The sequence below is a fragment of the Nicotiana tabacum genome, chromosome 19 (genome assembly GCF_000715075.1).
Source record: "Nicotiana tabacum cultivar K326 chromosome 19, ASM71507v2, whole genome shotgun sequence".
Classification (NCBI taxonomy): domain Eukaryota; kingdom Viridiplantae; phylum Streptophyta; class Magnoliopsida; order Solanales; family Solanaceae; genus Nicotiana; species Nicotiana tabacum.
Window position 1 is genome coordinate 51,325,595 of NC_134098.1, and position 72,089 is coordinate 51,397,683.

Here is a 72,089-nt window from a genome sequence, read left to right on the forward strand (position 1 = left end):
CTAGGTCATTTCTTACCATCTACCTAAGAACTGGTGAGCAGAAGTACTTGGTACCTATGCTAGTGGGAAATAGTAGGTACCCAGTGAAATAGTCGAGGTGCACGCAAACTGGCCCAAACACCACCGTCACAAATAACAACATTCAAACTTCCATCCAAGATGTTTAATATATTTCCACCAATACTCTAATCATAACGACTTTCACAAGTTACTAGAATTTAATTCATTTCACTACCTATTTAAACTTTAATCTGATGTTCTTTTTTTCTATCGAAGTAACTTCTCTCACCCATCATTTTGATATTATTGCAATGCTACTTATATAATACTATGCAAGTCAAACTAACATCATAACTCTATTTCCAGGTCTCACAAAATAGAATAGAAGCAAAGCTTAAAATTAAGGGCTCTTATCAGAAATGCAAGAAAATATAGTGGCTCATCTCAGTCATTGGTGTGACTAAATAATATGAAAGGGAAAAAAAGGGAGACAGAGGAGTAAGAAAGTTAACAGAACAAGAGATCAAGAGAGAAACAAGTGCTATACAAAGTTAACAGAACAAGAGATCAAGAGAGAAACAAGTGCTATACAACAAAAACAAACAAACAGTTATGGCCTTTATAGGTGATCTAAGTACATGACGTGAAGTCCAGACATCGATCATATTATCTTTTCAGCGAATTACAAAATACAAATGCCATCTTGAGATGTTTTGATATAGCTGTCATGTGCTTAGATGGAAAACACCTATGAATAGAATTACTCTATGTCAAATGTCTGTCCTACAACTCCTTAGAAGTCAAAATCTACTAGTTCTACCATATTTTTTCACAGATTGGACAAATTAGCACAAAATTTCAAATTCAAGTACCCTGAGCAATAAGAAACAGAACTAGTTAAAGAATTACCATCAAATTTAATAGCTTAACCTATTCCTTAAATGAGTTCACCCAAATCCTTTTTTTTTCACTTTCCGAAGTTTAGATATACTGAAACCACAAAGCCAAAATTAAAAAAAAATTGATTTAGACACCAAAAAAGAAAAAAGATTAAATTTTCTTAGCACATATGATATTGTGAACACTGTTTATTGGTAATTTCCAAGACTTAACAATTAAACATCATTACAAACCACAGCTTACCTCAACCAAGAAAAGCTGAAAACAGAATTAGAAAAAAAAAATTAAGTTAAAAACAAAGACACAATTAGGAAAACCATAAAAACCAATTAGCAGATTGAATTAAAAGAAGAAACAGCAGCTTGGGTTGTACCTGGAGCATAGATGGTGCGAGAAAAAAAAAAATCAGATCTTGAAGAAACAATGGTGTTTCAAAAGGGAAAAAATCTCAACATGAGTATTCAAATGGGTAGAGCATAGAATAAAGCTCAAGAATCAAATGACTCCTTTTTCTCCAACAATTCTTGCCAACCCTTTTTGCAGTGCTTCATTGTAGAGAGAAGAAGCCAAAGGGAAGAAAAGAAAACAATGTTAAATTGGTGGGGCCCTTTATAGCTGCAGATTTGTTTGGTGATGCTGTGAAAATTTATTATACTAATTAATGGAGGGAGAAATGTGATTAATGGATTAAAATATGGGGAAATAGGAATCTAAATTATGAACTGATAAAAGGGGAAATGATTTCTAGGAACATTGCAGAGAGTACCATCCATTTACTTTCCAGAAATGATAGTATTTGAAATGACTAATGCACCCTCCTGATAGAGTACAATATTTTTTTCTCCGTGCTCATCACAAATATAATTATTATTTCCAAATGAATTTGGAGTGCTAAATAACAAATATTTTGTTCCTCATCTAAAAAAGAAAAGTTTTTTAAATGATACGAAAGTAATAATTCCTTAGTTGAGCTGAAAAATACTAAAATTTCTATTCTTTTAATTTTTTAATTTTCAGATCTTTTATTGTCAAAAGTTATATTGTTCAGAACGCTTTTTATTTTTTAATATAGTCCAGGACGACTTGATCAGGCGATTCACGATTTGTTTGGTTGAAAAATCATTTAGAATTTTGCCACTTTTGATCTACATTTATGAAATATTTACGGAAGAGTTTTATAAAAAAATTTAATAAAATTATCAAGTGAATGTGATATGTAAGTAAGCTAATGCTTTTGTACTTAGGTGATTCAGGTTACAGTGTGGTCCAATTATTCCAACTTAGCATGACAAAACAACAAGTCAAAGACCAAATGCACCAATTGCAACTTGTTTACTGAAATTTATCGTTTAAAGTAAAAAAAGGAAAAGAAAAACTTTTGAAAAGATTAACAACATTAATTCTGCTAACTAATCATTGGCAACAATGTGTGGCTAACATGAAAGTGGCGTCGCTTTAATCATCTTGCTTTAAGAAATTGTCAAAAACCCAGAACATTCCTCTATTTCGAGTCAAAGGGTCTCATTTTTTTCACCGAGTCAAACGGTCTCTCCGTTTTTATTTTCTTTTTTTTTCTTATCTATTTAAAATTTATTATATAGTGTGATTTTTTTATTTATTCTTTCATTTTAATTTTTAAAATAGTTTACGCTGTTCTTTCAGTAATAATATTTATTTATATGTCACAAGTTCCTAGATTTGAATCTAATTAACCGCGAAAAAACTACGTGATATTTTCTGTCAAATTATTACTTTTATACCATAGTGAATCAAATTATATTTTAATTTCATTCTCGATATAATCTTTTTACATAAAAGTAATAGATGGAATACTTTGGTGTTGAAGCCGAACGTGCAATAGAGAAATCATGACAATTGACAGATGTCAAAGTATATTTGTTCTGGGAAATTATTAATTTATCTATTTACAAGAAGCTGTTTATTTATTCTGAGCCACAATAAACATAAACATTTTTAAATAAGGAAATGACAGCCTTTAATTATTTATTTTGGTCGCTGACCACAGACACCCCCTTTTCCAAACAAAAAGGTTTGTGGATATATATATTAAATTTTGACCAAAGGACAACTTGAGAATCACTGTAACATCAAAATCAAAATTGACTATTAAATCCACATGCAAGTTTAATGCACTTTACTATACCAAATTAGAAACTCAAACAACAAGTTGGCTTTTGCTAACGTCAAGTCAAAGTTCAAACTGCCCTAAAGTTGGCAGTGAGACATTAAAAAATACGGAGTAGTATTGATAACGTGCATGGTCCCATGTATGACAACCTAAATCATTTTGTCATAAATTTTCACCTTTTGGCAAAACCTGCGTTTCAACAGATTTTTCACATTCTGGATATATGTTTTTATGATATTTTTGAGATTATTACAATTTATATACAATTAGAAGGATACGTTGACATTGTATAAGATTAAAAGAAATGTAACCAAATTTAGCGTGTTTTTACTCTGTCCTAAAATGTATCCATCATTAATTAATCTATCAATTCTAAAAGCCCGTTCAAGCTGCCAAAAAATATTTATTTTAAAAAGTATTTTTGTTTGTAAGTGTTTTTTGAAAAAGTACTTTTGTAAAATAACAGTTTGTGTTTAGGCAATTCAGTTGAGCAATGCTTTTTGCAAGCTCATTGTGTTTGGCCAATCTTTTAGAAAAACACTTTTAAGTATCAAATTACGTAAAATGACAGTAAAGGTTTAATTTGCGATTAGTATAATAAATTTAAACATTTATTATAAAAGAATTTAACTAAAATATAAAATGTAAAGTAAAAATATAAATTAAAAATTCCAATCAATATAAAATATAGTTATTTCAAAGCAATAACATTGAGTGGTTGGTATTACTTATTGTTTACATGATAATTTAAATATATCAAAATACATCATTCAATATAAATTTAAAATCTACTCGTACGAATAAGAGAAAGAGAATAAAAATATGATTAAAATAAAAAAGAGAAGAAATGTATAGTTGAAATAAAGGAAAAGGAAAAGAAAAATAATGTTAAATTAAGGAGGGATAATTTAAAAAATATAAATTTATTGTAAGGTTATTTTTGTCTTGAACAAATTAATTTTCTGCTTCTCGGAAGAAACTAGAATTTGTAACTTCTCCCCAAAAATAAAAAAAACTACTTTCGATGCGGCTCAAAAGTACTTTTTCATTTTGGCCAAATATCTTAAATTTTTCAAAAAGTACTTTTAGCCTCTCAGAAGCTTGGCCAAACAGACTCTAAATGACATAAATGTGCAAAAGTAACAAATAAAAAACCTAAATGCATAATTTAAAATTTTGATATATTTAATACTAAAAACCTTAAATGTTGAACAGACCAAGTATGAATATTGAATTTTGCCTCTATCAAGAAATGTATCTTGATTGGCACTAAATCTTTAAAAAAAAAAATAGATTTGAAATTTGTGCAGAAAATGTGTATACTTTACAAAGAATCTAGTTTAAACACTAATGAATATATTTGCCTTTTCTCCTCTATTTAAACTTCAATAATTTAAGGTAAGTTTAGGCGGGGCACACAGGATAGAAGGGCCCTGATCAACTTGCACCAAGTAGTTAAGCCATAGTACTATAAATTGTTTGATGGATTAGTATATATATAGGGGGCCCTCTTTCTTCTTGTTTATCCTCATACCTTTTTTTCATTTGATGAGCTGTCGCCTGTGAGTAAGTGCTTTTCTTTAGTCCTTGGCCTACTTTGATCTGTACAACATTTCAGATGTTAGATGCAAAAAACAAAAGCTGAAAAAGTAATAAAGCTTCAGCTATTACATTTCTTTTCTTCTTTAAGCAGGAAGATACTATTCTCTCTATTCCAAATTATGGGACACGCTTCCCGTTTTTGTTTGTTTTAAAAAGAATATCATTTTTCTTATTGAAAAATAAGTTAACTTTAAAATTCTAATTTTCTCTTTAATGAGAAGATTTATAAGTCACAAAAATATTTATGGACTTATTTTAGATCACAAGTTCTAAAAGTTTTCCTTCTTTCTTAAATTTTGTGTGCGGTCAAACAATGTCATATAAATTGAGACGGATAAATTAATATTAATGCAACATCAATAATACGAATTAGTAGTAACATATTTTAGCATACACCAATAAGAAAGATATTACTAATAGTATATAAAATGGTTACAGGCTCACGTTAAATGGATTTAAATTTAAAGTTCTTGGTCTACGTACGTACCTCCGCCTTGAATTTTAACATATTTGTCGAAGTTTATTACAAATTCACATTTAATGGGGTTTAAATCTTAAAAAAATGATCTTTTATTGTGCTTATTACAATATAACCAATTTAGTTTCCTCAAATTTTTCTCTCGTTCTGTGCAAAAAATATAAAATGTCGTCATCTAACGGTGATTTATGAAACTATCCATCCAATTTTCTAGTGATTCATTGAGTAGTCATTCATCATCATCCAGCAACAAAACCCACGTGTTCATAAACATCACAAACAATCTTGAGAAGTTTATCTTGACTAATAGAATTAAATTCTTAGCCAAAAAAATGAATTGGTGGCCCCAGAATCAATGTTCGAGGACAAGTCCCAAATTCTCCAAAAGCTAAAACTTGATTTGCAGTACACATTTCAGGTGTTACATGCAAAAACAAAAGCAAAAAAAGAACATAAAACTTTAGCTACTGTATTTTTATCTTCTTTAATCATGAATTTAAAACGCTATCTATAATAATTATGCAACATCAACAATACGGATTAGTAACATTGAAGCATACATTAATAAGAAAAATATTACTACTAATACATTAAACGCACATTTATTTATAGTGTGGTATTCTTACAAGGCGTAAAGCTTTTGATTTCACACAGTACCTAATATTATTGCTTATATTGGTAAGGATTAATTCAAATTAATAAGATGTTAGCTATGTACTTACAATGTATTATCTTGGATCTTCTTGTAAAACACTTTGAATAGTAAAGTACTTCTACCGTTTAAAATAGACAACCTTTTTTAACAGCCTTTTTTCCCTTTTTTTATAAAGATTTTGCACCTTTTTTCTACAAACTTCAGTATTATCTAGGTAAATATATCATTATATATTTTACTATTAATATTTTTTAGGGCCTAAAAAAAGCTTTACTAGCGTCCCGCCCTTCCCCTTGAGCCACCCATTGGGTAGGGATAAGCTGGAGATTAAGTAATTCTATTTTCAAAAATAATGACGGTCAATAATGATCAGCAAAGCACTAATTGGCAGTTGGTATTAATGTGACATTATATATTTTGACGAATTATATATGATTTTGGATTTAGGATTTAGGATAGGGATGAAAGGGCAATAGTCGCAGGCTGTCCCATATTAGGTCGAAGATATGCAATGTGTTTTTAGTCAATGTCGGTTTGTTAGGGTGAGAGATAAGACAGCAACGAGACTGTGGGCATAAACGGCACCTAATTAAAACAAAACCTAATTAAACTATACTATACTGACTTTGAATTATCACAATGGCATGCTACTATCTTAAAATAAGTATATCCACAATTAAACTATGTTTCATGGACATCGACTTAATACACGAAAAATTTATCAACAGCCTATATTTACACTAAACTAATGCATATACATACACTTCTTATATGTAAATGATCAGTTGGTATACCTCAATTTATTACTTAATCATGACAAATTATATATGATTCAATATAACACTGAATGCGGATAAAAAAATTTCCTCTGAAATCTGAACACTGCTATTTAACTCAATGTTTGTAACTATTCAAAATGGAAGTGTATATCTTTGCGACAAGTTTTTGGTGTGTTAAAAAAGTTACGAAATACCAAAACCTATTTTACACAAATGCTTCAAAAAGATTCGATGACAATTATGGACATGACAAGATCCAAATTGTGTTTCAAAAAAAAAAAAACACTATCCCATCAAACTTTTACTAGTTGAGTAAACAATGCCAACTCACTCGCAGCTGCATTTTCACGACAAAATCAAATGTATGCGTGCCACGGAAATTGATGCTTTATGGTCTTGGTTAGAGAAATGTTAGAAATTTGGGTTCTAATTATTGTTGGTTATACCAACTTTCAGTACTTATTAGTACTAATTAAATGCGAAAGAGCAAAGTATAATTGGAGGGACAATGTCATTATATAGGTTGAGCTCCTTCAGATTCATCATATCTTTCATGTCTTTATTTCGTAAGCTAAAACATTTTAATTTTACTACTATAATCTTATAAAATACAAAATGAAAAAATGTCATTGCTTATTTGTTTTTTGTAAAGGAATCTGTTATCAACTTCTACGTACATTGTGAAAATATTTAGAACCACAACGTATCACGTAAACGCAGATGGAACAGAAATGTCTAAGAATGTAAACTTCGAAGGTCAAAAAAGGAAAAGGACGGAAGAACGGTATCCTGAAATAAGTGAGTTTAAAACTGTTAAATGTTTTTTATTCCAAACGGAGTTTTTAAACTTTTTAAATCTTCCTGTTTTCTAACTGTTTAGTTAACAATTGAATTTATACGGAGTTTTAAGAATATGTTGACTAATTCAATATAAGTGATCAATGACATTAGATAAGCAAATTAAAGATAGAATAAACAGCCAAACCAGTAGTAATATTAAGTCCGGGCTCGGTTATAAGCCTAACAAGTAGCCTGCCTTCGGTTCGGATCCAAACGCTTATTAAGAACTTTGAGTAAAGTCAAGAATTTTGAATAACTTTTAGAAGCAGAGAAAACAAATGTATATTGCCTTGGTATGTGTGTTACAATATCTATATTGAACAATAAACGTCCCCTTTATATAGTAGGAGAGTTTTACCCTAAGTATAATTCTAAGAAATATAAAGATCTTCATTTTCGTTAATCACTGATCAACTGCTGATACGGGTTGAGATTTACGCAGTGATATCTGTTCACTACTCTTTGTTAATCGTGTGCGAATGTTTGGCAATGTTCCCCGAGGTCTCGTTATTCGAATCGGGTCTGGGGGCATGGTCTCGATGGCTCCGGGGGCAGGTTCTTTGTTCGGGCCTTGATACGGGAGATTTCCAACTTTCATTTCGATTCCTTGTAGTTACGTCTTCGCTTCATTTCCACCTCCGGGAAATCAGAGTGCTCCTTAGCCTCGATTTTACCCGTATACAGATAGTCCCCTCGTTTCTCAGATAGTAGGTTTGCCGAAATAATGAGAAACAATAGATGTTCTCCGGTTCCTTCCTCCGTACGTTACGGTTGAAACGAAGAAGTCAAAACGTCCCATCAATCACGTCGTTCTAACTTTGGGCACATGTCAACCATCGGCTGGTTACCTCCGAATGCGAAGTGACGCGATCCTCCCCTATAAAAGCTTTCATCCCTTGTTCCTTTCCTACTTTCCGAACAAGCTTCTTCCTTCGAAATCCTTAGCTATTATCAACCTTTCTTCAAACCTTCATATTTTTATCCTTGATCTTCAATTTCTCATAGCTGTTTTTTAGTTTTTATCCAGATTTACTTCAAATCTTCATACTCTGTTCTTCGTCCTTCAAACTCGTTCTTTCAAACCTTCACACTTCTCCTTCAAATCTTCAAATTTTACCAGACAATAATGGCTAAAACTTCTAAATCAATTCCCCAACAAATTGCCTCTTCATCTTCCCAACCGGCCGCTGGTACTAAGGCGATCGATCCCGAAATAATTATCCTCGAGGCAGCTTCTCCCGAAGTGGCTGCCACTGAATCGGCAGCCGCCGAACCAGCTCCCGAGACCCCCTTGAAAATGTTTATCCCCGGGGATTATTCTATTGCGGATGACTTCAAGGTTGAGAAACCCTCATCCTAACAGGACCGGGGTGAAGGAGCATTGAGGTATATATGCTCCATCACCGAAAACGTTCTTCCCACGGTCCGAGAGGACTGTAACTGGGAAGGCAAAAATATAGTAGTCCTCGGGCCTGAGGATGCCATTACTACCCACGTAGAGGGGTATTTAAGTGTTTACACTTACCCCTTCACATTGGGCCTGGTAGACCCAATTATTTTGGATTTCTGCAAGAGATAAGAGGTGTGCCCTGGGAAAATCCACTTGTCTCTTTGGAGGATAGTAATCCTCCTCCGCTATTTTGTGAATAACACCGAGTACCAACGATTCACCATCGGCTATCTGCTCCGTCTATATAGTCCCCGAATTTTCTGAGGGGGACTGATCAAGCTCACTCGCCGGGCGAGCAAGGCCCCCTTCTAGAGCTTCAACGAAGATCGAGACCGAGGCTGGCAAGGCCGTTTTGTTCGGGTGAAGACCGAGAACTTGATCTCTCCCGAGTTCATGCCATTCCTCGAGAAGTGGAATGCATCTCGTAAGTGCGGCCTTTTCTTAAGTGTCAATTTCCTTTCATTTCCTTCCTCATCATTTGTATATGTGGTTGTGTAGCAGTTTCCCGGGTTCCAAATGCGGTTCCCCGACTTAAGGAGTGGATCGAAGGCATATGCAAACAGATCTCATACTTCAAGCGCTCATGGCGCAAGCTTTCGAAGGGCTGATGAGAGGCTCATCCTTATGGTAAGGTCTTTATTCGAATAGTTAATACCATGCTTTTAACTTACATCATACTAACTTTTCTTCCTCTCTTTTTTTTTGTAGATTTTTCTAAGACCATCGAACTTAGGCCTTTGGATGGGGACGAGGACGTGTCCTTGTTCGTCGATCCCTCTGTTACGGGAAAGCCTGGGGCTGCCGTGGGGGAAAAGAAGAAGAAGAAAAAGAGAAAAGCTTCGGGCTCCCTGGGTCCTGAGATGAAACCAAAGAAGAGGGTGGCTCGCAATCCCATGAAGAGTACCAGCTCTAGAGTTCCAGACTCCGATTTGCTTCTCCTGCTCAAGGATGATCCGGAAGAAGATGGCATTTTTCATGGATGACTCCTCCCGAGGAGCAGGAGGTAGCCGAGGGGGAGACTCGTGAGGCCGATCTCCCTCAGACTCGAAAGGTCGATATGGAGACTGGGGGTAGTACCCCCCGGGATGTAGGCTCCACTCCGAAGGAAGCGCCCGGAAGGGGATAATGGCGTGGACGATCCCCTTCATTCTTTATTTGATGGCGTGAACTTGTCTACCTTGGAAGCTTTTTCCAGGCTGGGTGACTTGGAAGTCCCAAAGAAGGATACATCGTCAGAAGCTGGTGGGCCGAGTTCGAGCCCAAAACTGATTAATCAGTTTCCCGCTCCGAGTGTGTACCTCGGTCACAAGAGATCGATTATCCATAATGTTTCGGAGCATGATCGGGTTGTATCTGCTCCCGTGGGCATAGCCAGCTACCTCCGATGCCCGGTGATCGAGGAGGACCAGGCAAAAATGAATGAGGTGAATGTGTCGTGCCTTTTCAATGAGGCACAGCAGGCACTGAACATGGTAAGGCATCATTACATCGTTTTGGAGTTTACTCGAGTTTTGATGTCTCTCACGTCTTTCATTATTTCACAGTTCATCATGAGAGCTTCCACCGGTACCGGGTCGAGGTTAATTAGCTCAAGCTCGAGCTCAAGGAGCAAGCTCAAAAAAGGGATATGTACAAGCTCCTCAGCGAGCAACAAGATGGGGCCATCAAGGACCTTCAGGCTGAGCTAGATAGGGCTCAAAAAGAAGCATCGGTCCTGAGGTGGGAGCACGCCGACTTGTTTGAAAAGGTAAAGGTCTTTGAAACTAGAAACGAGGAACTAGTCGTAGTGGCTAACGACAAAACCTCGCAGGTCCAACAGAAGATCGACCAGGTCGACCAACTCCGAAAGGAAATGGAAGAGATCCAAGCCATGGCCGATGAGTGGAAGAGCAAGATGGATATGCTGGCCTTGAAGAAGGAAACCACCCAGGCGTAGCTAGCATCGGTAGAGGATCAGCTTCGAGTGGTGAAGGAGAAAGTCGGTAAGCGATCCAAACTGAACGACGAACTCCGAGCACAACTGAGCTCAGCCCTAGAAGAATGGGATGCCATCGGTAAAGAATATGAAGCAATAAGGTCCAAGTTTCCACAAGCTCCATCGATGTCGAAGATATGGTGGCCCAGTACAAGGCCGACATTGAAGCAGTCGAGGAAAGACTAATGCCGAATATATGAGGCGGTTGTCTCGGAGGGAGACCCTTGAAGAGATCCATGCTCGAGGCTTCGAATTTTTGGCCGAGATCGAGGAGGCAAGGAAGCTTGAGGCCGAGGCAAAGAATCTTTCTGAACCCGAGGGTACAAAGGACTCTGAGGGTTCCGAGGAATCCGAAGGCTCTGACGGTTCTGGCATCGAATTGGGCCCCGACGAAGATGAGGCATGAATGTCTTAGATTTTTTTTATGTATAGTTTTTGTTTATTTTGAGGCCATATTTGTTGGGCCTTTGTAAAGACATTTCGGAATATATAAAATTTCCCTTTTTGGCAATTTTGAGTCTTCACTCTTTTAGCATCTTTTCTGTTCTTGCAAATATTTCTAATGCCTTTACATAGAATCAAATGTAGTAATAAGTCATTTGCTTTTTGTAGGTCTGAACAACCCCTGACTTCGATGCAACTTTATTTGCTGTAGGCTTTCAAAACTCAGAGTGACCAGAAGTTTTCCCAAGATGCTTAAGTGATTTTAGATGATGCTTTTGCCGAGGGTAACCTTTTAGCAGGTATTGAATTTTTATGAAGGCCTTATGCTTTGGTTACGAGCTTGGACGTCTCCAAGTCATTTTTTAGGGTGGCCGTAGCCTTTTGTGTTTAGAAACTATCCAATAGGTTTTGTGCCTCCGGGATTTGGTAGCTCGAGTTGCCCAAATTCATTTCGGACGACAGTCCCCGAGTAGGGGTAGCCCTTGGACTCGATAGTCCCCGAATAGGGATATCCCTTTGGCTCTATGTTCGAAGAGGCAAAAATACGTAATAGCAAGGTGGAAATTTTCTTTCATTTATGTGTGTAAAGTACATGATCGAAAGCGTGCAAAAGCTTGTATTATGGCTAAGGTGGCCTACGCGAGTACAGTTCATTTGACTGTTTGGACCTTACAATAAATCCTAACCACCGAGCCTAAGCTGTTCAAGTACAAGGTTTCCTTATTTCCTTGCTAAGAAACCATCACCCGGGGGTGATGGCCCCCAGTAATTAAGGTCGATCTTGAAAGGGCTCAGATACTGTTGATGCGACCATTGTCCCCGATTTAAAACCGGTCTTCAAATCTAAATTAGCACGATTTATTGTTACCTCATTAAAAACCTTGCTGTAAAACCCATTTGGGACAAAACCGGTTCAAGGGAAAAAGAGTGCAACACGTGCTTTTAGTCCTAATAGTCACATTCTCCTTTGGCGGTTTCCTGAAAGTGTTAGCCCGATTTATAACATTATAAAAAAGTAAATGAAATCATACCTTAGCAGTAGTATCATTTTAAGTGTGTCACATTCTAGTTGTTCATTAGCGGTACACCGTTTCCTGCCTCGAGTTTGTACGAGCCCTTGCCGGTAATTCCGATGACTCGATATGGTCCTTCCCAATTCAGTCCCAACTTTTCCTCGTTCGGGTTTCGAGTATGCAGTATTACATTTCTTAATACCAAGTCCCTGATATTAAAGTGTCGGAGGTTGGCTCTTCGATTGTAATATATTTCTATCCGCTATTTTTCGGTGGCCAACCGGACTAGGGCGGACTTTCGTCTTTCATCCAATAGTTCCAAGCTCGTACTCATGGCCTCGCCGTTTGATTCTTTGGTCGCATATCGAAACCTGAGGATCGGTTCTCCCACTTCTACCGGTATTAATGCTTTAGCACCATAGACCAATAAAAATGGGGTAGCCCCGGTACTTAGATTTCGAAGTTGTACAGTACGCCCACAAGACTTCGGGCAGAATTTCCTTCCACTTCCCTTTGGCATCGGTCAACCTCTTTTCAAGTTTTGGAGTATGGTCTTGTTTGTAAATTTTTTTTGTCCGTTCCCACTAGGGTGATAAGGTGTGGAGAGTATATTTTTAATCTTGTGGTCTTCAAAGAACTTGTTTACTTGCTGCCGATGAATTGCTTCCCATTATCACACACGATCTCGGCCGGTATCCTGAACCAGCATATTATGTAGTCCCAAATGAAGTCAATGATTTCTTTTTCCCGGAATTTCTCGAATGCTTAAGCTTCGACCCATTTAGAGAAATAATCGGTCATAAAAAGTATGAATTGAGCCTTACCAGGTACCCACGGTAGGGGACTGACGATGTCCATTCCCCATTTCATGAATGACCATAGAGACAAGACCGAATGGGGTAGCTTTCCGGGTTGATGGATTATCGGTGCGTGTCTTTGACAACCGTCGTATCTTCGTACAAAGTCCTTTGTATCTTTCTCCATGTGGATCCAGTAATAGCCGGCCCTGATTAACTTCCGGACCAAAGATTCTGCCCCCGAATGGTTTTCGCAAGTGCCTTCGTGAACTTCTCTCAAGAAATATTCAGTATATCCTGGCCCCAAGTATATGGAGAGCGGGTTGTCGAATGTTCTTCTGAATAGAGTCCCTTCGGACAGGCTGAACTTGGCTGCCTTCATGCGTAGAGCTCTCTATTCTTTAGGATCCGAGGGCAACTTCCCAGTCTTTAAATAGTCTATGTATTTGTTTCTCCAATCCCAAGTTAGACTTGTTGAGTTTATTTCGGCATGGCCTTCTTCCACTACCAATTTCATGAGATGAACGACCGTTCCTGAGCTGAATTCATAGTCATCAACCGATGACCCCAAGTTAGCCAGAGTATCAACCTCGCTATTTTGATCTCGAGGTACGTGTTGTAGGGTCCACTCCTTGAATTGATACAGCGTTACCTGCAATTTGTCTAAATACCTTCGCATTCGTTCCTCCTTTACTTCGAACATCCCATTGACTTGATTTACCACAATGAGGGAGTCACACTTGGTTTCGACCACCTCGGCCCCCAAGGCTTTTAGCCAATTCGAAACCTGCAATCATGGTCTCATACTCGACCTCATTGTTAGTAAATTTCACAGTTCTAATAGACTGCCTAACTACGTTACCCGTAGGCGTCTTCAACACGATGCCGAGTCCGAACCCCTTTGAGTTCGAGGCACCATCCATAAATAGGGTCTAGATTCCCGAGGAAGTCCCCGAGGTTAACAACAATTCCTTTTCGACTTCGGGTAATAAGGTCGGCGTAAAATCAGCCACAAAGTCTGCCAAAAGTTTTGATTTGATGGCAGTTTGGGGTTAATATTCGATATCGTACCTGCTAATTTCTACGACCCATTTGGCCAATCGGCCCAAGATCTTGGGATTTTGCATTATGTTAGTAGGTAAGAAGTTATGACACATATGGAGTGGCATTGAAAATACAACTTTACCTTTCTGGAGGCGCTTAACAAAGCGAGCGCCAATTTTTATAGGTGAGGATACCTTATTTCGACCTCGCCTAGGGTTCTACTAACATAATAAATAGGAAATTATGTACCTTCCTCTTCCCGTACTAGGACCCCACATCCCTCTACCTCGGATACCGCCAAGTATAGGTACAGTCGCTCATCCGCCTTCGGAGTATGGAGCAAGGGTGGACTCGAAAGATACTGTTTGAGTTCTTCCAAAGCTTGTTGGCATTTCAGGGTCCAAGAAAAGTTATTCTTCTTCTTTAATAATGAGAAGAACTAGTGGATCTTATCGTAAGACCTCAATATAAATCGGCCCAGGGAGGCTATGCGCCCGGTTAATCTTTGAACGGCCTTGACACTGTCCACCACGGTGATGTCTTCTATAGCTTTGATTTTATCGGGATTGATCTCAATCCCTCAAAAATTTGAGTATCTCGTGCCCGGCCATCGTATCGATCATGCGATCGATGTTAGGAAAAGGAAAAGAGTCTTTAAGGCACGTCTTATTTAATTCTTTGTAATCTATGCACATTCTTAATTTATTTCCCTTTTTAGGCACTACCACCAAGTTAGCTATCCAATCCGGGTACTTAACTTCCCGAATAAAACATATTTTAAGGAGTTTGGATACCTTGTCTTTGATGAATGCATGCTGACTTCGGACTGAGGCCTTCTCTTATGTTTAACTGAGTGGTACTTCGGATCCAAGCTCAGCTTATGAGTGATTATTTCCGGCGGGTTCCCTATCATATCAAGATGGGACCAAGCGAAACAATATATGTTAGCTATAAGGAATTTAATGAGTTTTTTTCTGAGCTCGGGAGTTAACCTCATGCCCAGGTATACCTTCCGATCGGGTAAGTGTTCGATCAATATAACTTACTCCAACTCTTCGACCGTCGATTTGGTGGCATCGGAATCATCAGGGGTAATGAACAACCTAGGGACTCTGTAATCATCATCCTCACCTACTTCTTGCTTCTCCTGTTCGGCCGGGACCAGTATCGGTGATTGGCATTTGGTTTCTTCCTTCCTAATCGGCTGCACGTTCTTTGATGTCGAGAGTGCGTACATCGAGATCACCTCATCGACCGCGAACATTTTCTTTGCGGCCGGCTACTCTCATTAAACCGTTTTGATTTCTCCCGGTATGGGGAACTTCAGTGCTTGGTGTAGTGTTGAGGGTATTGCCCTCATGTTGTGAATCCATGGTCTTCCGAATAGAGAATTATATCATATATCCCCTTCGATCACATAGAAATTTGTTTCCTAAATGGTCCCTGTGGTGTTAACCGACAGTGTAATGATCCGACCGGTTATTTTACTTTCTAGATCTTTTTCCCCTTAAATAAGACCCCCCCTCCCCCCCCCCCCCGTATGTGCTTTTACTATTTTATGACTTGCGGGGATGGTTAGTTCGGTTTTGGAAGGGTCCGAGTTGAAATTGGAATACTTAGTTCCTTATTATTGGCTTTAAAGGGTTAAGTTTGACTTGAGTCAACATTTCTAGTAAAAGACCCCGGAACCGGGATTTGACGGTCCCAATAGGTTCGTATGATGATTTTGAACTTGGGTGTGTGTTCGGATCGGGTTTTGGATGACCCGAGAGCGTTCCAGCGCATAAAGTTGAAAGTTGGCGCATTGGGATTCCGAGCCCGGGAATAGTTTCGTAAGGTGATTTAAGACTTGCATGCAAAATTTGGTGTCATTCAGAGTAGTTTAAGTATGATTCAGCGCAATTGGAGTAAGTTGGAAAAACTTGAAGTTCATAAGTTAATTCTATTTGGTTTTGGGTGGTGATTCTTAGTTTTAATGTTGTTTTTCGCATTTCGAGGGTATGAGCGAGTCCGTTTTATGTTTACAAACTTGTTGGTATGTTTTGTCGAGGCCTCGGGGCCACCGTAAAGGATTCAGAGGGTCGACGGAGCTTGTTTGCTATTTAGAGAAGAGTTGTTGGTGCATGTCATCTGGTGCGTTCGAACCTGCAGTGGGAATGGATACAGGAGCGGCACCGCAGGTGCGTCTTCTTGCTCGCAGAAATGGGAAAAGGAGGGGTCAGCATGTCCACAAAAGCGGACTCGCTTTTGCGATGAGAGGATCGCAGGTGCGGAGAAGGCCAGTGTGGGCAAGGTCGCAGGTGCGAGAAGAGAGCCATAGAAGCGGGCTCGCAGCTGCGAAGCCCTTCAGTAGATCCGTCCAGTGCTGGGTTGGGTTTGTTCCACAGAAGCGGACCTTTGTCCGCAAAAGCGGCATCGCAGGTACGACCCAAGGCCCGTAGAAGCAGAAATCGCTGGGCAGTGAAGTCTATTTAATACGGGAGTTAGGTCATTATAGGTTCATTTATTTCACTTCTTGGGAGATTTTTGGAGGTTCTATGAGAGGGGCTTTCACCTAGCTATTGAAGGTAAGTGATTTCTATCCAATGTAAGTTAAATACATAGATTATGAGTATATTTTAACATGTAAAATTGTGAAAAATTATGGGTTTAGTTGAAAAATCTAGGTTTTGACAAAAATGAGATTTAACCACGAAAATGGTTATGAAATTGGATGAAAATTATATATATATATTAAGTTCGTGAGGTTATGGGTAACAATTATCTTCGAAAATTTACGGAATTCGGGCACGTGGGCCTGGGGAAAAATTTAAAGAATCTTCCAATTTTGGTTGGGCAATTACTCCAATAATTAAATTATGAACTCTTGAGTATATAATGATTTATTTATATAATATTTGGCTAGTTTTGGGTTGTTTGGCACCAAGTTGATGACTTAGAGCGTATTTGTGGATCGGATGTGAGCTTGAGAACGAGGTAAGTCTCTTGCATAACCTTGTAAGAGGGAACTCATCCCCTTAGGTGTATTTTTGTCGTGAATTACTTGTGTGGGGAGCTACGTACGCACTAGGTGATGAGAGTCCGTACGTAGCTATATTTTATGAGATGTCCAGGAAGTCATAGATTTACATAATGCTTTAATTGTACTGTCATATTTGTTATGCATATTAATTATCTTGAATAGAGCCGAGACTAGAGATTTTAGAGTTGAAAACTTCCAATTTAAAATTCTTATTTTGGGGGATAAGTGATGAATATATAATATCTCTGAGAAATCCATGTCCTCTCGCGTCGCAAGTACTTCCGCGAGCGAGGTAAACTTCTCTATTCTCATGGGAGCGGGTCATTCGCCTCGGCAGTATAATAGAAGCATCTATGGTTCGTGCCGTTTGATCCTCGGTAGTGCACACAATATATTTTTTTTGATTGGGCCGAACGGGCTCGGCATAAATCGTGCGTGATAATACTCGGAGCCTGATTACACTTGATATTACTTATGGCTCGAAAGGTTATAATATATTTAATGACAGAAATGGATTTGGGGTTAGTAGGTGTTGGCTAGAGATTTTGGGATTTATAATTAGTTAATGAGTTATTTATTCACTGCCTATTATTGTGTTATTATTATTATTATTTCCATGTCCCATACCTGTTTAGAATTTTTGTATTTTGTTGTTGGCCTATAGTAAGTGTCGATGTCGGCCCCTCATCACTACTTCTTCGAGGTTAGACTAGATACTTATTGGGTACATGTTGTTTATGTACCTACGCTACACTTCTGCACTAATCGTGCAGGATCTGAGGCAGATGCATTTGGCAGTCATCTCGGCGCACACCCTTGATACATCGAGACTTAGTAGTGAGCTGCTTTCCGAGTCCGTTCTGCAGCACCCGGAGTCTCTCTTTTGCATTTACTTTCTATCTACTCTATTTCAAACAGTAGTTTAGTATTTTGTGTATTCTACTAGTAGCTCATACACTTGTGACACCATGTCTTGGAAAATATGCTAGTAGACATTCTATGGTTTTTGAGTATTTATTTCACCACACTTGTTCTCACATTTGTTTATGCTTTATTTTATTAAATCTTTCACCTCTTACTTACTTAATAAATAAAAAATCAACTATTTTGAAATTGTTAAAAAGAATAAGTACATGGCTAGTCCACTGTTGGTTGCCTAGTGGCGACGTTGGACGTCATCACGACTTATGAGAAATTGGGTCGTGACAACATGGTATCAGAGCCCTAGGTTCACGTAGGTCTCACAAGTTATGAGCGGGCCTAATAGAGTCTTGCGGATCGGTGCAGAGACGTACGTACTTATCTTCGAGAGGTTATAGGGTACTAGGAAACTATTCTTTCTTCATCTCCTATGGTGTAGTTGATGTTGTGCAAAGTACCTTTCTCTTATTCTCTCACAGATGGTGAGAACGCATACGACAGTTGTACCCGATCATGGAGGAGATGCTCCCCATATTTCCAAAGGCCGAGGCCGAGGGAGGGATCCAGATCGTGGTAAAGGATGAGAACGTCCTAGAGTTGATCCAATTATGCCACCAGTGGATCCGATAGAGGACCTTATTATTGAGGAGAAGGACGAGGTGCCTGCAGTAGAGCCTGATCGGTGCCAAACCTACATCACTATTGAGTAGCAAGGATGGTCGATGCAGTTTTACCCAACAAGGTCGGGATCAATTTCCACATGGAGTTCATTGATTTGGAATTAGGTATTTATCTAAATCTAGATGTGTGCATTGTTCCTAATTGCACTTCCAAACATGATGGTGTTGATTCTACTTCTATTTCTATTTCTATTGTATGCTAAGATAAAGGCTAAGTACAATATTTTTTATGTTGGTTTTCAAGTGTTTAAAAGGACTAGGGTAGGTGACTTCCGCCTAGGTGGATATCTAACGGGTATCAAGAATCTAGGGCGAGTTTGATTTGATTGGGGTCATAATATAGCTATCACATTCAAGTACTCACTCTATACCCCTCGGTAGTTTGAGTGATTTTGCCCAATTTGGCTTTCTCAAGTCCAAATGGGTATTCATGCAATACAAGTGATATTAGCTCAAGTCGGGTATTATTATCTCTAGGTTTAACCCTTTTATTGGGCTATCAATTTCTTGAGTTCACCCTAATTCCTTGTTAGCCTAGTTTTCCTAGACTTAGTCCCTCCTTCTCAAGAAGAGCCTAAGTCACAAAGGCATGAATCAGTGTTTGCAACCACTAATTCTACAATTCTAGAATGAATTAGGCTAAATATCACTAATCCATAAACAATCAAGCTCTAAAATTCATGTCCCATTAAATACCCACACTAGGGTTGGGTCACAACCCTAGCTATGGGTCTAGCTACTCATAATAATAGCAAAAATCAAAAATAAAGAGAAGATATAATCCATAATACTAAATTAAAAGATGAAAATCTAATGTTATAAGGTAAATATTGTACAAAATTGCCCAAAAGGGAAAACCTAGCCATCTCACGTACTCGGCAAAAATATAACATAACCTAAAATTAACAAAAATATCTATTTATACTAAGCTAAAATTTTCGGATTAAAATACCCCTGTGAAAGTTTCGCGGCCGCGTAATTTTGACCACGGCCGCACACTTGCTTTCCCGATCGCGTAATTCTGATCGCGGTCCGCGTTTCTTCGCATCTGGACCTGGGTTGAAGCTTGTTTCGCGGACCGCATAATTTCCACCGCATCTGCATGAGAGACTTTCGTGGCCGCGTAACTTTGACGCGGACCGCTCTTCTTATTTTTGATTGAATTAAGCACTCTCTGAACCTTAGCAATTGCGGTCCGCAAAATTCCCATCGCGGTCATGCTGGTACTTTCGCTGCCGCACTTATTTGTCCCGGTTCGCGTTCCACACCTCTTGGCCCAGTTTTGATTTTTGTTCAAGTTTTGACTCCTTTATGACTTGATTATGGCTCATTTGTCTCATTTTGAACAATCCCTGCAAGCAAGCATATTAAGTTAGTTTCCGGGAATAACTTCACGCATTTTTCGCCCAAAACACAAGCAAAAGAGAGCAATTCATAGGCTAAAATCCCTACTTATCAGATTCGGCCCCAGTGGATTTCATGCCTGCACTGAGATTCCAAGAGGTCATCGGTTGTATGATGCGGTTCATGCATTCTATGACTCAAGCTGGTTTATCTCCTACAGACCCAGCCACATCTCAGGTAGGAGGGGGAGCACAGACCCCTACCGCTCAGGCTCCAGAGCATGCAGCTGTCGTATATCAAACCCCGGGCGTACTACCCGTGGGCAAAGCTCAGCCAGTTGCAGCATCTATACCTGAGCCTAGGCCAGTTACGGCCGATGAGGCACAGAAGTTATTGGACAGATGGACCAGGCTACATCATCTTGTCTTTGGAGGTGAGCAACATGAGGACCCCTAGGACTTTATTGATCAGTGCAGGTACAGACTGCACAACATGAGGATATTGGAGTCCCACGGGGTGGACTTTACCACCTTTTAGCTGGAGGGCAAGGCTCGTAGATAGTGGTAGTCCTATCTTCTCGGCAGGCTAGCAAGTTCTCCTCCCTTGACTTGGGACCAGTTCACACGTATATTTTTGGATAGGTATATTCCACCCTCTCAGAGGGAAGAGTTGCAGTTTCAGTTTGAGCAGCTCCAGCAGAGTCAAATGTCCCTAACCGACTATGAGGCGAGATTCTCTGAGTTGTCTCGTCATGCACTTATGATACTTCCTACCGATGCAGAGAGAGTGCGGAGGTTTGTTACATGTTTGCACTCTGCTATTCAGGCCACTATGACCCGAGAGGTTGAGATGGGGACTTCGTACGAGCTAGTTGTGGAGATAGCTAGGAGGATCGAGGGTGTTCGTCAGCGGAGCTGAGAGTAGGTGACAAGGGACAAGCAGTTCCGTTATTCTGGAAGGTTTAGTGGTGCCCCGATTGGGGGCAGAGGTCAGTTTGTGAGAGATCAGTCTAGCAGGCCCACATATCTAGCACCACCGCATCCTCAGGGTGCTCCAGTGTGGTCTTATTTTGGCGCCATTCCAAAGAGCTCCTACCGCCCACCAGCTATTCAATGTTCCTCCAGTGGGTATTCAGGCCATCGGGGTCAGACTTCAGGTCAGCAGTCGATCCTGGCCACATGAAGAGGTTTTGTCCTAGACTTCGGGGCAAGGTAGTACATCAGGGTCATCAGCTTATGATTTCAGTACCAGCTACCGCACCAGCCATCTGGCCGCCCAGAGGCGGAGGGCAGGTGGGTAGGGGTCGTCCCAGAGGTGGAGGCCAGTCAGGTGGCGCTCCAGCTAGGATCTATATTTTTTCAGCCAGACCAGATGTAGTGGCCTCAGATGCCGTGATCACAAGTATTATTTCTTTTTGCGGTAGGGATGCTTCAGTACTATTTGATCTAGGGTTTACATATTCATATGTTTTATCTCTGTTTGCTCATTTTCTGGGTGTTCCTCATGAGTCCTTGAGTACTCCTGTTTATGTGTCCACTCCAATGGGTGATTCTGTTATTGTGGATCGGATCTACCGATCCTGCATTATTACTTTCTGTGGTTATGAGACTAGAGCAGATCTTCTATTACTTGATATGACCGACTTTTAGGTCATAATGGGCATGGATCGTTGTCTCCATATCACACCATCCTTGATTGCCATGCCAAGACTGTTACCTTGGCGATTCCAGAGTTGCCTAAATTGAAGTGGAAAGGTTCGTCTGTTAGTACATCTAGTCGGGTTATCTCTTTTCTGAAGGCTCGACACATGATCGAGAAGAGTTGTTTGGCTTATTTAGCTTATGTTTGGGATACTGCTATAGAGACACCAGCGATTGATTCGGTGTCCGTGGTCCGGGAGTTCTCCGATGTGTTTCCTTCTGATCTTCCAGGCATGCTGCCAGATCATGATATAGATTTTTGTATTGATTTGGCTCCAGGTACCCAGTCTATCTCTACTCCACCGTACCGCATGGCTCCGAAAGTGCTGAAGGAGTTGAAAGAACAACTTGAGGAGTTTCTAGTAAAGGCGTTTGTCAGACCGAGTGTGTCACCTTGGGGTGCACCGGTGTTATTCATGAAAAAGAAAGATGGGACTATACGGATGTACATTGATTACCGCCAGCTGAACAAAGTTACCATTAAGGACAAGTACTCGTTGCCGCATATTGATGACTTATTTGACCATTTCCAGGGTGCCAGAGTGTTCTCTAAGATCGACTTAAGAGCAGGGTACCATCAGTTGAAGATTCGTGATTCGGATATTTCGAAGATGATTTTTCGGACTAGATATGGCTAATATGAGTTTCTAGTGATGTCCTTCGGTTTGACCAATGCCCCAGTAACGTTTATGGATTTGATGAATCGGGTGTTCAGGCCGTATATTGACTCGTTTGTCATTGTCTTCATTGATGACATTTTGATCTACTCGCGTAGCATGGAGGAGCACCTGGAGGAGCACGAGCAACATTTGAGAGTGGTGCTTCAAACCTTACGGGAACAGAAGTTATATATTAAGTTCTACAAGTGTGAGTTTTGGTTAGATTATGTGGCATTCTTGGGGTATGTTGTGTCAGGCAAAGATATTAAGGTAGATCCCAAGATGATCGAGGCAGTTCAGAGTTGGCCTCGTCCTACCACAGCGACCGAAATCAGGAGCTTCTTGGGGTTAGCAGGTTATTATCATTGATTTGTGGAGGGCTTCTCATCTATTGCACCACCTTTGACTAGATTGACCCAGAAGGGTGCTCCTTTTCGATGGTCCGATGATTGCGAAGCGAGCTTTCAGAAGCTCAAGACCGCCTTGACTTCAGCACCGGTGTTAGTGTTGCCTTCCGGTTTAGGGATATATATTGTATATTGTGATGCTTTACGCGTTAGCCTGGGTTATCTATTGATGCAGGAAGGGCAAGTTATTGCATATGCTTCATGTTAGCTGAAGACCCACGAGACGAATTACCCCATACAGGATTTGGAGTTGGCCGTGATAGTTCATGCTCTTAAGATTTGGAGGCATTATCTTTATGGGGTGTCCTGTGAGTTGTACACCGATCATCGCAGCCTGCAACATTTGTTCAAGTAGAGGGATCTCAATTTGAGGCAGCACGGGTGTCTTGAGTTACTAAAAGATTATGATATTACCATCTTTTATCATCTGGGCAATGGGAATGTGGTTGCAGATGCCTTGAGCAGAAAGGCTGAGAGTATGAGTAATTTGGCATTCATTTCAGTAGAGGAGAGGCCATAAGCTTTGGACATTCATTCTTTGGCTAATAGACTTGTGACGTTGGATATTTTAGAGCCCAACCGAGTTCTTACATGCGTCGTCGCCCAGTCTTCACTATTCGAGCACATCAAGGCTTGCCAGTACGACGACCCACACTTATTGGTTCTCAAAGAGACGTTACTACAAGATAGTGCCAAGGAGATTACTATTGATGAGGATGGTGTTTTGCCACTCTAGGGTCGTCTATGTGTCCCTAATGTTGATGGATTGATTCTAGAGGAGGCGCACAGTTCTCGGTATTCTATTTATCCAGATTCTACGAAGATGTATCGCGACCTGAGGCAACATTATTGGTGGCGGCGGATAAAGAAGGACATAGTTGAGTATGTAGCGAGGTGCCTTAATTGCCAGCAGGTTAAGTATGAGCATCAAAGGCCAGGTGGCCTACTCCAGCAGATGGTTATACTTTAGTGAAAATGGGAGCGCATTACTATGGACTTCGTAGTTGGGTTTTCGCGGACCTTGAAGAAGTTTGATGTAGTTTGGGTAATTGTTGACGGTCTAACTAAGTCATCACACTTCATTCCGGTCGTGACCACGTATTCTTAAGAGAGATTGGCCCAAATTTACATTCAGGAGATTGTTCGGTTGCATGGTGTGCCTGTTTCCATCATATCAAATAGAGGCCCTCAGTTTAATTCGCATTTCTAGAGGGCAATACAAAGTGAGTTGGTGACCCGAGTAAAGCTCAGCACAACCTTTCATCTGCAGGCCGACGGGCAATCGGAGCAGACGATTCAGATCTTGGAGGATATGCTCAGAGCATGTGTGATTGACTTCGGAGGGAAGTGGGATCGATTCATCCCTTTGGTTGAGTTTGCTTACAACAACAGTTATCAGTCCAGCATCGAGATGGCTCCATTTGAGGCTTTATATGGTCGGCGATGCCGTTCGCCCATCGGATAGTTTGAGACCGGCGAGGCTAAGTTATATGGTACCGATTTGGTGAAGGATGCCTTGGAAAAGGTAAAGTTGATTCAGGAGCGACTTCGCACAGCACAGTCCAAACAGAAGAGTTGCGTGGATAAGAAGGCACGTGATTTATCATTTATGGTAAGCGAGAAAGTTCTCTTGAAAGTCTCACCGATGAAGGGAATCATGAGGTTTGGGAAGAATGGCAAGTTAAGCCCAAGGTTTATAGGTCCATTTGAGGTGTTGATACGAGTTAGGGAGGTTGCTTATGAGCTTGCTTTGCCTCCAGTCTATTGGGAGTTCATCCGGTCTTCCACGTGTCTCTGCTCCGGAAGTATCATGCCGACAGGTCGCATGTGTTAGACTACAACACGGTTCAGCTAGATGAGATCCTGGGTTACGAGGAGGAGCTAGTTGCCATTGTTTACAGGCAGGTTCGCCAGTTAAGGTCCAAGAAGATTTATGCGCTAAAAGTTCAGTGGAGGGGTCAACCAGTTGAGGAGGCGACTTGGGAGACCAAGGAGGTCATTCAGAGCAGATATTCACACTTATTCGGCACTCCAGGTACGATTCTAGACCCGTTTGAGGATGAACGTTTGTTTAAGAGGTGAAGAATGTAACAACCCAACCGATCGTTTTGCTTTATAGATCTCTATTCCCCTAAATAAGACCCCAGTATATGCTTTTACTATTTTATAACTTGTGGGGATGGTTAGTTTGGGTTTGGAAGGATCCGAATTGAAATCGTAACACTTAGTTACTTATTATTGGCTTTAAAGGGTTAAGTTTGACTTGGATCAACATGTCTAGTAAACGACCCCGAAATTGGGACTTGACGGTCCCAATAGGTTTGTATGATGATTTTGGACTTGAGCGTGTGTTTGGATCGGGTTTTGGATGACTCGGGAGTGTTCTGGCGCATAAAGTTGAAAGTTAGCGCACTGAAGGTTTTAAAGTTCTTTAAATTTGGTTTGGAGTATGTTTTGGTGCTATTGAGGTCCGTTTTGAATTCCGAGCCCAGTAATAGTTTCGTAAGGTGATTTAAAATTTAAGAGTTGCACGCAAAATTTGGTGTCATTCTGAATAGTTTAAGTATGATTTGGCACAATCTGAGTAAGTTGGAAGAACTTGAAGTTCATAAGTTGATTCTATTTGGTTTTGGGTGGTGATTCTTAGTTTTAATGTTGTTTTCCACATTCTGAGGGTGTGAGCGAGTCCGTTTTTTGTTTACGAACTTGTTGGTATGTTTGGTCGAGGCCTCGGGGTCCCCGTATAGGATTCGGAGGGTCAACAAAGCTTGTTTGCTCTTTGGAGAAGAGGTGTTGGGGCCTGTCATCTGGTGTGTTCGCACCTGCGGTGAGAATGGACGCAGGAATGGCACCGCAGGTGCGTCGTCTCTCTCGTAGAAGCGGAAAGTATCGCAGGTACGGAGAAGGCCAGCATGGGCAAGGTCGCAGGTGCGAGAAGCGGGCTCACACGTGCGGAGCCCTTCCGCAGGTGCGCCTATTACTGGGCTGGGTGTGTTTCGCAAAAGCGGACCTTTGTCCACAACAACGGCATCACAGGTGCGACCCAAGGCCCGCAGAAGCGAAAATCGTTGGGCAGTGTGGTCCGTTTAATACGGGACTTAGGCCATTATTGGTTCATTTATTTCACTTCTTGGACGATTTGTGGAGCTTCTATGAGAGAGGCTTTCACCTAGCTATTGAAGGTAAGTGATTTCTATCCATTGTAAGTTAGATACATAGATTATGGGTAGATTTTAACATATAAAATTGTGAAAACTTATGGGTTTAGTTGAAAAACTTAGGTTTTGATAAAAATGGGATTTAAACACGAAAATGGTTATGGAATTGGGTGAAAATTATATATTTGAGTTCGTGAGGTTATGGGTAACAATTATCTTCGAAAATTTCCGGAATTCGGGTACGTGGGCCTGGGAAAGAATTTTAAGAATCTTCCAATTTTGTGGACCGGGAGTGATCTTGAGAATGAGGTAAGTCTCTTGCCTAACCTTGTAAGAGGGAACTCATCCCCTTAGGTGTATTTTTGTTGTGAATTACTTATGTGGGGAGCTACGCATGCTAGGTGACGAGAGTCCATGCATAGCTATATTTCATGAGATGTCCGGGTAATCTTAGATTTACATAATGCTTTAATTGTATTGTCATATTTGTTATGCATATTAATTATCTTGAACAGAGCCGAGACTAGAGATTTTAGAGTTGAAAACTTCCAATTTAAAATTCTTATTTTGGGGGAGAATTGATGAATATTTAATATCTCTGAGAAAACCATGTCCTCTCGCGTCACAAGTACTTCCGCGAGCGATGTAAACTTACCTATTCTCATGGGAGCGAGTCATTCGCCTCGGCAGTATAATAGATGTATCTATGGTTCGTATCGTTTGACCCTCGGCAGTGCACACAGTATATTTTTTTAGATCGGGCCGAACGACCTTGGCATAAATCGTGCGTGATAATACTCGGAGCCTAATTACACTTGATATTACTTTATGGATCGAGAGGTTATAAGTTATTTAATGACAGAAATTGGTTTGGGGTTAGTTAATGAGTTATTTATTCATTGCTTGTTATTGTGTTATTATTGTTATTATTTCCATGCCCCATACCTGTTTAGAATGTCTGTATTTTGTTGCTGGCCCATAGTAAGTATCGATGTCGACCCCTCGTCACTACTTCTTCGAGGTTAGACTAGATACTTACTAGGTACATGTTGTTTACGTACTCACTTTACACTTATGCACTAATCGTGCAGGATATGAGGCAGGTGCATTTGGCAGTCATCCCGACGCGCACCCCTGATACTCCGAGACTTAGTTGTGAGCTGCTTTTCGAGTCCGTTCTACAACACTCGGAGTCTCTCTTTTGCATTTACTTTCTATCTACTCTATTTCAGACAGTAGTTTAGCATTTTGTATATTCTACTAGTAGCTCATACACTTGTGACACCAGGTCTTGGAAAATATGCTAGTAGGCATTCGATGGTTTTTGAGTATTTATTTCACCACACTTGTTCTCATATTTGTTTATGCTTTATTTTATTAAATCTTTCACCTCTTACTTAGTTAGTAAATAAAAATCAACTATTTTGAAATTGTTAAAAAGAATAAGTACATGGCTAGTTCACTGTTGGCTTGCCTAGCGGTGACGTTGGGTGCCATCACGACATATAGGTGAAATTGGGTCATGACAGGTAGGGGTATCTCCCCTTTAGTAATTTCACATGCCATGTTGAATCCGTTTAAAACCAGGACAGTCGGCACTATTTGGTCTTGTAGACCCAACTGTTCTACGACCCTCGATCTGATGGTATTGGCCGAGCTGCCTAGATCAATCAATACATGCTTAACTTGAGATTTATTTATAAGTAAAAATATTGCCAATGCATCATTATGAGGTTATACGATGCCTTCGGCGTCCTCATCATTGAGCGAAATGGTTCCTTACGGGATATAATCTCGGGTTTGTTTTTCCCTTGTGATGGACACCTTGGTGCGCTTTAGCATTGGTCCCTGGGGGATGTCGACTCCACTAATGATCATGTTGATGACGTACTGAGGTTCCTCTGGTTCGGTCTATTTGTTGGAGTCCCTATTCCTGAAGTGATTTTTGGCTCGATCACTCAAAATTCCCAGAGATGTCCGTTATTGAATAATCGGGCCACTTCTTCTCTTAACTGTTGATAGTCCTCGGTTCTATGGCCATGAGTGCCATTATACTTACACATTAAGTTAGGGTCTCTCTGTGTAGGGTCGGGATGTAATGGTCGAGGCCACTTGGTATCTTTAAGGTGCCTGATAGCAGATATGATGCTGACAGCATCGACATTGAAGTTGTATTCTCATAACCTTTGTGCCCTTCTGGCCCCGAGTGGCCTATCGAAATCGTTTTTGCTCATGAGTCCCCGGCTACTGTGGCCTCGATCGTTCCTCTTTTCATTTCTCGCGGGGTTACACCCAGATCCGTTTCCCCTTTGATTCCCATTATACGGTTGATACCGGTCTCTGTTAGGTCTTGGTTCATGATTGACGACTCCTTTAGGCCTATCATTAGTTCTGATGGGATAAACGGACCTGGGAGGGGCACCGAGCTGATCTTCCTCAACTCTGATTCTTGACTGGTACCTGTAATGGATGTCGGCCCAAGTTACATCGGGTATTCTATCAAATTATGTTTCAACTGATGTGAAGCCAAGGAGCTTCGGGGGTTAAGTCCTTGAGTAAATGCCTGAACGGCCCAATCATCTGCAACCGGGGGCAGATCCATTTGTTCCATTTAAAATCTCGACACCAATTCCCTGAGCATTTTCTTATCTCTTTATTTTACCTTAAAAAGGTCTGCTTTTATGGTCTCGGCCTTGATGGCCTCGGCATGCGCTTTCACAAAGGTGTCTGCAAGCATAGCAAACGAATCAATAGAATTTGGGGTAAGTTGTGATACCATATTATTTCTCCTTTGGACAGGGTTTCCCCGAACCTTTTTAGCAAAACCGACTCGATCTCATCATCTTCTAGATTGTTTCCCTTGATGACACACGTGTAGGAGGTCACGTTCTCATTTGGATATGTGGTTCTATTATACTTAAGAATTTCGGGCATGCGTAGCATCTTTGGGATTGGCTTCGGTGCCGCACTCAGATGGAAAGGCTTTTGGACAAATTTCTTGGAATCCAGGCCTTTCAATTAGGGGGCGCTCCTGGGATTTGATCGACTCTAGAGTTATAGGTCTCCACTTTTTTCGTTGGCCTCAATTTTCTTCTCCCCCGATTCCACCCGCTTTGTCATTTCCTCAATAATTTTTATTATTTCAGGGTTGGTCTTGGGTTCAACTTCACCGGCCTTTCTGTGGCTTGCTCACTTCTTCTGGCATTTTCCCAGGATGGTTCGGGCTCGACTCTATTGGGGGCGTAACTTTGATTCTGCAGCTATGCTATCGCCGCATGTTGGGACTATAACATTTTGAAGATCACCTGCAGATTGATCATGTCGCCTTCACCTTTGGGCGTACCTCGAGTCGTAGGTCGGGATCCTCGGCGAACGCTATTCTCAGGGTCGGTTGGTAGGTTGGTGTCGATGGCCACATGCGAGTTGGCATCAACTGGGTCTACAACCGGGACTCCATTGGGATCAACATGGGGCACCTCGTTGCTGGGAACTGTATGGTTATTTTTGCCGTGATGGCCAAATTCAGCATCAACATTCAAGTGAGCAGACTGAGAGTTTGACATTTTTAGGTTGACCTGAAATTAAAATCTCAAAGAACAAGCGTAAGACAGAGTGTGTTATGAAAATTTATATCAAATTATCACTATTATCCTTAGCCCCATAGTGGGCGCCAAATCGTTTACCCTTAAAATGGATAACAATTGAATTTATACGCGGTTTTAAGGATATGTGGACTAATTCAATACAAGTGATTAATGACGTTAGATAAGCAAATTAAAGATAGAATAAACAACCAAACCAGTAGTAATATTGAGTCCGGGCTCGGTTATAAGCCTAATAAGTAGCCTGCTTTCGGTTCGGATCCAAACACTTATTAAGAACTATGAGTAAAATCAAGAACTTGAATAACTTTTAGAAGTAGAGAAAACAGATGTATATTGCCTTGTTATGCGTGTTACAACGTCTGTATTGAATAATAAACTTCCCATTTATATAGTAGGGGAGTTTTACCCTAAGTACAATTCTAAGAAAGGTAAAGATCTTCCTTTTCTTTAATCACTAATCAACTGCTGATACGGGCCGAGATTCACGCCGCGATATCTAGTCAAGCACGGATATCACAGCTCTTTGTTAATCGTGTGCGGAGGTTTGGCAATACTCTCCGAGGTCTCGTTATTCGAATCGAGTCTGGGGGCATGGTCTCGATGGCTCCGGGGGAAGGTGCTTTGTCCGGGCCTTGATACGGGAGGTTCCCAGCTTTCATTTCGATTCCTTGTAGTTACGTCCTCGCTTTGTTTCCACCTCCGGGAAATCGGAGTGCTCCTTAGCCTCAGTGTTACCCGTATACACTAACTACTAGCCTTAGGGTACGCGCTTCACGCGTGTACCCCATCTCGATGAGTAAATATATTTTTAAAATAATTATATAAATATTATATTAAAATTATATTTAAGTTATAAATTAAAAAATTTACATGATTTAAATAAGAAAAAGAATTCATATAATATATGTAATATTAAAAATTTATATACAATTCAAATAGTGAAGGATTTAATGCAAAAAATATAATTAATTAAAAACTTCGAAATATAAGGGAAAACTTAAATGATAATTTTGGGCAAACGATGATAATGAGTATACAATTACCAATTGACGTGCAATTTATATGTTCATTTATTGTTCTAATTAAGTTCAAAATTAAATAGTGACGATTTTGGACTTCCGATTTTGGTGCCTCCGATTACGTTATTGGGCCGTTCCACTTTACATATGGGTTTGATATATCGATTTCACGTGAATTTAAAAAGAATATTATTTAAATATATCTTTTGAAAAATGATATTATTTGTGTGGCCTAATATTAAATCTAAAATTATGGATATTTTGTTACTCGATGTACTTTTATCACAATTTCTCAAAGATTTATCAATTAATACAAATAACTTAATATATGAAAAACTACATTGAATCATTTGGTGGAATCAATGGAAAAAGAAAAAATTTCCTTTCGTGAATTTTGTATTTAGGTGAACACAAAGCCACCAGATTTGGTAGGATTTTTAGAAGCCATACCTTGGTGAACGTAGGCTTTAAACTTGTTTCCATTCATAAAGACAGTACTGTTGAACTTTCTTTGTGGTAAATTCATTAATGATCCCAAATTCCTAAATATAAGTAGTTTATTTATAAAAGGAGATTTAATGCATTTAATATTTTTATACAAAGAGATACATATTTTAAATAAGGAAGGATTTAATAATCAAAATTTTAGTTAATTTTAAAGTTTTAAAAATTAGAAAAATAATTAAATTACTATTTTGTCTAATGTATAATATATTTTTAAGGGTAAAAGAGACGAACGTTATTGTACTTTTAATATAGTATAGATAGATATAGATAGATTGACGATAAATCATATATTCAATAGTGATGCATAAAAGGAGAAGTTACTAGGTAAGACTTTTAGTGGAATAAAATCTTACACCTAAAAGATATACGATAGAGTTATGGCCTGTCGCAGTTTTTACTTTTTACCATGACATTTTAAAAAAAGAATAATAAAGAAGCTGCCAAATGTTCGGTGGCGGATGCACGCTTAACGAAGCGGTATTACACGACACTGCTTAGTCAAAATTATTTATTAAATATATGTATTAATATTGTAAGAAAACAGATAAGTAGGAAAAATGACACTATTTGACATAATTAATTGTCTCTTGGTGTGTTGGTTGTATTTAAGAGATAAGAGGTTTGAACCTTAACTAGCATTTTTTTTTTTTTGGTAAATATTTGAGAGAGTCTGTATGGTTAAAAATTGTGGTAAAGTAGAATTGAACTCAAGACCCTTTCTAAATTGAAATTCAACAAAACCAATAGACTAAGACTATTTTTTGTCTAGAAGTATAATAATTATTATTCCTGTTCTTTTATAAATTTCGATACCGCTTACAAAATTTCTTGTATACGCCCCCTGCAAATGTTATTCCTTTGTTTCTTTTGAGCTATGAATGAATTTTCAACTTGCTGGATTCTAAATGGCAAAAGCTGGAGGAGATTTGGTCCTAAGCAACAATAAAGTTATTATCTCCGTATGCCAAGTGTATAAGTAATGAAATCAGCTATTAATACTTGTGTCGGAATAAATTACTTCATTGCATGTTCCTGGAGTGCGGCCCATTCTCAGATCCTTCAACGGTATGATACTTATGTACCGGGGGCATGGGGCTGCCCTTGTTTTTAGGGGGGGAGGTCGTATTTACTCCTTTGTAACCACATGGATTTTAGTGATATCATATAGTTTCTATAATATAATACTCTCTCCGTTCACTTTTACTTGACATGTATACTAAAAATAAATTTTTATTTTTACTTGTCATTTTACGCATATCAAAAGAAAATAATTTTTTTTCCTGTTATACCCACCATATTTATTTCTCATTTCAAATCATTTTCTCAAATCCAATAAAATATACATCAATTAATATGAGTATCATGGTAAATTATATACTTTAATTATTATTTCTTAAGGGACGTGAAAAGTCAAAATGTATTAAGTAAAAGTGAACGAATGAAGTATATATTAGCGGAACAAATACCAAAGAGGGACATGGTGTTTTGAATGATCCTGTTCAGATACCATACATGTCGTTTAAGTTATGCTACCGCATTTTCTAGGAAATATTTGCGGAGAAAAATGTGGAATTATAAAAAGAGGTGCATCGCATTTATGTACATGAACGTGTGCTCTGAACTTAAATGTTTGTCGATGCAAGCCATGTGCCCCTTGACTACTCCAACTCTCCCAAGTTGGGAGTCTTAAAATACACCTTTCAGAATAGGGCCTTTCGTGCATACGTAATATATGAGTAATATATGAAATATGTTACCACCAACGTTGTGGTGAGATGGACAGAATCCATTTTCCTTTAACTAATGATCTCCGATTCTAGCTTTGAGAGGAAAAAATTCTAGTAAGAAGTGTTTAAGACTTGACTCAATGCGAAATCAGATTAGTTTGAGATCACTAGTGGGGTTTGGGGAGGGTAATATGTACGCAGACCTTACTCTTACCCTGGGGTAGAGAGGTTGTTTCCGATAGACCCTCGGCTCACTCCCTCCAAGAACTCTCCACCTTGCTCTTGGAGTGACTCGAACTCACAACCTCTTAGTTGAAAGTGGAGGGTGCTCACTACTAGAGCAACTCAATCTTATCGTAACTACCAAACACCAAGTGAAAAATCAAAAATAAAATAAAATGTATATATATGTGTGTGTGAGAATCCGGATGGAGCCTTTCATGTACACATACGTAATATAAGAATACGTTGCCATGTGCCTTCTACTGGTGTTTTAATTAGCAAATTTTACAATAGATTGGTTATACATTCGACGTTACTCTAACACCTTTCTGAATGACGGTGTTCTTTTCATGAAAAGGTACTTGTTAGCTTGAATTGTTATGATTTGACATGAAACAAAGCTTCAGATATGAGTTAACTAGCTCGAAAGACGATCGACTAGCTGAATTTTCAATGGAATAATATGATGTAAAGAATTAAGACTGACTCACAAGACTCGAGAGTTAATTTGCAGTAATTTGCATGATGATCTAGTTTTTGAGGTTAAGCCCAACTTGCATTCTTTTCATTGACATGGTATCAGCCTCTCTTTCCAATTCTTAGTTTACCCGATGTTAGGCTCCATACTATATTATCCACGCTTTAGATATTCAGTCCTAGAGGTAAAAAAGGGTGCAAACGGTCTCAAATTGGTTAAGAGAATATTGTGGTGCCTCCTTGTATGATCACATGAGCTGAGCTAGTTTTTGAGGTTGTCAAGTTCAACTTTTTCTTAACAAAGCAAGATTAAGCAAGTGTAATGGGCTAAGATCTAAGGGTGGATATAAAATGAATTGCTCCAGCATCCAAAACCTCTTCTGGAACTGGCAGAGCTAAAAGGGGCCAAAATATCAACCGCAGCATTGCCAATCTGCCATGATCTCGAGCTTCATCTTTCAAATGAATAATTAACTGTGGTCAAAACTCAAAATGCTAGTGCATTTATTTGGATATATTTATTCTATTGCTTCTGCGTGCAGCAGTTTCAGTCAAAGATAGTGGCAATGAAATTAGGATATTTTTGGTAAGCAAGTAGCCAAGCCCTGAAATGCTATTATATCATCAACCCGAGGTTACTTACTGTCTCAACTCAATGCATCATGAAATAAAAAGAGTATGTAAATAGCTTTTCAATATATTCACAATTTACGTTATCATTTTAAATTTTCATTTATAAACTCGATGCAATATTTTCGTTCATAACATTCTGCACAAACTTTGTGAAAGTCAAGCCGAAAGATCAGCGAGATTATTTTAAATTTTCTGAGCTGGTATTTGTACCCATGTCTTTAAGAGAAAACTTCATTTTTCCCATTCATTTACAAGAAAAGAAAGAATTACTTTCTTATATTCAATGCTTAATTTGAAAAGAAGGAAAGACTTTGTGATTGACCATTTTGATAAATTTCCTTGCTTAGAACTTAAAAGAACATCAACAAAGGAACTGCAGTTATCTTTCCAGCATCCTCTTTTTCTTTGTTATGTAACATGTGCTATACAATGATTGGTAGAAAACCATCTCTGGATGTCAGTGGACGAAGATCTGTCACTTCATTTGATAGGGAACAAGGGAGTAAAACAAGGTCTACTTAACATAAGAAACTTCTAAGCATGTCCTTAGACTTCCATAACAAATATGACTCCATTCTGATACCAAAGTTTGAAACAGAAAATGAATACTATCAAAATGTTGAGCAATACTCACCAAAGATGCCACGTGATTGAGGAAACAATGGTTGGAAAGAGGAACAAGATGAAAAAGGAAAGGGTAGAAGATGAGAACGAATACTACTCCACAAGTCATGAGCCGATTTACTCTCTTGTTGATCCAGCAAGGTGGTAGTACTAAAGAAAGCACTAGTAACCTCAACAACACATTTTGCGAGGAGTTGAATCTTGCTATAGCAGGTTTCGCCATTGATGATGGAATAATTAAGCATCAAAATTGAGAAGTTTTTTTTCAAAAAAAAAAAAAAAAAAAAGCAGATAAATAACCGGCACAACTGCACATCCCAGAGGCCCAGAACGTCTCTCCAATTTAGGCAACCAACTTTGCTGAAGTCAAAAGCATCTAAGATAGACTAGTTTAACAGTTACCAGAGAATCAGAATATACACCAACGGAAATGGTGAATCTGCCAAATGATATGACACAAAAAGTATAAGAAACTAGTCAAACATGTATTGAACGCAGAAACTGTTACATATATGAAGTATACAAAATTGTCCAATCTGACTAGAAACCATCATCAAGAGAAAAAGTACAGTGTAAGACAAACAGGATGTAGAAATTAAAAGACTAATGTGCAAGAACATTCTACAATCTATCATCACTTGTGAAACAAAAAGATCAGACTTGATCAGCACTTAGCAACTCAATGAGCTCTACTTTTTTCAGTTTTGAGTATCCCTTCAACCCACGAGACTTTGCAATAGCTCGCAGTTCAGTCAGCTTCATTTCAGCTAATTCCTCACCAACCTGATGTTGTTCTTCATCATCATTAGCATCAACATTTTCAAACATTTTGGCAGCATCATCGTCAGCCATCTCATCAAACACATCTTCGTCTGAGAAAATCGGCTCTCTGTCAGAATGAGCACTAGAATCAACCTTATTTTTGGGAATTCGGCTAAGTTCAGGGTCCAGATGTATGTCCTTTTCTGTCGTATCTGTAGCAGTACAGGCAACAAGGTTATCCGTACCTCCCTCGTGATAAACAGGCTGAAATTTGGTTCGGGAAACTGGAGATCTACGTTGGAAATTTGACTTCGGCCGGTTAACAACTGGGGTCCCACTATCTTGTGCCACATGGTTCACATTGCTATTTAGTTCAGTGTTATTGCCAGCTCTCTCTTCAGAGAATACATTGCTCTGATCTGACTGGTCAAGGACAAAGTTGCTGCTTCTACTGCTGTTGGTTTTCTTCCCTTTCTGAACTGAGTGTTTTCTTAAAAGCTTGAGAAGGGAATCAACAGTTTCACTCTCTTTACCCTTTCCTTGCAACTCTTCAGATTTTTTCTCCTCTTTGATTGCAGCTCTTTCCCGGAGCTGAGCCTGGACCTTTCTGAATAGTTCAACAATCTCCCTTTCCCTTGGACCTGGAGTGGCTGTAGCTTGGAATTTTGAAGTGTTTGATGCAGTAAGCAGTGGTCCATTTCGTGAAGATAGCATTTCAGATTCTTCTAAATTATCATAACTGTCTCTCTCTTCATTTTGCCTGTTCCTGCCCCTGGAAAACTTGTTTTGCCTCGAAAAATCTGGATTTCTTTTATGATTGCTGAAGCTAGCATTACATAAAAAAGATTTACTCTTGTAAGGAGATTTCAAATTTAAAATCTTGACCTTCGAAAAGTGCTTATATTCACCACGAGAGGTGACTGCTCTCCCTGATAGTCCTGAGCAGGGAAGACAACTACCTTCTGGGGAACCAAACCCTGAAATAGAACAATAATAGCATATATCTTATAAGTCTTTATATAGGACTTTATGGATATAAGAAAGACACAGATTTTTGTTTTTTGAGTAAAGACTCAGATTATGCATTAGAGGATGTTTCTAAGATAGCTGTATTTTTTTGTTGACGGAATAATCAGCATGTTGTAGGTCATGGAAGATGCATTCACATTGGCAGAAATTTAAAACTTATCTTGCCCTTCATATGGAAGGGTGACTAAGAAAAGGATCATAGCTGCATAGGAAATAAGATACATAATCTCAGAGCAGATACTTTTCACATCTTTTTCCAAGTAAGAGTTTTCATTTACCGTTTAAAGAGCATTCTTTGGGACAACTGTACAATGTTATATCAGATTCGTTCATATGCTTTACATTTTATCTATAGATGTCCAACAGCTATCTATCAATAAGAATTGAAAAGGTCATTAATTCTATTTCCATAAGAAGCATTTACATTTTAAATGATATTTACTGTTGTTGGCTAACAGAATCAGTAGTAGTAAAAATAACGACAATGACGATTGCAATAAAAATAACCCAGAAGTCATCATATCTCGATACCCACGATGCATATAATTCATACACTAAAGTGAGGGGGGCAAAGAGTTCCAGAAAGAGCAGAAAGACAACCGAAATGGGCATAAAGAAATATATTGTGAACAAGAGAACATTTGTGCTACTGTTAGCACCTTGCGGAAAGAAAATAAGGTTGGAAGAGATCTTGGCGTGGCCAGGCACACCTATAAAGCTTTCATTCGGTTATGTTTAGATGATCAAGCTGATGTGTGAACTTCAAGGAAAGTTGGACGATCTAAAAACTAAAAAGGATCTAAAGAAAATATAAGTTCCACTAGATAGGAGCTTGTGGAGTTTTAAAAGAAAACTGTACTTCAAGAAGAGCCAATAATTTGCTATGCATGCCAATAATTCTGCATATTTGCTACCTCAAACACCCCCAACACGCCGCGCCACCCAGAGAGTTTCACATTTTCAAATATTTCATGAAAATGTAAATTAAACCACTGCTTACACTATTCAAAAGAAGCTGAACCACTTTAGCTTAATCAATTGCAGCCAATAGTAAACTGCATTGACATAAGAATCCGTGACAAGGACTTCTTGTTCATTTATTTATCAATAGCCTCAACAATAAACAGCACTAAAATTTTCTTTATTACTGAGTATCAGAATGAAAGCGTCCAACTAGAGCAAAATGGATATAGAGGATTCAAATAGCCAAACCCATTAGTTTTGTATTGAAACAGAGTTGTTGTCTGTAGTGGCTATTAAGGACTTGCCCTAATTAAACCGGTTAGGGTTAGTGTTCTTTCTTTTTTTTAAGTTTAACCATCTGGAACCCACTCCCCCAGATAATCCAGATTCGCGTCAGGTAAACCCAACTAAGGGTAAAGCCTCCTACCAATAAGTTCTGCATTCCCAGGCTCGAAGTTAAGAGTGGAGGGATCTCAACCATCCACCACACGCCCCGGTAGTAAACTGGTCAGTGGTTGGACATAGCTAGGGCATTAATAAAAGCACACTAATCAAAAAGACCTCCACTTGTTAACACAAGCATTTCATCAAACACCTTATACGCACAAATGGGACATCATAAACGGGAAAAAGAACATGGAAAAAACATATTTACCTGGAAGATTCCTGGGAGTGAAATCAATGGCGCTAGACATTTTTAGAACTTGAGAAAACATAGGAAAGTGTCTTCAGTCTCAATCAGACTTTCGCATTTTCGTTGTTCGGCTCTATACTAGCTTTAGCTTCTGTTGCCTTTTATATATCGTTCCCTGATAAGGGGAGGTTTTAGATATATTGACCATTTTCGTAGGGGTCAGAAGGGGAATATCGCGTAATTTCAAATTTTAGTCAAACGCAGCCCGTTTGGTTTTGTATGTATCACTTTAACCCCTTACAGTTTTAGTTTCTTATAGTTTTAGGTTTCTTAGGGTGTGTTTGGTATGAAAGAAAATATTTTTCAGAAAATGTTTTCTAATTTTCCCATGTTTGGTTAGTTTAAATGTTTTGGAAAATATTTTCTTCATGAACTCATTTTCCTCAAATTGGAGGAAAATATTTTCCCTATTAAGATAAGGAAAACATTTTCCACCTTCCCCACCCTATTCCCCATCCCCACCAAACCATCCCCACCCACATCCCACCTCCACCCCAACCCCGCCCTCACCCCATACCCCCTTCCTAAATAAAAATATTATTAATAGTACTTGCTTTTCATGTTATAGATAGATTTTTTTTTCATTTCAACAAATGAGTATTTTCTTTTCATGATGTAGAAAAAGTATTATCTTTCATTTCAACAAAATGAGTATTTTCTTTTTATGACGTAGAAAAAGTATTTTTATTTATTTCAATAAAATGATTGCTTTATTTTCATGTTGTAGAAAGAGTACTTTCTTTTTCAACCAAAAAAAGAGTATTTTCTTTATAGTTATGGATCATAAATTTCAACGTTGTTTTGCGTAAAAAAGTAAAGCATCGCATTAGTTACTTTGGGTTTGTCTGAATTTTTAGAAGAATAATTAAATTGTTGAAGAAAATAGAATCATGAACGTTGGGTATTTGAGGGGGAGCAAGGAAACACGGGGACTTGGGGGAAGGGGGTGAGGAGAGTAACATAAAAAAAATATTTTCTACTCTATAACCAAACACTAGAAAATATTTTCCGGAAAAAGTTTTCTACTCACCTACTAAATAAGGAAAAATAAGTGATAAAATCACTCATTTTCCATGAAAACATTTTCCTTCGTAGCAAACACACCTTAATCTTTTTACCATAATTTCTTCTTATAAGGTTGTAATCAATTGTGTAAGTAGATAGCGAAATCGTTTGAGCGTATATTTCAAGTAATTTACTAAATGTTGATAAAAGATAATTTTAAGATTGGTGATAAACAAAAATCTTATAGATAGAGCTAGATAGGAAGACTCAAACCTATACATATACGTGAAGAAAAGAAAAAGTTCGTGAATATAGCTGAATCCAAAGTGCTCGTCTTGTTCTGATAATGCATGCTTTTCCTTTTTGACGTCACAAACGGGAAAATATAAATAAGTTAAAAATCGTCTACGCGAAGTTGGATTATGATTTTTGTTATTAAATAAAAGTTAAATTACAAGCGATCCACCTCCATAACTCCATGTGTCAGCTATTATTATCCTTAAATTACTTAAATTTAGTATAGCTACTATTACTTAAATTTTAATTTCACAAGTGATATAACTTGTGACATGATTGGTTATGTTGGAAAATTATTTGCAGAAGAAGTTGGTATGGAAAGCCAAGGTGCTACGAGTTTGTCATAGAATTATACCAAAAAGAGTTGGTAACTTCGAAAGATTATTTTAAGAAAAAACGAAAGAAATTTATCATAAAAAAAGAGTAGCGAAAGTACAAAACAATTCAGGAAATCAGAAGGAAAAGGTTTTCTTAAAAGATGGTTTCCCTCTCCATTAAACCATTGATTTTCTCTACTACTCTGTTTCTACTATAAGTTTAAATTTTTGCTTCTTTCTGAGCGTGTGGAAATGCATGTTGTCTTTTTCATTTTGCTATATGGTACATTAAAGGCAGTGATGCCGTACCTTGACTTAATGGAAATCATTAACAGATTTATCACTATTAAATATCAAAGGTCGTCACATTTACCATTTTACAGTATTTTTAGTGGAAAGCTATATTCTGAATACGACATCAATTTAAAGGCATATATACAGGCTTAGTACAAGCGATAATAAGGGATATTATCATTTTTAGCCTGCGCCAGAAATTATTTACATCTGGTAACCGAAAAGTATATAAAATTTATATATAACATAATGTATATATATACAAAAAATATATAAATTTTATATATTTTTTTGACTATTATTTTTACAACTGCTATACATTATCATTTCGCTACAGAGAAAACGACAACTTCGAAAATAAGCACAGGCACACGTCATCTAGTAAATCGTTTATAATAGAGAAATTTTCTTTTCAAAATTCTTAGAATTATCAGAGTTTCGTTTTTGACTTGCTTAGCACCCACTTCATTGCCTACTAGGCCACCCTTGGTGCAACGGAAACATGACCTAGTTAAGTAACAGCACATTACGGTCATCCTTCGCCATGCTATCGTCTAAATTTTGTTGGATGTCCCCTAACGGACAAGCAAAAACACACTACAAAAAGTCAGGAAAAACTGTTCAAGAAAGTGCTACTATAAAACCAAAACAAGGAGTTACAGTGAGACCTCTCTTCTGATGTTTGGGGAATGGGCCAAGTCGTGCTGTATTAGTGTATTGTTGATAATGGGTCTGTGAAAGGAATGTTCAAGCTACTTTAATAAATACTGTCTTCTTTGTCAATTGGCCACAACCCGGACGAAAGTGAATCATATTGATATATCTTTTCCAAACTTCATCCATACAACAGTTTCAGCCTTGAAATACGTTCTAAATAGAACTGAAGCCCTCAAAGGTTTACAGTTCGTACGGCGCCTCATTGAGAGGAAAGATCAACACTTAGGATGACAGCATCTGGTCAAAGGAAAATGTACCAAAATCACTAATACACAACTTTTATTTTTTCCAATGAATTTCGCTCGGATAAATAAGAGGAAACAAGAAAAAGTGGGTACAACCAAATCAGTAATCCTAGGATATCTTTTCCTCAAAGCACACAACCTATGCTTTGTGACTTCGTGCCATCTCATCAACATCCAGTTCAACTTCAAGGACTGGTGAATCCTTCTGGACGCTAAAGTTACTGATAAAGCAAGACACAGATTAACCACAATCAATAAGAAAGCTTTTTTTCCGATGGACAAGAAAAACAGATTTGCAATAACACAACAAACCTGTTGTTAACAGGACCATGGTCCACTGCTGTCCTCAGGCAATATATAGCCCTGCCAACTATGTCCGTCAAGGAAACAGGGCCAAAAGTTCTGCTATCCTTGGCTTCCTGCTATTGAGAAGGCAAGAAAATAACCTAGAGTCAATCAATATTAATATAACAATAATATCTGTGCAGTTGCTATCCTTCCCTCAAAGCATGAGGAAGCAAGCCCAACTATGACTATAATATGAATAATACAGTACTATATACTCAAAAGTCAAAGTCCTGTTTGTTTGTTTTTTTCGGATAACCCAGAAATTCCTAAGGGTCCAGAGGCGCATGAGTTGAAACCGCTGGTTAATGGACCCACCCCTCTACCCTTCTCCACTTAAATACCAGGCTTCTGTCTGCAGCAAGGTTCGAACTCGTAACGTGCGCATAACCCACACATCATGAGTTGCGCTCTTACCACTAGACCAAAGCTCTGGGGGCAAGTCAGAAGTCCTATTTTAATCTGCAGCCACTGAAAAACTGAAAACTTAGCTCAAGTATTCATCAGAAGTTTATTTCATTTAATAAACTTACCTCTTCACCATAATTCAAAGAGTTTCTCATTGAAAATGCTGAAGTTTTAGCTGACATACACACATCTCATTATAGGTTTGTTCAGATTCACTACTCACTCTATGCAAGCACCTTAAAAGAATCCCCGGAGAAGGTAAACTTAAACTAATACATAAGACCACTGGCAAATTAAGGTTCCAGTTATGGGGAAAAAAACTCTAAAGTTATAACATATATCTAGACTTTGATACATACTCACAATTTTTTCTGCAAAAGTATTGTATCAACATTATGCGGGGAATGAGTAGTCAAGACTCAGATCACATATACAGAAAATATAATAAAAACATGAGTAAATGGCGCTCAAACAGATGCTGGACCAAAGACAAGGATATGACACATATTATAGGACTGTTAAAACTAAAATACCATATTGCAATACGCAAAATATTCAAAAATCATAACGTGAAGCACATAAGACAAGGTTCACAATTTGAGGCTTTGAGCAAAAGAAGATTTGAGAGAATACAGTCGCATGATATCTTATTCTGGAGGTGAAAGCCAATCTATTGCGAGGATCATATACCTTAGGTTTCACGTTTTCATTGTCAGCCAGCACCCAACATTGATCTTTTTCAAGGACAAAGGGCTCATCTTTTTCATCAGTGGACACCATCTCATAGCCTTCAACGGCAGCTAATCTACGGACAAGATAATCATCTGACTTTACAGGGTCCTTGAGAACCACAACATCCCCAACAAATACTTTCCTATGAAAAGCACAGATATGAAGTCAGCAATAGCAAAGAGGAACATATGCAGAAACAGATCCACATAATCGCTTCCACCAGAAGGGAAACAACTAATTTATTAAAACAAAGAGGCAAAGTAAAATGAACATAAACAATAAGATAGCAGTGTGATCACCTCCCTACAGCAATTTATGGTGGTAAGATTTCCTTGCTCATAAAATTTGTCCAGGATAAGAAGAAAAGGAAAACAGACTCATCGCACAACTCTCCAAATCATATATGCCATTGAACCCCTAATTTTAGCCAGTAGTTAGGCCAACAGCATGACCAACGGTGATGAAGACATAAGCAGCAACAGCAATTATTTTAAGCTTGATTGTCTATACGCCAGAACAAAGTAACATTTCCTTCGGTAAAGTGCATGAGTAGGAAAATGTAGCTGGCAAATTCAAATGTAACAAAGCTTTAGCAAGGAAGTAATCGATTAACTAATGTGGAGGACTATGACCAACTATTTCTATACTGCAGACATCTGTGAGAACTATTTCTGCAGATATTTGAGTTGAGTGTGGTGATGCATAGACCCCCGAAAGAACTGTTTTGTTGCTGGGAAAGCTGCAAGCTAACAAAGGAGATTATTTGGAATACCATTCCAGCTTGCACCAATACTTGTGTTGGTGAAGGTAACATATACATGGAAGATTAATCGAGATGTGTGAAAACTAGCTCCAACACTACTGTTATAAAGAAAAATAACTCATTAACTATCAATACTACAAACCTAAATTGTACAGTTTCCTTTATTATAACTATGAGCAAGAAAACCAATTTCTCACTTGAAAATGCCATAAAACCATAAAAGTAGTAGCAAAAGAACAATATTACTAATGGTAAAACGATTCTCCCTTGCTTGTTAATGATTCTTCAAGTAAACACGCTACTAATAAAAGAAAAGAGATCAAAGCAAAAGTGTATTCCAGAACTAAGGCAGAGAAAACCATGCATAAGGCATTAAAGGAGAAGTTACGTTGGATCAACCCAAGGTATCTTCCGAACAAGAAGTGTGCCGCCCTGAGCTCCGAGTGTGGGTGCCATCTCCTCTCCTTTGTTAAAGTGCATAAATGTCAATTTACCCTGAAAGAAATTCTTCCATATGGTATCGCCTAATTCTCTATCTGTAATTTGACCTCCTTTGTAGTTCTGCATAGCATTAATATTCAGTTAATCTTTTTCCCTCTACTCAAGAAGTAAAAGTAAATAAATAAAAGTTCAAAAAGTAGAAGCTTGACTGATTTTAAGTGCAGAAGAGCAGATGATAATTCAGAATATGGAAACTTGATCTCACGCGGCTTGTGTCTTTAACTTTAACATTCTTAATTTATTGATGATTATAGAATGTTTTGACTTGCATATTGTAGCTTTACAAGTATTAGTTTAGTAAATCTTTAGCACAATTAAAAGGTCAGATTTGTTTCTCTCATAGTCTTGAGCAGTCCAGTCAGTATTACTTAAATTCCCCCATGAGTAGTAATCTTTCCAAGACTAAGTTGGTTCACCACTCCTTTTAAGTTAGGGAAAGTATGGACTTCCAAACGTACGCAAAGCTACTGATTATAGGATTCCAAAGGTGACAAGACCTGCATTTATTAGTACTCCTCCTCTATGCTGGAACTCAAGTTTCCAAAGTTTGAGCACCAAGTTCAAATCGCTACTTTACTATAATATCAGGTTTATGTTTTCATGAAGATAAAGTTAAGAAGGTAATTACTGATTTCTAGTTATTTAAGGGATAAGTTTTAACATAGAAAATTGCAGCTTAAGTTAGAGCACAGTCACGCTCTCGCGTCATATAGGGGGGATTCTAAAACTTGTATGTTTCCTTGCTGTATTACAGATCTTGCAAAAAAAAAAATATTAAGTAAGGTGTTATCATTAAAAAGGCATCAAGAACATGCATAAGGAACAATTCTTGCAAGATTACCTCCTACTTTCAGTAACTTGGTTCAAATGTTGTCAGATAGTAACTCAATTTCAGCTGAACCATGTCAACGAAAAGCATGATAGCAAAGAAAACATACAGATTATCCAAGATTCATGAGAAGTGTCGAGTGGAATCCAAGGACCAAGTCTCATAACTGAATGGAACTATGTATTCAAACATAATTTTCGTCAAAAGATTTAAAAGATCAATATGTCTTAGTAGGTTGAACTAATATAGTAGCAGACCTATAACTAGCTAGAAAATCTCATAACAAAAAGCGCCAAAAGACAAGCTCATAGGAGAAAAATATATTCAGTCATGTATGAAACTGTTTTTTCCCTATGAATTGGGAAATATCACTTAGTGAATGGGAAGGCTGTCACATCCCGATAGAGTGGGAGGATTTGGAATGAAAAACCTCAGGGTGTTCAACAATGCATTGCTTGAGAAATAGTTATGAGATTCAGGATAGAGGAGCACGCTCCTTGGAGGGAGGTGATAATAGAAAAGTATTGGATTATAGGGGAGTGGAGGAATATAAAAGTATGAATATCACGGTTTCATATAGGTGTGGTCTTTAAAGGAATATTATGAAAGGGTGGGGAGACTTCACTTGCCACATCACTATGAATATCACGGTTTCATATAGGTGTGGTCTTCAAAGGAATATTATGAAGGGGTGGGGAGACTTCACTTGCCACATCACTTTCAAGGTTGGTGATGGAAGAAGAATGAGTTTTTGGGGACACAAGTCCCGTAAAGAAAACGTGTTGAGAATCGCTTTTCCTAACATATATAGAGTCTCAAGTAAAGCATAAATAGCATTGCAATAGATTCGAAAGATATAAGATGGAGGGGAGTGCATTAGGATCTCACATTCAGAAGGAACCTACGGGATTGGGAGATGGGTGGAATTCCAAATCCTAGTAGAGTTACTAAGCAAATAGAATACATCGCATATCATGTCGGATAGGTGGAGATGGGAGACGGGATAGAAGGACGGGTCTCAGTCAAATCATATTACCATAAACTATTGGTGAGGAACAAAGAGGATTTCCCGCATCTCTCGATTTGGACACGCAAGCCGCAGAGAAAAGTTTGCTTCTTTGCATGGTTGGTACTTAGGGGAGCGATACTGAGAGGTGAGAGCCAAGAACCTAGGGAAGAGGAGGATCACTTGGGTAAAAAGCAGCACTGCTAATAATTAACTTGAGAAGGGGCCTCTTGGTGTGAAATTCAAACAAACCAGCTTGGCTATAGCTTTTTTCTATTCCCGGACAATTCTTGCAAGAGCTTCAAAAAATTTACTAAAGTTGCAAGCTTTTAATACTAAAGTTGCATTAGGTTCCCATATTTTAATATCAGAACTCCGAACTAACACCGATGAATATTCTTTTTTGCATTTTATGAAATAGGAATGAAGTTATATGAGACAAGATGGGAGTGGCCTCTGTGGAAGACAAGATGTGAGAGGCGAGGCTAAGATGGTTCGACCATGTTAAAAGGAGGAGTACAGATACCCCAGTCAGGAGGTGTAAAAGGTTGGCCTTGGGGGTAAGAGGAAGGGTAGAGGTAGGCCAAAGAAGTCTTGCGGAGAGGTAATCAGGCGGGACATGGAGCAGCTTGAGCTAACCGAGCACATGACCCTTGTGGAGTTTAAGAATTAAAGTAGAAGGTTAGTAGGCAGACGAGTTTTTCCCTTTGTCTTCCTTAACTCAATAGTATTAGTGTTAGAATGGTATCCCTTTTATCATTAGCTTGCTATTAGCACATATCTTGTACTGGTATTACTTGCCAGTAGTACTCCCTTCGTTTGCTATCAATACATATCTTGTACTGTTATTCCTTGCTATCAGTACTTCTTTCATATTCTCTATTGCTATCTTGTATTTAGTTTTCTAAATATCTTGTATTACTATTTCTTGCTATCAGCGCTTCTTCCATCTTTTCTTTAGCCGAGGGTCTATCGAAAACAGTCTGTCTGCCCTTCCAGGGCTGGGGTAAGTGTACATACTACCCTCTCAGACCCCACTTGTAGGATTACACTGGGTTGTTGGTGTTGTTGTTGCATTTTATGAAAGTTCCACAGCTGACATTAAATTTTCTGTGAAGCCTGTTGTGTTGAAAAAAATCATGTCAAAAGACAGATTTATTTTTTATTTTTTTTGCCACAGGAAAACTAGAGAAAAGAAAAGAACCTTTATTCTAAAAACCTGGGAGCCCTCTAATTCCCCAAAAATTATTAGTTAATAGCTTTCTCCAGAAAGACCTACTAATCTTTTAGACATATTTGCTGTATCTACAAAACCCGTGTACTGATTCAACCCTAGAATAATAGTATGTAAATAATCAATTGTTACATTATTATAAGAAAAAAGGAGAGTAAATAACCTTCCAGCCAACAGAGGCGGAGTATTCAAGTTTGCTGACAACGTATCGGATCCAGGTGGCTGCTGAGACCATGGCTCACTGTCACTCGGCTGCTACTGCTTCTTCTTCTTCTTCTTGCCGTCGTCTTGTTGTCACCGGTTATAGAGTTTTTGGCATTCCCCTTTTTTTCTTTCTTAAACCCTCATATCCATTTTTCTTATTTACTTGTTTTCTTTTTTCTTTTTTTCTTTTTATTTTTGGGTGAAGTCGTAAAGATTAATGGGCAGTTGTGGGCACTGATGTGTAGCGGCTCTACGCCTCTAATATTCACCTAATCACCTGCAACCCCCCCCCCCCCCCCAAAAGTAACTCATGAAAAATTGAATAAGATATGCAAATATTGTGGTGTATGTCACAATCTTTTACCCTTCTTTAACCAATTGGAACGTCTTCCTCACGATATCTGTAGTTTACACTATTTTATTCACTTAATAATAGTTAATTAATAACATTATATATTTTTATCTTAATTTTACACATAAAATGGATAAAATTAGAAGGCATAATGGTTTGTTTAGCTAATTAAGAGAGTTATTTATCTTTATTTTGTCACATGATTTTATAAATTATAATAGTATAAGATTTACTTTTAGAATGTAGTAATATGATTAACTAAATTAGTTCAATAAAAGTATCAAATAAAACAAGATAAACAACTTAACACAATCCTTTTTACATAAAATAGTAAAAAGAAGTTAAGTAAATTGTAATTCCAATAAATTTTATGATAAAAGTAACATGTCCTTCGTCCAAAAAAATTACAAAGTTCGATGTATAATCAAACCATTGATTTTTCTTTTTCAACATTCTTAGAGTAATCATTTAAAATTTTAAAAATAAAATAAAAGTTATTTATACGAAGATACTTTTGGAAGGACTCTGATACCATACACTTTGGAAGGATAATCAAACTTAAAATCTTTAAAATCTATATTACTATTATTAATACGCGCCTCTTCATCATATTCACTATGGTAGTTTGAGATTTTCGTTTACTAATAATTTTTTAGCTTCAAAATTATGTTATTTACACGGTACACACATGTGAGGACGATAAATGTGTCCCTTATATTGATAGGAATAAACTCATATGTGAACAAATATAAAAAGACAGAAAGAAAGAAAATGTCAAAATTGATGGGCGGCAAAATGTGAAAGAAAGAAATCGGCTCACGAATTGTGATGTCATAATGACACGTATTCACATCTCTGCTGAAACTTTTTAGTAAATCTTCTCCCTATAAAAAGGCATATGCTCTTTATTTGTAAATCATCTATCATATTTTTCTTTCTCTTTTCTCTTTGAGTATCAATAAAGCTATTCTCTGTGTGACCATAAAATAGACAAATTATCGAACTACGTAAATCTTGTCTTGTGAAATTTCTAAGTTTTTCCTTGTAATTATTTATTCTTTCTGTTAGCATAATACGCTTCCCAGTAACTGATATCATAGCATAGACAATATAAATTCTAGTGGAAAGGTGCAGTATTGGTATAGTGTACTATTTGCAATAATATTACAAAACTATTGTCCATCAATTCTAATGCTATTCATGTAACGACCCGCCCGGTCGTTTTATGTAGTTGCGTTGTGTTATCCCTTTTTGAAGCTTCACACATATGTATTTGTGATTTTATGACTTGCGGGGTTGATTAGTTTCGTTTCGAGAAGCTTTCGGGTTGATTCGAACCCTTTGATTCTTGACTTAGAAGCTTAAATTAGAAATATTGATCAAATTTTGACTTTTGTAAAAACGACCCTGAATGGTATTTTGATGGCTCTGATAGCTTCGTATCATATTTTTGGACTTGGGCGTATACCCGAAATTGAATTTGGAAGTTCGTAGATTGATTATTTTGTTTTGCCAAAATTTGACAATTTAAAGTTTGAAAATTTTGACTGTATGTTGATTTTTAGATATCGAGCTCGGAATTTAATTTTAAAATTTGGAATATGTCCGTTATGATATTTATAACTTGTCTGCAAAATTTGGTATCATTTGGAGTTGATTTGACAGGATTCGGATATTTAGTTGCAATTCTAGAGATTCTTCAACTTTACTTTAAAATTCATATGTTTTAGTGTGCGATTCGTAGTTTTAGATGTTATTTTTATATTTTGATCGCACGAGCGAGTTCGTATAATATTTTTAGACTTGTGTGGATGTTTGGTTTAGAGCCCCGAGGGCTCAGATGAGTTTCAGACATGTTTTGGAAGGTTTTGAACTAAAAATTAATTCTTGGTGTTGCTGGTCCTCAGTTATCGCAATTGCGAGCACCAGCCTCGCAATTGCGAAGGTGACAATGGGGGGCTCAGATGTCGCAATTGCAACTTCCCCTTCGCATTTGCGAAGTCGACAGGCTTTTGACTTGGTTTGCATTTGCAAATATTTGTTCTCTTTTACGGTATATCCAGCTTCGCAATTGCATTGCCTCTATCGCAATTGCGATAATCATTGAGGCTGTCAGGGTTCACAAATGCGATCCCTGGTCCGCAACTGCGAGGGTTTGCAAATGCGATCCCTGTGTCACAAATGCGATAACTCCAGTTGGTACAAAGGGTTGGGAGATGGGATTTTTCCATATATTCTCTCATTTTAGAACCCTAAACTCGGTAGGAGTCGATTTGGAGAGAGGATTTTCATCTACAAACCTTGAGTAAGTAATTCTAATCTATTTCCAACTATATTTCATCAATATATCTTAGATTTTAGCATCAAAATCATGTGAATCAAAGTGAAAAATTTTGAAACTTTATCAAGTTTTAAAAAAATAAGAATTTGAGTTTTGAGAGTCGATTTTTACTCGAATATTTAAACTTATCATATATATGAACTAGTAGGGTCATGGGTAATTAAAATATACCATTGGACCGGAGTTTTGACCGGACGGGTCCTGGATTGAATTTTATTGACTTTTTAAAAAAAGTGTAAAGATCATAACTTTATCTATTGTAATTTAATTTTTCTTGTATTGTTTGATGATATTAAGTTGATATTGGTTAGATTTGAGCGGTGTGGGGGCGAAATTTAGGGAAAAACTATTTTCGAGAGTTGAATAGGCCTAGTTGAGGTAAGTATATTGCCTAACTTTGTGTGAGAGAACTACCCCTTAGGATTTGGGATTGATTGTGTCATTTGTACTATGTGAAAGCCGGATACGCAAGGTGACGAGTGGGTACACAGGTTGTACGTGGTATTTGATTGGTTTAGGCTACTTCGACTCTTTCATGCTTTAATTGAATTGTCATATCATGCTCTAAATGCTCATAGTCAATCTACTCTTATTTGTGTTAGTCTATCTTCACATGCCTTAAATGACTTTGTTAATACTTGTTCACATCTTACTTGATATTTTGCTCTTATGCTTTAGTTGAACTTGTTGCCTCTCTCATTTTCATATGTTATCTCTTTTATTGTTGATTTATCATTAATTAAAGCTATTGTTACATGTTATCTCTTACATTGTTGATTATCATTACTGAAGTCATTGTCACATGTTACCTCTTTCATTGTTGATTTATCATTAATTAAAGTTATTGTTACATGTTATCTCTTATTGATTATCATTACTTGAAATCATTATTACATGCTATCTCTTTCATAGTTGATTATCCTTATTTGACGTCATCGGTATATGTTATCCCTTTTATTGTGAGTTGCTCTTATTTAGTATCGTGGTTAGGGGTGTACAAAGAAAACTGACAAACCGCACCAATCCAATAATCCGAGCCAAGCCGAGAAAAAAAACCCGACTATGGTTCGGTTTGATTTGGTTTGGTGTTGGAAAAAAATCCGACCATAATTGGTTTGGTTTGGTTTTAACTAAAGAAAGTCAAACCGAAACCAAACCAACCTGACAATACATATATAGAAATTTTAGATATATTTAATATATAAATATATTTATTGTGATGTAATTTATAAATATTTCTTAAACTTTTTCATATTTTTATCTTTTAAGATATTATTTCAAGGTTGGACTTAGAACTTTTGAATGTTCCGATAAGTTTTATAGCCATTAATATTAGTAACTCAAATAATACTAACAAAAGCCTAAACCAAAATTAAATCAATACTAATGCTAACAAAAGACATTCAATTTAATATTAGGAATGACAATGTATTGAATATCTATTTTTTATTTTGCAATGATTGAGATAAAAATGCATAACTTATTTTTATTTTTTTTTAGCGTTTAGTCATGTAATTTATACTCTCTTATTAGTTTACTTATTTTAGCATGACTTAGTACTTTTAGATTATGTTTATTTTTATTATAGCTTTTTAATTAGCAATATTTATATTACGTGATTTTATTGTATTTATTGTTGAATATTTGAGGATATTGCCAAGACACATCTCATATTTTGTATTATTTTCTTGAAAAATACTTTATATAGTTGTATCTTACTAGGATTAAAGAAATATTTGGAGCACAAGTTATATGTTTTGTGCTACGGCGATTTTACAAGAGAAAAAACCTGAATAACCCGAAAACCCGAGAAAAACCGAGATTGAAAAACCCGAGTTTATTGGTTTAGTTTGGTCTTTAGTTTTAATAATCCGTCACAATTGGTTTGGTTTGATAATTGTAAAATCCGAACCAACCCGATCTATGCACACCCCTAATCGTGATTACACATTATCTTTCTCATTGTTGAGTTACTGGTGTTGAAGTTGTGAAAGTCGTTATCACGTTGAGGCGAAGTGTTAATTGTTGAGACATCTTTCTTGTTGAGAATTTACATTCATTGTTATTGTTGATATTCTTGTATACGTTGTGGCGGAGCCACGTGCTACTGTTATGGAAATATTGATATTGTTGAGTTTTGGCAAGTTGTAATATTTGGGCACTTGTGGTGCGAGTTATTATTATGAGGTGATATTGACGCGCATGCGGCGGTATAAGGATAGGGGTTAATGTGCATGCGGCGGCATAAAGTGGGACTTATGTGCGTGTTGCTTGTAAAAGAATTACGTGAAGCCACACGATATCATAAGCTGGGCTAAAGTACGTGTAGCTATTTCGGAAAAAATATTTTCAAAAGTATTTAAACGTAAGGCTCACGCGGTGGTATAAAAAAAGATTCTGATTGAAATTGAGAAATGTGAATACGAGACGGTACCTCGGTCATGATTCTTGTCATATACAAGGAGGTACCTCGGTTGTGATTTTTATTGTGCACGAGGCGGTACCTCGTTGTTATTCTTGTTGTTTATCTTATGTTACAAAGAGTTCATTAGTGGGAATACTTGTTGTTATTTTGTTCTTCCTTGTTCCATCAGTTATTATCCGTATATGAACATTGTGGTTCTTTTCAATTGCTTCTCTTATGACTCTATGCTCACAATCCTTTCATTAATCTATGCTATTAACTTGCTTCATATTACTTATTGCTCCACTTTCCGTTACTTCTTGTTATTACACTTTTATTCTGTTTTTATATCCTAGAAGTTGTCTTGGCCTGGCCTCTTCACTACTCTACCGAAGTTAGGCTTGATACTTACTGGTACCGCTGTGGTGTACTCATACTACGCTTCTGCATATCTCTTTATGCAGATCCAGGTACGTCTGCTCGTGCTGGATATTAGTGATCGACTATTAGCTGCTTTCCGGAGACTTCAAGGTATACCTGCTCGGTGTCAGGCCTTAGCCACCTTCCCTTATCTTTACTGTATGTTATATTTTCATTCACTAGTAGAGTCACCAGTAGCTCCAGTTGGGGGGCAGGCACCCGAGGCGCCTGTTTCCACCCCTGCACTTCAGGAGACTCTCGCACAGTTCTTGAGGATGTTTGGTACTCTAGCCTAGGCGGGGTTGATTCCATTTGCACCAGCCACATCTCACGCTGGGGGAGGAGCTTAGAATCCTGCGGGCTGTACTCCAAAGCAACGGGTCTATGTTGATCAGGTCCTAGAGGGTATACCGATACAGCCTGTTGTTCTGGTTCAGCCTGCGGTTAGGGCAACAACATCTTAGGAGGAGGAGCTTAGACTTGATAAGTTCAAGAAGTATCACCCTCCAACTTACAGTGGTTTGGCTTCATAGGATGCACATGGTTTTCTAGAAGAGTTCCACCATATTCTCCGCACCATGGGTATTGTGGAGACGAGCAGGGTTGCTTTCACCATTTCCAACTATCGGGAGTAGCATATCAGTGGTGGCGTGTGTACAAGGAAGGTAGCCCAGCCGATGCAGCTTCACTTACATGGACTCAATTTTCAGAGTTGTTCTTGAGAGAAGAGTTCCTCAGACCCCTCGGGATGCATGGCGTATAGAGTTTCAGTAGCTACACCAGGGTACTATGATAGTGTCAGAGTATGTTGTCTGATTCAGTGATTTGACCAGACATGCACCTGCCTTGGTTTCTACAGTCCGAGAGCGAGTCTCTCGATTCATTGAGGGGATCATCTTTGGTATTATATTTAGCATGACTCGAGAGTTGGAGACAGATACCTCATATCAGCAGGTGGTAGAGATTGCAGGGAGGTTGGAGGGTATGCGGGGCCGAGAGAGGGAGGATAGGGAGGCCAAGAGGCCTCGAGGTACTGGAGGATTTAGTGGTGGCCACACCACAGCTACAACCTGTCATTGCAGATGCTACGTGAGCCGCCCAATTCACTCAGCACTTCCAGCTTCTAGTGGTACTCCGGTTATTTCGAGATCTCAGGTTGCATACTTTGCTTAGCCACTTTCTAGTGCACCTCCTGCACGGGGTGCCTTTTACGGTCGGTCCAGCCAGCCAGACCCGAGCCAATCCCAGCAACCACGCCCACCGAGAGCTTGCTTTGAGTATTGTGATACCCGTCATATGGTTAGAGAATTCCCATACTTAGAAGGGGTGCACCTCCACAGACTACTCAGGTTCTACCGATTCAGTCAGATCCATAGACTTCACAGGCCATGATTGCTGCCCCAGTTGCCGCTCTACCAGCACAGCCAGCTAGGGGTGAGCGACGAGCGGGTAGAGATCGCCTTAGAGAGGGAGGCCAGGCCAGATTATATGCTTTTTAGAGTAGGACGTAGGCAGTCTCTTCAGACACAGTCATTACAGGTATGGTTCCGGTTTGCCATAGAGATGCATCAGTCTTATTTGATTTGGGATCCACTTATTCATATGTGTCATATTACATTGCTCTATATTTGGATGTATATTATGATTCTTTGAGTTCTCTTTTTTATGTGTCTATGCATGTGGGAGATTCTATTATTTAGGACGATGTGTATCGGCCGTGTTTAGTTGTTATTGGTGGTTTTAAGACCAGAGTTGATCCTATTTCTACTTAGTATGGTAGACTTTGATGTTATCTTGGGCATGGACTGGTTGTCGCTCTATCATGCTATTATGGATTGTCACGCTAATACTGTGATATTGGCTATGCCAGGTTTGCCACGGTTAGAGTGGAGGGGTGCATTGGATTTTGTTCCTAGCAGGGTTGTGTCATATCTAAAGACTCAACGGATGGTTGAGAAAGAGTGTGATGTTTATCTAGCCTTTGTGAGATATGTCACTGCTGATACTCCTACCGTTGAGTCAGTTCTGATAGTGAGAAACTTCTTAGATGTGTTTTCAGTGGATTTTTTGGGCATGCCGCCCGATAAGGATATCGATTTTGGTATTGACTTGTTGCTGGGCACTCAACCCATTTCTATTCCACCATATTATATGGTCCAATGGAACTGAAAGAGTTAAAAGAGCAGTTGTAAAAAATTCTTGATAAAGGTTTCATTCGGTCTTGTGTATCGCCTTGGGGGTGCTACGATATTATTTGTGAAGAAGAAGGATGGTTCTATGCATATATGTATTGATTATCGGCAGTTGAACAAGGTTACAATGAAGAACAAGTATCTATTGCCACGCATTGATTACTTATTTGATCAGCTACAGGGTACCAAAGTATTCTCAAAGATTGATTTGCGGTCAGGTTATCATCAACTAAAGATTCGGGATCTGGTTATTTCGAAGACTGCCTTTAGGACTCGGTATGGTCACTACGAGTTCCTTGTGATGTCATTTGGGCTGACCATTGCCCCAACAACATTTATTTTCCTAATGAACAGTGTATTCCAATCATATCTCGATTCATTCATCATTGTGTTCATTAACGACATCTTGGTGTACTCCCGTAGTCGGGAAGATCATGAGCAACACCTGAGGCTCGTGCTTCAGACCTTGAGAGAGAAGAAGTTATATGCAAAATTCTCAAAGTGTGAATTCTGGCTTGATTCAGTGGCGTTTTTGGGTCATTTGTTGCTAGTGAGGGGATCAAGGTAGACCCGAAGAAGATTGAAGCAGTTTAGAGTTGGCCCAGACCATATTCAACTACTAAAATTTAGAGTTTCCTTGGTTTGGTCGGGTACTATTGTCGTTTCGTAGAGGGTTTCTCATCTATTGATGCACCTATGACCAGATTGACCCAGAAGGGTGCTCCTTTTAGATGGTCCGAGGAGTGTGAGGCGAGCTTCCAAAGGCTCAAGACTGCTTTGACTACAGCTTCAGTGTTAGTGTTGCCTACGGGTTCAGGGTCTTACACTGTGTATGTGATGCGTTACGTGTTAGCCTTGGCATAGTATTGATACAAGATTGTAGGGTAATTACATACGCGTCTCGACAGTTGAAGACCTATGAGAAGGATTATCCAGTCCACGACTTAGAATTGGCAGCCATTGTTCATGCATTAAAGATCTGGCGGCACTATTTGTACGGTATCCCTTGTGAGGTTTTTAACGACCACCGGAGTCTACAACATCTGTTCAAACAGAAATATCTTAACTTTCAGCAGCGGAGATGGTTAGAGTTGCTTAAAGACTATGATATCACTATTCTATCATCTCGGGAAGGCCAATGTGGTGGTTGATGCCTTGAGTCGAAAGGCAGAAAGCTTCGACAGTTAAGCATATCTACTGGCAGTAGAGAGGTCACTAGCCATGGATGTTCAGGCCTTGGCTAACCAATTTGTTAGATTGGATGTTTCGGAGCCTAGTCGAGTTCTTGCTTGTGTGGTTTCTCGGTCTTCTTTATATGATCGCATCAGAGAGCGTCAGTATGATGACCCCCATTTGCTTGTCCTTAAGGACATGGTACAACACGACGATGCCAAGGAGGTTTCTATCGGATATGACGGTATGTTGAAGATGTAGGGCCGATTATTTGTGCCCAATGTGGATGAGTTGTGTGAGTTGATTCTTGAGGAGGCCCACAATTCGCGGTACTCCATTCATGCGGGTGCCGCTAAGATGTATCACGATATGAGGTAGCACTAGTGGTTGAGGAGAATGAAGAAAGACATAGTGGAGTATGTAGCTCGGCGCCTAAATTGTCAGCACGCGAAGTATGAGCATCAGCAACCGGGCGGTTTGCTTCAGAGACATGAGATTTCCGAGTGAAAATGGGAGCATGTTACCATGGACTTCGTTGTTGGGCTCCCACGAACTCAGAAGAAATTTGATGCGGTATGGGTGATTATGGATAGGTTGACCAAGACGGCTCATTTCATTCCGATAGTGACTACCTATTCTTCATAGCAGCTGGCTCAAATCTATATCCGCGAAATTGTCCAACTTCATGGCGTTCCAATATCCAACATCTCTGACAGGGTATGCAGTTCACATCACGTTTTTGGAGAGCTGTACAACGTGAGTTAGACATACTGGTTGAGTTGGCTACAATATTTCACCCCTAGATGTATGGACAGTCCGAGCGCACCATTCAGATATTGGAGGATATGCTTCATGCCTATGTTATGGATTTCGGGGGTTCTTGGGAACAGTTCTTGCCGCTTGCGGAGTTTGCCTACAACAACTACCAATCGAGTATTCAGATGGCTCCTTATGAGGCCCTGTTGTTGATACCCAATATTGTCCTCATATCTTATGAAATGTTATACATACTTTCAAAATATCATTTTGCATCATCACCCAATTTAAAAGAGTCATATAAGTATTTTCTATAATTTTTCATAATTTTTAAAGCTTTAAAATTGATTTTCTTGCATTTAAATTATTCAAATATTTATTTAATTATCCTTTCAATTTATTTTGTGATGACTTAATTTTTTACATTTATTATTTACACCCACATATATGTTTTATAACATTTTGCTTCATTTCATATAATTACATTTGTATTTTTGAGCTATTTATATAATTTTGCAATAATAACCTATATTTTATACATAATTACATTATTTACATTGTTTATACTAAAATAGAATTTTTTATATTTTTATAATATTAAGATATTATTTTCAATCATTTTACTGCATAAGTAATATTTTTATTATTTATAAATTACTTTTTAAAACAAATTTCATATATTTAAATTTATAGCCCAATACAAGGCTAATTTCGGACCAAAATATGGCCCCAAAACATTTGGCCCATCCCAGTTCACCCTTTACCAGCCCAAACTAGACGACCCTTTAATAAACCCTGTCGCGACCCACTCCTGTGACCCGCCCTGCTCTTCCTTTTATCTTAGCCGTTGATCTCAAAGATCAATGACCCACATCCCATATCCCCTCTTCTAATTAACCCAACCCCAATCCTAACATCCATTATTCTAAGACAACCGCCCCTAAACACTCGTATTATCCCTCCTTTAGAAACCCTAGCCACCTCCCCCAATCTTCTTCGAATCTGATCAAATCATAGATTCCTTCTGTGATTTACTTACCTTTTACGTTTTATCTCATTGTTGCTTACAAGAATATGGTGTTACTTAGTACATGCCTAAATTTGGCAAGTACTATCTCTTAGAATCAGGCCCGTTCAACTTCAATCTCTAACATCCGGACAATATCTCGTCCACATACATGGAATAAGGGTTGATTTTTCATACCAGCAGGCTAATTTTCAAACATTGACCCTAATCAGGGTTTGAACTTCGATTTCTCCCTTTACCGGCTCTATTACTGATTGCATGTGATATTTTCTTTCCTTATTTGTACTTAATTAATTATTTTCCATATTTGTTCGTTTAATTTCTACTACTATATAAACCTTCATTTCTCGCTCCCCTCTAGGTCTGAACGACTATCACTTGACTACTGTTACTACCACTATTCTCTCATTATCATTCATTCTATATTATTCTGAGACTTTGATTTTGGTCGGCTGAAAGCCAAGTCCACCGGAATTTGATTGTTTAAACTCTCTCAGTGTGAGCACTGCACAGGGTTCATCTGAGACCCTTGGGAACTCTAACACATTGAGAATTTTGGGGTTTCTGTTGTTCTCCTTGCTACTGATAAACAAGTTGTTATTGGCATTTAATTTTCTATCTTATTTGCTCTTTAGTTCTGTTAACTGGTAAGTACTGAAACTCTCGCAATTTCATTCTCTTTTGCTTGTGTTCATGATTTGTATGCTCATGTCATTTAGGATTTTGTAAATCAATATGCTATTGCTTGCCTCTGTTGGTATTCTTGTTTGCTTTGGAATTATTTTGTGCCTTTGTGTTTTTCTAGCATCTGAACCTGTTTGAACTCTAAGCTTCGATGTATGCCCATTATATGTGTGTAACTTTAGCGACTCTGACTATTCTGATCACCTATTGTTTGTTATGAGCCCCCTTCTCATGCCTTGATTTGGGTTCCTATACTAAAACTCTTAGGAGATCATCTCCTACCCAGAACTTGTTTGAATGAACTTCTTCACTGAATCTTTTATGTGTAACCTACTGTTTCTCTACAAACTGACCATGATCATGTGAACCCCTATGTTACAATATTGTCTTAATGTCCAGTCAAACATGTTTTTCTACTATTTGTAATTTTGATGAATGTACTTCTCGACTTGTTAATCATGTACTCTTTAGCATTGCCTAAGAATTTTATGGTAGATTTCAATGTTTAACTTCTTCTCTTATGTGTAGTCAACTGGTATGAATCCTGATGTCTGCTTGCCTTGTTAACCTAGAGTTGATATATGCTTTTACCTACCACGAGCCCTTTAGGGACTTTATGTTATGATCAATGATAACCATGTTAAGTCTCATATTCAACTAAGTGATATGTGTGCCAAACTATGCCCACTAGCATGTTGTTATGCTGCAATTAGACTCTCATATTAAAGCTTCCATGTTAAAACTGTATCTCACTTGCTCTTGTCTATGACACTACTAGGTTTTCATGTTCAAACCCCTGCCTAAAGCTCTTTAGGATAGTTATAGACCAAGCTTTGTTTTGAAACTTTGTTTGAAATAATCATGTTGCTCTTAAACTATGTTTCTGGAATGATAAGCATAAACTTGCCTCATATGTGTCTTGTATGCCTCCCAATTTAAGCATGATCTTGCTTATATGCCTTTATTAGAACTGTTTCTAGTTACAGTTTTAAAACTGAGTGTTTAAGTTATTCCATGAGTAGTTCTGTCATCTGTATGGCTGAGTTTGGCATCCATTAGCTTAATCACTGGAATCGTTTGGGCATGCCTTTAGTATTGGGGGTTCGAAGTATATTGTCTGCTCCTGGAGTTTGGGCCTGCTGTCCATATGAAGTCCTAAGCCTATTTGAGGGCCCAAATATATTACTAGGTTATTCTATATTCGTATTTGGGCCTGTAATTATTTAAAATAATTTGTAATAGCTTGTAAAACTGAATGATGGGGGAAATTAGTTTGGGGGGGGGGGGTATTCTAATGCTTGCATGAATGGGTAGAAAATATGTCTATAGGGTTTAATTGCCTTGTTTGATATTTGTTTGGCGTGTTTTGATTCTACACACTAATAGGAATCATGCCTATAGGAATCACACACTTCACTTAACTTGTCTAATACTTGCACACCACTCAAAGCATGTTACTTTAAGTAATTACTATACCTGTTTCCATGTCTATTACTGTGCGCTCTTAGACAACATGTCTATAGGGATCAAACGCCTTGCTTAATTATTAGACCGCATAGCTATAGGATGCAATAATACATGCCTTCGTTAGTGCTCATCTAGATATAATGACTATAGGATTCTAATCAATTAACCAACTACTTTTATTGCTTTTAATATACTGCCCCACCTAGATGACATGCCTATAGGGATAAAGTATCATAAAATCAAGGTCAATTGTCAACTATTAGAAATCCTGTCTATAGGACACGGTTACTCATCTAAGAAGCATGTCTATAAATCAACACTGTTAATTCTAAGCTTTCAAACAGTTATATTGTCTCATTGCCCGAACAATTTAGAGATCATGCCTATAGGGATTTTAACGCCTTTAATATGCAAATTCATTAGTCTAAAGCTATAGTATTGCTTGTACAATACTGGAAATCAGAATCATATAGAAACCGTACCTATAGGACTTAACGACCCGAATGCGTCTGAAATTGTCTACTGCCTAATCTGCCCATGTGCATTTATTATTTATGTGTAGAGGCTAACTTGAGACCTTCATTGTCTTTATGTGAGGTCCTATATGTTTTGAATGTGTGCCTAGACTTTACCATTTTCAACACCCTAAGTGAAGTCTAAAACCACCCAAATAGTAAGTCCAAAGCCTCTTAAACAATAGGCATGGGACGGGTAGTGCACACATAGAACATGGTTTAGGATTAAATTAGAATGCTTCAGGTAAACAGCTTTAACATAGTAATTGGGTAGCGGGAGATGATATTCTATGCCCGCTGAATAATATGAGCAACCCCTACCATAAGGGAGTTGCGAAGTATTATTTATGTTGCACATGGTGATCCTTTAGGCTAAAAACCTTAGGACCCCCTCCTTTATATGTTCATTGTTTGCACTTAGTCATTGAATTTAGAATAATTAAGTTGTACCTTGTAACCTCTAAAGACTTGTACTGAGTATTTATATAGTACAAATTTCTTTACACTTGTTTATTCCATAATAGGACCTTTAAATTCCTTGTCTTCCCTCACTTAAATGATCACATAGGACAATTATAATCTGATAATCCCATATAGTGTAAACTTCGTCCGGGACCCATCGTTGTGGACCTCGAAGTGCCTAATACCTTCTCTTTAAGGTAATTTGATCCCTTACCCGCTTTTTGGTGACATAAACTAATTAAATAGAGTTATTTGCAAATAGGTGCCCTAACGCACCTTAAAAATCATTAGGTGGCAACTCTCCTCTTTTAATACCCATTTAAAAGAGTTGTCACATGTCGAAACCCACTTTCGAGAGAAAAAGGGGCGCAAAACCTATATGGGAGGTGGTGTCATTCTCCAGTTGGTTTGTTTGAAGTTTGAACCGAGGGAGGCTAAGTTATTAGGCTCATATTTGGTTCGAGATACCTTGGAGAAGGTCAAGTTGATCCAGGATCCGCTTTGTACAACCCAATCTAAACAAAAGAGTTATGTGTATCGGAAGGTTCGTGATGTTACATTCATGGTTGGAGAGCGAGTCTTGCTTCGGGTTTCACCCATGAAGGGTGTGATTAGGTTCGGGAAGAAGGGAAAGTTGAGCCCTAGGTATATCGGACCTTTTGAGATCCTTGAGAGGAATGGAGAGGTGGCCTACAAGCTTGCTTTGCCACCTAGTTTATCTGCGGTTCATCCAGTGTTCCATGTCTCTATGCTCCGAAAGTATTATGGTGATCCGTCCCATGTTCTAGACTTCAGAACAGTCCAATTGGACAAGGATTTGACTTATATTGAGGAGCCGGTGGCTATCTTGGACAGAAAGTTCCAGAAGTTGAGATCAAAGAATATTGCTTCAAGAAGTGTTCAAGGGAGGGGTTATCTGGTCGAGAAGGTGACCTGGGAGACCGAGCATGGAATGCGGAGTCGTTATCCTCATCCATTCATCACTTCAGGTATGTCCTTATGCACGTTCAAGGACGAACGTTAGTTTTAAGAGGGGAGAATGTAACGACCCGACTGGTCGTTTTATGTAATTGCGCCTCGTTACCCCTTTTTGATGCTTCACACATGTGTGTTTATGGTTCTATGATTTGCGGGGTTGATTAGTTTTGTTCTGGGAAGCTTTGGGTTGATTCGTACCCTTTGATTCTTGACTTAAAATCTTAAATTAGAAATATTGACTAAACGTTGACATTTGTGAAAAAGACTTTGGAACGTTATTTTGATGGCCCCGATAGCTTCGTATCATGATCTTGTACTTGGGCGTATGCTCGGAATTGAATTCAAAAGTCCGTAGATTGATTTATGTTGTTTTGCAGAAATTTGGCAATTTGAAGTTTGAAAAGTTTGACCGTAGGTTGACTTTTAGCTATCGAGCTAGAAATTTGATTTTGGGATTTGGAATAGGTCCTTTATGATATTTAAAACTTGTTTGCAAAATTTGGTATAATTTGGAGTTGATTTGACAGGATTCGGACGTTTAGTTGCAATTCTAGAGATTCTCAAACTTTACTTTGAAATTTATACGTTTTCATTTTTGTTTCATAGTTTTATATATTTTTTTTGCATTTTGATCGTGCGAGCGAGTTCATATGGTATTTTTAGACTTGTGTGGATGTTTGGTTTAGAGCTCCGAGGTCTCGGATGAGTTTCAGACATGTTTCAGAATGTTTTGAACTGAAAATGAACTGCTGGTATTGATGGTGCTCAGTTATCGCAATTGCGAGGCTGGGTGACAATGGGGGCTTAGATGTCGCAATTGTGACTTCCCCTTCACATTTGCGAAGTTAGGAGGCTTTTTACTTGGTTCACATTTGCGAACATTTGTTTCGCTTTTGCGGTATGTCCAACTTCGCAATTGCAATGCCTCTATCGCAATTGCGATAATCATTGAGGTTGTCAGGGTTCGCAAATGCGATCCCTAGTCCGCAATTGCGAGAGTTTGCAAATGCGATCCTTGTGTCGCAAATGCGACAACTCCAGCTGGTACAAAGGGCATGGAGACATGATTTTTCAATACATTCTCTCATTTTAGAACCCCTAGAGTCGGTATGAGGCGATTTGGAGAGGGAATCTTAATCTACAAACCTTGGGTAAGTGATTCTAATCTATTTTCAAATATATTTCATCAATATATCTTAGATTTTAACATCAAAATTATGTTAATCAAAGTAAAAAATTTTGAAACTTTATCAAGTTTTAAAAAAATAAGAATTTGAGTTTTGAGAGTCGATTTCCACTCGAATTTTTGAACTTATCACATATATGAACTAGTAGGGTCATGGGTAGTCGAAATATACCATTGGACCGGAGTTTTGACTGAACGTGTCTTAGATTGAATTTTGTTGACTTTTTGGAAAAAGTGTAAAGATCATAACTTTATCTATTGTAATTTAATTTTCCTTGTATTGTTTGATGATATTAAGTTAATTTTGGTTAGATTTGAACCGTGTGGAGGTGAAATTTAGGGGAAAACTATTTCCGAGAGTTGAATAGGTCTAGTTGAGGTAAGTATCTTGCCTAACTTTGTATGGGAGAACTACCCCTTAGTATTTGGGATTGATTGTGTCATTTGTACTATGTGAAAGCCGTGTACGCAAGGTGACGAGTGGATACACGGGTTGTACGTGGTATTTGACCAATTTAGGCTACTTCGACTCTTTCATTCTTTAATTGAATTGTCATATCATATTCTAAATGCTCATAGTCAGTCTACTCTTATTTGTGTTAGTCTATCTTCGCATGCCTTAAATGACTTTGTTAATACTTATTCACATCTTACTTGATATTTTGTTCTTATACTTTAGTTGAACATGTTGCCTCTCTCATTGTCACATGTTATCTCTTTCATTGTTGATTTATCATTAATTAAAGTTATTGTTACATGTTATCTCTTTCATTGTTAAGTATCATTACTGAAGTCCTTATCATATGCTATCTCCTTCATTGTTGATATATCATTAATTCAAGTTATTGTTACATGTTATCTCTTTCATTGTTGGTTATCATTACTTGAGGTCATTATTACATGTTATCTCTTTCATAGTTGATTATCCTTATTTGAAGTCATCGGTATATATTATCCTTTTATTGTGAGTTGTTCTTATTTAGTATCGTGGTTACACATTATGTTTCTTATTGTTGAGTTATTGGTATTGAAGTTGTGAAAGTCGTTATCACATTGAGGTGAAGTGTTAATTGTTGATACATCTTTCTTGTTGAGAATTACATTCATTGTTATTATTGATATTCTTGTATACGTTGTAGTGGAGCTAGTGTTATTGTTATGAAAATGTTGATATTGTTGATTTTTGGCAAGTTGTGACATATGGGCACTTGTGGTACGAGTTGTTATTGTGAGGTGATATTGACGCGTTTGCGGCAGTATAAGGATAGGTGTTAATATGCATGCGGCCATATAAGGTGGGACTTATATGCGTGTTGCTTGTAAGAGAATTACGTGAAGCCACACGGCGTCATAAGCCAGGCTAAAGTGCGTGTAGCTATTTCGGAAAAAATGTTCTGGAAACTATTTAAATGTAAGGCTCATGCGGCAGTACAATAAAAGATTGTGATTGAAATTGAGAAATATGAATACAATGTGGTACTTCGGTTGTGATTCTTATTGTGCACGAGGAGGTACCCCGTTGTGATTCTTGTTGTTTATCTCATGCAAAGAGTCTATTGTTAGGAACACTTCTTGTTGTTTTGTTCTTCCTTGTTCCATTAGTTGTTGTCCGTATATGAACATTGTGGTTCTTTTCAATTGCTTCCCTTATGTTATCTCTATGCTCACAATCCTTTCATAAGTCTATGCTATTAACTTGCTTCATATTAATTATTGCTCCGCTTTTCGTTACTTCTTGTTATTATGTTTTTATTTTTTTTTTATATCCTAGTAAGTGTCTTGAACTGGCCTCGTCACTACTCTACCGAGGTTATGTTTGATACTTACTAATATCGTTATGGTGTACTTATACTATGCTTCTGCATATCTTCTTGTGCATATCCACCTACGTCTGCTAGTGTCGGACGTTAGTGATCGACTATTAGTTGCTTTCCGTAGACTTCAAGGTATACCTGCTCGGCGTCCGCAGACATCAGAGTCACATTTTCTTATATTTACTTCCTGTTGTATTTTCATTCAGATAGTGATGTAGTAGACATTCTAGTATTACTCTGTTGAGCTTATGACTCAGTTCCACGAATTTTGGGGAGTGTGTTATTGAGATTATATCAGTTCATCAGATTTGCTTTAGTATTTTTGTTAACTATTTCTATCAAGTTATTATTAAATGTTAGGCTTACCTAGTCGTAGAGACCATGTGCCATCATGACATCCTACGGAGGAAAATTGGGGTCGTGACAATTCACAATAGTGAAAGTATATTCATTAATAATAAATATTGTTCACTAATAATGAGTGTTGTTTATCTTATTCAGCTGAAAATTTATTTTTCCTACACAAAATACTCTTCAAGGTTACTACTTATAGGCACTATTCACATAAAAAAAAATTGGTATTGTTTTTAATAAATGCGTCAGAAAAAGGGAAGATTAACATTGGCAAGTTCAATGGTGAACGTTTTGCATTCTGAAAAATACAGATAGAGTATTATTTGTATCAGAAAAAAAGTTACACTTACCTTTAAATAGGGTAAAATCAGAGAGAATGGACAAAGTAGATTGGAATCTATTAGATTGTCAAGATTTTGGTGTGATTCATCTAACGCTGGAATGAAGTATGGCATTCAATATCATTAACAAGAAGGCCATTGCAGGCCTGAAGAAAGCATTGTCAAATATGTACGAGAAGCCATATGCTTCAAATAAATGCATTTAATGCTCTGAATTTTTAACACGGAGATAGTAGAAGGTAAATATGTTATAGAACGTACCAATGAGTTTAATGTAAATTTAACTCACTTGAGTTCGATTAACATAACATTTGATAATGAAGTTACGACATTGATTCTATTATTATCTGTAACGACCCAACTTGTCATTTTAAGAATTAACGCCCCGTTCAGTGACTTAAGGTCTCGAGCAGCTTTACAATATGTATTATGACCCGCGAGTGTGGTCGAGTTTGAATTAATGAAGATTCGGAATTAAATTAAAAGAACTATCCTTATTTAGAAGCTTAAATGGAATGAGTTGACCGGAGAGTTGACTTTTGAGCAAACGACTCCGGAATAAAATTTTGATGATGTCAATAGCTCCGTATGGTTATTATGGACTTAGGGACGTATCCGAAAATTTATTTGGAAGTTTGTAGAGGAATTAGGCTTAAAATGGCGAAAGATAAATTTTTGGGAAGTTTGACCGGGGGTTGACTTTTTGATATCGGGGTCAGAATCTAATTTTGAAAATTTTTATATCTCCGTTATGTCATTTATGACTTGTGTGCAAAATTTGAGATCAATCGGAATTGATTTGATACGTTTCGGCGCAAAATATAAAAGTTGGAAGATTTGAAAACTCATAATTCGATTCGATGCGCGATTCGTAATATCGGCATTGTTTGGCGTGGTTCGAAGCCTCAACTAAGTTTGTATTATATTTTAGGACATGTTGGTATATTTGGTTAAGGTTCCGAGGGCCTCGGGTGGATTTCGGAAGGTAAACGGAATGGATTTCAGACAAAGAGAGTTGCTGAAAATTTCTGTTGCAGAGCTGTTCGCCAGAAATTTCTGGTGCGTAGAGCCAACTTTGGAAACTTATATCTTGCAATATATAAGGAATCTAAAAATGTTTAAAATGTCCAAATTGCAGCCCTTTGATTTTAGTTTCCATAATGTTAAACCATTTATCATTTGGACATTTGTACAGAAAGTTATGATGGATTGAATGAAGGCTGGTGCAGTTTTGCCAGAAATATCTGATGCATGGAGCCGAATTTGGAAGCTTATATATCATAATTCGTAAGGAATTAGAAAATTATTAAAACATGAAAGTTGTAGTCCTTTGATTCTAGTTTCCAGAAAGTTAAACCATTCATCATTTGAACATTTGTACATAAAGTTATAATTGATTGAATAAAGGTTGGTGCAAGCAAATTCTGATGTGGACTTTTAGTGACGGAAAACCGACTTTTAGTGACGGAAAATGAACTTTTAGTGACGTATGGGCAAAAACTTAAGGACCAAAAATGGTCATTTCCTTCATTTTATTTTGGATTTTTGGAGCACGGTTTTTGGGCGATTTTCACGGAAAAATATTGGGGTAAGTGTTTCTTATCCTATATTAATTTTATTTTATGATTCCATACTCATTTACATCATGAATCCGTGAATTTATGGAAGAAAAATTAAGATCTTTGCAAAAAATTTCAAAAACAAAAATTTAAGATTTGGAGGTCGAGTTGTTATCGGAATTTGATAAAATTAGTATGGGTGGACTCGTAGTTGAATGGGTTGTCGGATTTCGTAACTTTCGTCGGATTCCGAGACGTGGTCCCCACGGGCAAATTTTTGAGTTAATTTCAAATTTTTATTGAAAAATATAGTATTTTCTTATGGAATTGATTCTATAATTTTTGTTGATTGTATCGAATAATTATGACTAGATTCGAGCGGTCCGGAGGTCAATTCAAGCAAGAAGGCAATTTTGGAATATCGGCATAACTTCAAAATGGTAAGTGTCTTGCCTAACCTCAAGTGGGGGAATTACCCTTAGGCATCGAGTCTTATGTGCCATTTGTGAAATGTGAAAAGCTGTGTACGCGAGGTGACAAGTACTTACTCGGGCTTATATGTGCAAATTTTATTGGATTAAAGTCTTAGGCATTATTGTGTAGTAAATTGGATAATTGTTGGCATTTATTAAATTATTTAATTACCATGCCTAAATCCTTGTTGTTGAATTTGTTTTTATATGACAATTTGATGTGATTGTTACTTGAAAATGTATGTAATTTCGTGAGTATTGCTGGTTTGATATTTCTTGGAATTTAATTTCATTATGAATTTTTTCTATGCAAATATTTAATTAAGCAAGTTTAAAAAGAAGTATTAATATAATTATCTAAATTTGGACTAATGAAGGTGTTGCCCTATGCTGATTATTTTTTATCTCTGTTGATTGTTTTTGAGATTTTATATACATTGTGTGGAGCCTTGGACTATTTGTTGTGAAATTAATTGATTTGATTGTATCTTTGGAATTGTTTGTGGCCATTGGGCAAATTGTGATATGAATTGATTTTTGTTATGTTGCCGTGATAATTTCCCGTGTAAATTATTGTGTTGTGTGAGTTATTATTTTGAGGATATAAGAATGACATTTCACCGTTGATATTATGTGGGTATAATGATGGCATTTCACTGTTATTGTGTTTGTTGGAATATTGTATGGGCGGAGCGATAAGGGTGGCTATATGAGGGATAAGGGTGGCAATAGGAGCTATAAGGATGGCTATTGATATTGTCAAAGCGGAGGGATAAGAGAGGCTATTATAGGAGAGATAAGGGTGGCTATAGGAGAGATAAGGGCGGCTATTGTCAGGGACGATATGTGATGTTGTGGTGTTGATGATTTTCATGTGATTTTCTTGTGTTTATTTTTATACCTTGTGCAATTTGTCTTGTTGTTGATAAATTGATAACAATCTGATTTATTCTAAAATTGGGAGCCTATGGCTATTGCCAGGCGGATTATAAAATAAAATGTGGGCACGAGGTGCCGTGAGTAAATAATGAGGATATTGGCACATGAATTGTCCGTGCATTTGAGGTATGAAATGAGGGCACGAGGTGCTGTAATTAAATGATAATGATACTTGGCACGTGAATTGACCGTGCGGTTGTGATATGAAATGAAGGCACGAGGTGCCGGAAAAATATGATGATTTAATTATGGGCATAAAGTGCCGTGGAGATATGAAAAATAGATTGAAACCCGTGTTTACGAAAAATATAAAAATGGGCCGAGACCCGTATTTTTATGATTATGAAATGAGGTGTCACATGGTGACTTTTTAATTGAAGAATTACATTCAAAATATTTATTTGGAAGGATTTTTATTTAGAAAGTATTATATGAAAGAATTGTATTTGAAAGATATTTATTTGAAGAAATTATATTTGAAGAGATTTATTGAAATAATTATATTTGAAAGATAATTATTTGAGAAAATTATATTTGAAAGAGAGTTATTTGGAAGAATTATATGTGAAAGACATTTATTTGATGAATTTGATTTAATTGGGTGTACTTATATTTATTATTTATTGATCGATATTAATGGTGTTTTGTTGTCTTGTTGTGCATATCAATGGTTGTTTTATGTTGCCCTTATTGTTATTTGTTCCTATTATTTTGTATATTATATTGCACAAGTTATTAGACTAGTGAGTGTCTTGACTGTACCTCGTCTTTACTCCACTGAGATTAGTCTTGATACTTACTGGGTACCGACTATGGTGTACTCATACTATACTTCTGCATATTTTTGTGCAGAGCCAGGTATTGGAGATATCGGACTCGAACAGAATTAGAGTGGGATCGCAAGGATTCAAAGTAGAGTTGTTTGGTCATCGCAGTTCCTTGGAATCTTTCCATTTTATTGTACTGTTATTTATTATTCAAACAGTATTGAGTATTCGATCCTTGAGATCATTTTATGTATTCAGTTAGAGTTCGTGACTCAGTACTACCATTCTTGGGAGGTTGTTATATTTGTAATTATTTTTGTTAGTTTCTATTTTTTTTTAAATGGCTTGAATTTTTATTAAAATCGGTTTACTTAGTTTTAGAGACTAAGTGCTATCACGATGCCTGTGGTGGGATTTTAAAATCACCCACGAGTATGTGTGTAAGGATACACTCACTAATTTAAAAGTCCTCAGAAAGTTTCTTGGCACGTTCGAGGACGAACGTATGTTTAAGAGGTGCAGAATGTAACGACCCGACTTGTCATTTTAAGAATTAACGCCCTGTTCAGTGACTTAAAGTCTCGAGCAGCTTCACAATATGTATTATGACCCGCGGGTGTGGTCGAGTTTGAATTGCTGAAGATTCGGAATTAAATTAAAAGAACAATCCTTATTTAAAAGCTTAAATGGAAAGAGTTGACCGGAGAGTTAACTTTTGAGCAAACGACTCCGGAATGGAATTTTGATGATGTTAATATATCCGTATGATGATTATGGACTTAGGGACATGTCCGAAAATTTATTTGGAGGTCTGTAGAGGAATTAGGTTTGAAATGGCGAAAGATGAATTTTTGGGAAGTTTGACCGGGGGTTGACTTTTTAATATCGGGGTCAGAATCCAGTTCTGAAAATTTTTATAGCTCTGCTATGTTATTTATGACTTGTGTGTAAAATTTTAGATCAATCGGAATTGATTTGATACGTTTCGGCGCAAAATATAGAAGTTGGAAGATTTGAAAACTCATAATTTAATTCGATGCGCGATTCATAATTTCGGCGTTATTTTGCGTGGTTTGAAGCCTCAAATAAGTTTTTATTGTATTTTGGGACATGTTGGTATATTTGTTAAGTTTCCGAGGGCCTCGGGTGAATTTCGGAAGGTCAACGGAATGGGTTTTGGACAAAGAGGGTTGCTGAAAATTTCTGTTGCAGAGCTGTTCGCTAGAAATTTCAGGTGCGTGGAGCCAATTTTGAAAACTTATATATTGTAATATATAAGGAATATGAAATGTTTTAAAATATTAAAGTTGTAGTTCTTTGATTCTAGTTTCCATAATGTTAAACCATTCATCATTTGGACATTTATACAGAAAGTTATGATGGATTGAATAAAGGCTGGTGCAGTTTCGCCAGAAATTTCTGATGCGTCGAGCCGAGTTTGGAAGCTTATATCTCGTAATGCATAAGGAATCAGAAAATTATTAAAACATGAAAGTTGTAGTTCTTTGATTTTAATTTCCAGAAAGTTAAATTATTCATCATTTGGACATTTATACATAAATTTATGATCGATTGAATGAAAGCTGGTGCAAGCAAATTCTGGGTGGACTTTTAGTGACGGAAAATGGACTTTTAGTGATGGAAAATGAACTTTTAGTGACGGATGGGCAGAAACTTAAGGATCAAAAATGGTCATTTCCTTCATTTTATTTTGGATTTTTGGAGCACGGTTCTTGGGCGATTTTTGGGCGATTTACACGGAAAAATATTGGGGCAAGTGTTCCTTATCCTATATTGATTTTATTTCATGATTCCATACTCATTTATATCATGTATCTGTGAATTTATGGAAGAAAAATCAATATTTTTGCAAAATATTCCAAAAATAAAAATTTAAGATTTGGAGGTCGAGTTATTATCGAAATTTGATAAAATTAGTATGGATGGACTCGTAGTTTAATGGATTGTTGGATTTCGTAACTTTTGCCGGATTCCGAGACGTGGTCCCCACGGGCGAATTTTTGAGTTAATTTCGGAGTTTTATTGAAAAATATAGTATTTTCTTATGGAATTGATTCTATAATTTTTGTTGATTGTATCGAATAATTATGACTAGATTCGAGCAGTCTGGAGGTCAATTCAAACAAGAAGGCAATTTTGAAATATCGACATAACTTCAAAATGGTAAGTGTCTTGCCTAACCTCAAGTGGGGGAATTACCCCTTAGGCATCGAGTCTTATGTGCCATTTGTGAAATGTGAAAAGCCGTGTACGCGAGGTGACAAGTACTTACTCGGGCTTATATGTGCAAATTTTATTGGATTAAAGTCTTAGGCATTATTGTGTAGTAAATTGAATAATTATTGGCATTTATTAAATTATTTAATTGCCATGCCTAAATCCTTGTTGTTGAATTTATTTTTATATGACAATTTGATGTGATTGTTACTTGAAAATGTATGTAATTTCGTGAGTATTGCTGGTTTGATATTTCTTGGAATTTAATTTCATTATGAATTTTTCCTATGCAAATATTTAATTAAGCAAGTTTAAAAAGAAGTGTTAATATAATTATCTAAATTTGGACTAATGAAGGTGTTGCCCTATGGTGATTATTTTCTATCTCTGTTGATTATTTTTGAGGTTTTATATACATTGTGTGGAGTATTGGGTTATTTGTTGTGAAGTTAATTGATTTGATTGTATCTT

The 72,089-nt window shown here is 37.7% G+C and overlaps 3 protein-coding genes across 5 annotated transcripts in view; all 3 read right to left on the minus strand.

Annotated features, from left to right (window-relative positions):
* LOC107779205 (U-box domain-containing protein 3-like) overlaps positions 1 to 1,645 on the minus strand; it is a 6,324-nt gene extending 4,679 nt beyond the window's left edge. The window contains exon 1 of one of the 2 annotated variants that reach the window (XM_016599579.2): positions 1,274 to 1,645. Coding sequence is in view for 1 of the 2 variants with exons in the window: in XM_016599578.2 (XP_016455064.1) it covers positions 1,274 to 1,282 (9 nt within the window). In the remaining variant the exon portion in view is untranslated. The remainder of the gene's footprint in view (positions 1 to 1,273) is intronic. The other variant, XM_016599578.2, reaches the window with a different exon arrangement.
* Positions 1,646 to 35,295: 33,650 nt separating this feature from the next.
* LOC107779204 (rho-N domain-containing protein 1, chloroplastic) lies at positions 35,296 to 38,399 on the minus strand. The gene is made up of 2 exons (XM_016599577.2): positions 38,241 to 38,399; positions 35,296 to 36,570 (listed from the first exon to the last, which is right to left on the minus strand). Exons 1-2 carry the CDS (start codon positions 38,299 to 38,301, stop codon positions 35,486 to 35,488), a joined length of 1,146 nt encoding a protein of 381 aa, XP_016455063.2. The 5' UTR covers positions 38,302 to 38,399; the 3' UTR covers positions 35,296 to 35,485.
* A 2,594-nt stretch (positions 38,400 to 40,993) lies between these two features.
* LOC107779203 (mitochondrial ATP-independent inner membrane protease subunit 2-like) lies at positions 40,994 to 47,392 on the minus strand. 2 transcript variants are annotated; one of them, XM_016599576.2, is made up of 5 exons: positions 47,136 to 47,392; positions 43,791 to 43,963; positions 42,598 to 42,781; positions 41,467 to 41,573; positions 40,994 to 41,375 (listed from the first exon to the last, which is right to left on the minus strand). In XM_016599576.2, exons 1-5 carry the CDS (start codon positions 47,205 to 47,207, stop codon positions 41,294 to 41,296), a joined length of 618 nt encoding a protein of 205 aa, XP_016455062.1. In that variant the 5' UTR covers positions 47,208 to 47,392; the 3' UTR covers positions 40,994 to 41,293. The 2 variants fall into 2 exon arrangements, with proteins under 2 accessions (XP_016455062.1, XP_016455061.1); XM_016599575.2 differs by having other exon boundaries at positions 41,467 to 41,576.
* Between the last annotated feature and the right edge of the window lie 24,697 nt (positions 47,393 to 72,089).

Excerpts from the sequence above, each read along its gene's own strand:
- LOC107779204 (XM_016599577.2), bottom strand. The coding sequence starts at position 38,301 with ATGTTTTCTCAAGTTCTAAAAATGTCTAGCGCCATTGATTTCACTCCC. Across the intron at positions 36,571-38,240 it reads CACTCCCAGGAATCTTCCAG|GGTTTGGTTCCCCAGAAGGT; the intron begins GTAAATATGTTT and ends GTTCTATTTCAG.
- LOC107779203 (XM_016599575.2), bottom strand. The coding sequence starts at position 47,207 with ATGGTCTCAGCAGCCACCTGGATCCGATACGTTGTCAGCAAACTTGAA. Across the intron at positions 43,964-47,135 it reads CCGCCTCTGTTGGCTGGAAG|AACTACAAAGGAGGTCAAAT; the intron begins GTTATTTACTCT and ends AATGCTATGCAG. Across the intron at positions 41,577-42,597 it reads ATGAAAACGTGAAACCTAAG|CAGGAAGCCAAGGATAGCAG; the intron begins GTATATGATCCT and ends CCTTCTCAATAG.